General features: G+C 47.6%; 1 protein-coding gene across 1 annotated transcript; it reads left to right on the forward strand.

The window, feature by feature from the left end:
* Window positions 1-9,824: 9,824 nt before the first annotated feature.
* Window positions 9,825-55,553, forward strand: LOC142558459 (prolyl 4-hydroxylase subunit alpha-2-like). Its single transcript, XM_075670590.1, has 13 exons — window positions 9,825-10,021; window positions 14,804-14,982; window positions 15,943-16,107; window positions 16,821-16,981; window positions 22,809-22,854; window positions 30,643-30,731; window positions 33,778-33,948; window positions 39,248-39,424; window positions 40,079-40,243; window positions 42,792-42,854; window positions 51,424-51,520; window positions 52,301-52,404; window positions 55,461-55,553. The coding sequence occupies exons 1-13, from the start codon at window positions 9,825-9,827 to the stop codon at window positions 55,551-55,553; spliced, it is 1,707 nt and encodes a 568-aa protein (XP_075526705.1).
* The last annotated feature ends 5,773 nt before the right edge of the window (window positions 55,554-61,326 follow it).

Here is a 61,326-nt window from a genome sequence, read left to right on the forward strand (position 1 = left end):
TTTCCAAACGGTTCCAGAAGCGTTCCATTGAACGGTTTCGAAGCTATATCCTTAGCTGTCTACATAGATTCGCTCCAATACTGACCAGAAGCCAAAATTGGAATACACCATTGAGCGTCTTTCTGCTCACGAGGCTCACATGCATCATTTCGGAGACACCTAGCGAGCGATGTGCCTTCCAAGGTCCACCAAAGTGCATACCAAAGTGCATAACAAAGGGCCACCAAAGTGCATACGTTTCCCTCTCACGCAGCTTCGCCGAAAAACAGCCCTTATTTCTCGTGGAACGGTGCCCACCTGCCCATCAACCTGTAGCTGCTCTCGCAAACGCGCTGTTCTCGCACCAGTTGTGATCGGTGCACGCTGAGGCTCGAAGGTTGGCGATCCCGCTTGGCCCCGGGCTGATCAGCCGCATGCACCCGCGGCGCAGCCCCGTGTGCGGCACTGCCAAAATACTGCAAGGCTGCGCCTCCTTGGGCATCGAAAGCGCACAATATTATTCCGTTAGACACTGCTCCCCGATAGACCACTGCACGGTTTGCGCGTAGGACTTTTCCAAAACCACTCGTACAGACCAAAAGCTTCAAGTGAGCGGAACAGTTAAGCATAAATTTTGTCCGGTTAAGACGCAGTAAGAGACGCAGTTTATAGAACAAGGATTACTTTTATTGGTTCTGAGTAATAAATATGTAAGCTACGTCTTTCCTTGTCCTTTTTTGTGTGTGAAGCTGCAGATTTTCGGCAAACATGATTAGAAATATTAGGACCCGAATGAAAATTCTCATTCTACACAGCCGATGGAATCTAACTCTTTCTTAAATTCAAAAACCTGCTTTCGCATGTATTTCGCAAACATTATCCTGCTTTTCGCATGTATTTAATACAGGGCAATTAGATATGGTCCCGACGCAAAACTGCCTCTTAACAACATTATGGAAACAGACGGAACACTCAAAAACTGCACACGCCGGGGCGGATACTGCACTTCATATCTGAAGTGAGCTGTATGGTCCGCTTTAGAAGAAAGTATTTAACTAGTACTCGATCAAGCCGTATATCTTCAGCCTTTCTACAAATTTGTTGCGAAGAATTGCTTGATATTGTTCTTTAGAGTTGAAACCACTCGGAAAGGAATAATAATCCAGGCATTTCGCATAAAAAGTAGGCTAGCATCTAGGATAGACTACACATTGCGCGTTTACTTAAAGACACGATCACACTGCAGGTCCTCCTATGTCCCGGCTGTTCCAAGAGCCGGTATATCACAACGCAAATCCTGTACCCATGGCCTCCGAGATTGCGCGCGCTGGCAGGTTTTGATCCGGCCGTTCCATTCGGGGCACTCTCCACCAAAAAAGTGTAATGAGGTGCATGCCACCGGCCGCTCCAAGATGGCGCTGTTAGCGAGGGCTTGGATGGCCGCGGAAGCGGCCGTAGAAGGCTGACTGCGCAATATTTCAACATGCGCATTGCCTGTCATTGCACGCTATGTGGAAGCCTTTCACTGGATATATCCCAGTCAATACTTTAGCTCTGCCTCGTGCTCTGCCTCGAACATATTGCAATCTGAACCGTCTTAGTCATTTTTTTTAGATTTATTTTATCATGTTCGTTTCCACATCCTTATCGACTGAATAATTGTAGCAGGAATATTCCGCACTTATGCTATGTTTATTATTCTATTTTCTTAAAGGAATCGCGCGTGGGTTCACACACCGTTCCTTGTCTGTGAGCTTGCAACTTATCGTAAATGGCAGAGATTATTTCCTGCCTGCTCAGATTTTTTTTTTTTTGCACTTTGCGTTGCAGTGATTCGGCTATTGATATAGATTTTTTCGCCCATTTATTGCACCTCTGTAGTACTGTACGTGATCTTCGTGCACAATTACTAGTATATTCTGGAAGTGTACTTTTCCTGTATTTATATTTCATTTCAATGTTACTCTTCTTTATTTACTGTACTGATGCTACCTGCTATTGCGTTGTGCCAATAATTATTTGCCTACGTTGATGTTTATTTTACCTCAATACATACAGGTTCTTTCACATTCATATCACCAAAGTTTCCCCCATATCGAATGCCTTCCTGCATGCTATGGTAGGTGTTTGTCAAACATACGCTTCAGTAAAAGAAAAGAAGGTCAAAACAAGCACTCGAACCACATAATTGATGATAAGGCGCTCCGGTGCCTACATGCAATGCGAAGCACTTAGCGCCTGCCGCATAGGCTTTCCGGTAAAGATTAATGTTGCACTAGGTGCCGCGGCGACGGCAGCTTGACGGCAGCATACGATACAGCGAGTGACGTAACTACATTTTCGCACTTAAAAGAAGAACCCGCATGGCAACTTACTTCTGTTATGTCGGCGCTATGGGAAGGCCACATATATTAGGGGCTACTGAAAAGCAGCAAGCATACAAGGCACGGCGAATTTCTCCTCTCTAGTCCACTCTTTGTAGGTCCACGAAGTAGCGGCTCAAGTCAAGTGGAAGGCTGTGGAAACGTCATAGGCTAATAATTAGGTATAGCACATATGAATGTCACAACGTCAATAATTTGAACCTACGTCAAAATGGGTACTCATTATATCTGTCGCCTACAGCTTCACTGCCCAACCACCTTCAGAGCGTGGATTGCTGACCGTTGTTCAAGCGAAAATCGTATTGCCTCAATAGTGGCGTAGTCGTGGTCACGCTAAAATAACCAGTTGCTCCCATAGCAGAGCAGCTACGGGAAAGGGGAGTTTGATGAGTTGACAGCTGCGCACAGGCCGCAGCGTGAGTCATTAGCAAGGATTCCAGCCGCATAGGCACGCTGATTGCCACGCGCGCAACCAATCAGAGCCGTTTCGCTTCAGCCGCGAAAGGAAAGGGCAGGAAAGGGTTTCGCGTGCACTGCCGTCGCTTCGTTTCCGTTCAGTTCCGTTTTGGAAAATCGATGGGCCGGCCACGCGTTGTGTGTTCCCCTGAGGAAGGGGCAACGTTCGACGAGCGGCGGCGAGAACTCACCCGTGAAAGGGCTCGCCGTTGGCGCGCCGATCCAGCCGTTAGCGCTGCCTGAGCCCAGGCAATGCGATAGCAACGAGTGGATCTCGAGCTGAGGGATCGGGAAGCCGAAGCAATCCCGCACCGTTCTCTGTGGGTTACGTAACCGTGAGGAAGGTCAGCTGCACGCAGGACAAGTTTCGTTTAATCCCATTTTCCGATAGGGGAAGGGCTGGTGATTTTCTTCGTGGCCCTTTACCCTTTCCACAGTTGCAAAACAGCAGATTAGCGCACATACACCTTAGCGGATCTCTCTGCCTTTCTATATACAAATTCTACTGCCAACACATCCGACTGTCGAGTTTACTGCAAGGACCCGCCGCGGCAGCTTAGCGGGTATGGCGTTGCCCTTCTACGCACGAGGAAGCGAGATCAAATACCGGCCGCGGCGACCGTATTTCGATGGGGGCAAAACGCAAAAGCGCCCGCGTCCCGCGCATTGGGGACATGTTAACAGCAACCTGGTGGTTAAAATGAATGCGGCGTACTCCACATCAGCGTACCTCGTAATCAAATTCTGGTATGGGCACGTAAAACCACAGGATTCTGTTTCCTGCAGGAATTCACGGTCACTAAAGGGGAGGAGGCAACTGCAGTTTTTGCTTGAAGATATATACTGCTCATAGTTCTCTGAACAATAGAACTATCCGTTATTGAGCTGATACAGCGACGTTGCCTAGGGCTAGTCGGCGATCTTCTCAAATAAACACGTGGTGCGAGAAATGGACATCATAAAGAAGAAAGAGAAACACAACGGAGCATTCAGTTCTGCCCGCCTTTCATTGAGGTGTCAGCTTTGCGCACAACATGTTTATAAATCTGCTTCCAGTTCAGCTTTAGCGCTTCCTTTCTTATTCTCTTTGCGATACATACACTGTCGCCAGGAATTCTCCAGCGCTCGGAGGAGTCAGGTGTGCTGTTCGGCGAACACATCGAACGAAACGCGTTTCAAGCCTTACTTCCTATTGTTGAATACACATATTTATGTTCTATTACGTTCTATTTTTATGAAGTCCTCTGTTATTTATATGCATACCCAGTGACCATACAAAACCGTCGTGTCTATATACACGGTATCGCCTTGATATTCGCTTCAACTTGGATTAGCACGCGATCATACATATGTCGGCCTATTTCACGCTGCTAAACCGGAAGCTTGGGCGTGTTGCTAAGCCATACTGGGGATTTTAAAACTGCGAAAAACGGCGGGAGGCCAGCCTAAGGAATACACAGCGCTGACTGACAACTAAGCTTTATTCTGCGCAACAGCACAACGTATACCTGCGCAGTCTGCTTAACTTGGCATTGATTGTGGTGAGTGCGGCTGTGGGCCGTGGTTTTAATGATGGGAGGTTCTTAACGCAACCGGCACCAGATAACACGAGAAATTTTGGAGGCTCTTGATATGGCAAGGTTAGGGTACATGTTGATCATTTAGCCTTCGGCTTCTGGGTCAAACAAACCAATTGAATTTGTTTTTCATTTCCTGACCTTGCTTGAATTGTGCGCGCGCTATGTACAGCTATATCGAAATATCGTCATTTTACTTTTCATTCTTATCTTTATTTGTCATTTTGTTGGAGAGTGCGCAAGCATAAATTGCGCCATTTGAGTAATAAGCTCTACTTGTCAGTCAGCGCGGTGTCTGTGTCTTTCTTCGTCTAGTCTGCCGACATTTTGTACTGTTCTAACATCCCATGTACTATTTTACCTGTGCTTTATTTTCTCTCTCCTCAGGCTCTGTATGCTACCATTCTAACGTGGTTCAAACTTGTTACAGAACAATTAGAGGTCGGGCCAAATGCTGGCAAGAGTACGGCAATGTTAGCACTACCTGCTGCAATAATTGCACAACCAGCTTAACCTCCCTCGACGTCTTTCAGCCGTCGTAAGCCCACCGGCCCGCCCGTTTATCCATCCATCCATCCATGCATCAATCCATCCATCCATCCATCCATCCATCCATCCATCCGTCCGTCCGTCCGTCCGTCCGTCCGTCCGTCCGTCCGTCCGTCCGTCGGTCCGTCCGTCCATCCATCCATCCATCCATCCATCCATCCATCCATCCATCCATCCATCCATCCATCCATCCATCCATCCATCCATCCATCCATCCAGTCGATCGTCGCCATTCTATTCCAAGTATGCTCTCGTCATTCAATCGTGATTATGCCACCGCTGCCATGCAATTGTCATGTGCCTTGTCAAACAGTCGTTATCATACTTTTGTTGTAATATCTACGTCATAATGCCGTCGTGGTCATGCCATCGTCATCATGCAGGCTTCGTCGTCCGACTCTCATTTTACGGCTGGCATGGGTACATCACTTTTGTCATAAAAGCTTCATAATACAGTTTTCGTCACGCGACGGTCGTCATACATTTCTCACTATGGCATTGTCCTCATACCTTTGTCGTATCGTCTTCGTCGTTGCGTCGTCTTGCAATCGTCGTCATGCATCCCTTCTACTGCCGTCATGGTGCCCTGGCGGTCGTTTCGTCGCCGTCATTCTAACCTCTACATCCGCCTCTCATGATGTCGTTGGTATCATTGCATCGTCGTCGTGCAGTCGTGAACATACATTGTCTTCATGCCATCGACATCATGCCGCCTTCGTCGATATTTTGACGTCATTGCTTCTTCGTCACTCTATTGTAATCCTGCTCTCGTCATTCAATCATGATTTCGCCGCCGTTGTCATGCCATCGCAGTCAGAACGTCGCTATCATGCATCCGTTCTCATACCATCGTCGTCATGTCGTTGTTGTACTGCAATCATCCTCATTCTAGCTTCGTCATCCGGATGTCGTCATACTATCGTCTCACGCCCTGGTCGTCACGTACTCGTCATTCCATCGTCCTCATATCGTCGTCACGCTGTCGTCGTTACACCAGCGCTATCATTTAAGAATCGTCATCTCATTGGTTTCATGCCGTTATCATCATGCCTAATTTGTCTTTCCACTGATGTCGTTCAATCGACGTCAATCGTTCTTCAACTTTCCATCGTCCTCACTGCGTAGGAGCCATAGAGCCGTCGCCATGACACCATGTTCATAAGCACGTTGGCACGCGAGTGCCACAGCAAACTGGGACGATGCCTCTGTAGGTCGCACGGGGCTGATGGAACGGAAGTCTCATAATAGCCACAAATGCTAAGTGAACGCGACTTCAGAAGTACGGTGTGTCGGCACGTTGTTCGAATCACAATTTCACTAACATGGACAGTCATGATGAAGTGAGTTCTGTTTTAATTTTCTGTTTTGAAAATGAACAAGAGACATTTTTTAAAAAATTTCAGATCCTACTTGAAAAATACAGGTACCTGCGCCATAATATATGGATAATTTTCGCATGTTAGTGAAGCCGCGAATTCTTAAGAAACCTATTCCTACTTTGTTTAAGAGCACTGTGTCATAAGCAATGACGGAGAATGCCTGGGAAGCACTAATAATGCATTCACATTTCGCTGCTTTTCTAGGTGCACTAGCACAACAACAAGCAATTAGGTTTAGTATTCTTACGATGCTTCGCATTATTTCCTGTGTCTATGCCTGTTTGTAACCACTTTCCCCGGCCTCTTGAATTAAAAAAAGGACACTTTCAAATTTCCGTGGTGGTCAAAATCGCAGCTGCGTCACATGGGTTTCTCAACCACAGCAGCGAGAAACTTTAGCGAGTTGCACACACAAATCAAGTTTCGCGCCACAAATGCACTGGGTATGTGCACCTCTTCAATGACACAGAAAAAAGCACACCGGCTATCATACCCGGCCAGGCAAGCACGGGCTTCGTGGCGGCACCGCTAGATGGCGCAACGTGTACAGGGGAGAGCATGACAAAGGAAACCGGCTGCAGTACACATCTCATGCGGTGGCAATACGCTGTGTCGCTACATTGCTGCGTTGTGTGTCGAACCAACGTCGGCATTCGCCGCAAGATAAGCCCTCTCGTGGAATACTAGAATCACTAGTATTCCTGACATACTAAACAAAAGTTAGAGTGCTCCTACCTGGCAAAAGGATAGACAGTTGGGCGAGTTGGAAGGGTAACATGATTTTGGCTTCTAGCGCGAAGTGAAACACGGACACAGAAAGGAGCAGACAGGACGAGCACTCGTCCTGTCTGCTCCTTTCTGTGTCCGTGTTTCACATCGCGCTAGCAGCCAAAATCATGCTCCTACCTTACCGTTGTCACACGAACCTCCTTAGAATCATGAGCCATTCCACTTTGTTCAGCAGGATGACCAGCGAAACTGAGTAGCACAAGATATAGAGGTTACACAGGATCTTGAACAAAGTTACGAACACATTTATTGTCTTGATCGGTGGTCATAGTGACGAAAGATAGGCCACACATTTATTTTTATGCATCCGCGTTCATTTGCCTTATAGATCCGTTACATACATCCGCCTTTTCATGTTGAGGTACATTGATGCAAAGAACTGGAGGCCGACATCACCGCAACCACTGGCAGTGCGCCGGTGCTGTCAGAGCCTTCGCAAAGAGAGGGTTAGCGTGGGAAAATGAGCATTATGAGCGGTATCGGAACCAGCTGTGGAAGAATACGACGGCGCGAACGATTTATGCAGAGAAAGAATTTGTTTTTACTGTAATACTTAGATATTTGATGAGTACAGAGTCGACAGTTTGATTCATACTTACAAAACCCTTAAATCATTTCACTTTATTTTCCGAAAAAATTTCCAACAGGAGTTTTCTCACCGCCCAATTGATGACCGATCCCCCAGAGTGGGATAAGCCATTTCACTGATATAATATAATAATATTTGGGGTTTTACGTGCCAAAACCACTTTCTGATTATGAGGCACGCCGTAGTGAAGGACTCCGGAAATTTTGACCACCTGGAGTTCTTTAACGTGCACCTAAATCTAAGCACACGGGTGTTTTCGCATTTCGCCCCCATCGAAATGCGGCCGCGTGGCCGGGATTCGATCCCGCGACCTCGTGCTCAGCAGCCCAACACCATAGCCACTGAGCAACCACGGCGGGTTAAGCCATTTCACTGAGGAACAGGAATAAGAACAAACATTTGAGACCAAGATCACCGCACCGAATGGCAGTGCGCCAGTGGAGTCAGCGCCTTAGCCAAGGCAGGGACAGTATGGGAACGCTGGCATGATGAGCGATAACGGAGCCAGCTGTGGAAGACGAAGACGAACGCGCGAGAAGTGGCACGTGTCGTTGATGATGGCGATAGCTTTTCCTCACACAGATTAGTTGACGGACACGAAAAATGCACGGAGCCCTAACCATAGACCGCTTCGCCCTAAAAACATCACCAATGGTTGGTCTCAAACCTGGTTCCTACAGCGCAGCAGCCCCGTGCTCTTCTCATTAGACCATGGACAAAGGCCTTGAAGTTCCACCGCAATACCATTGCAAGCTTCCTGGCGTCATCACACAGCAGTCATGGCTTTCGCCAATAATTCGTGATCATCCCGCAGTTGACATGCCATCGTCGCCATGCCATCGTCGCCATGCAATTGTCGTACCGTCGTGATTATTTCATCGTCGTCATTCCAACTCCATGATCCGTTTAACGTTGTGTCATCGTCGTCACGCCATCGTCATCATGGTGTCGTCACAGCATCGTCACCCTATTGTCGTCATGGCTACGTCACCACACCGCATTCTCTGCTACACCAAGGCCGTTCCTTCTATTTCATCGTCAACATATTGTCACCATTCAATCGCAATCATGGCGTCGTTGTCATGCCATCGTGATCATTGCCTCCACGTGATACAGACATATAATTCATTAGTTGTCATACTGTCATTACGGTGCAGTGGTGTCGCTACATCGTCATCATTCCAGCTTCGTCATGTCATAGTCCTTACACAGTTGTAATCACCCCACTGCCCTTAAACCGTCGTCATCAGACCGCCTTCGTCGTTCCATCGACCAATCGACGTCATTTCTTCCGCATTCCATCGTCGTTTTTACTATCGTGATCATGACCGGCCTTGGCGAGCGAGCGCCACAGCAAAGTGAGTCAAAACCGGAGAAAGTGTACGTCGCATATACTCGAAGCAATGTCAACCTCTAAACGACCACAGCAGACTCTAAATAAAGGTGCCTGAAATGTATCTTGTCTCAAACATTACGGTGAGTTCATAGATTGCTTGAAGGCTAATGGCATTGACGCCAACAGTCATCATGAAGTGGGTTCTACAGGAATCTCTTTCTATACGAAGCTTTCTTTCTCTCTTGCTTCACTTTGCGTCTGCTAGCATGTCGTCTTGCAGAATGGGCCGATAAAGGAGATATTGCAAGCCCTAGCAGCTCGAGGTGGCAGTTGTAGTATACGTATTCGCGGACGCGAGCCCCAAGACAAACACATCGTCGACGTCAAGCCTTCATTCCATTGCCTTCATTTCATCATCGATAAGAGCAGCGTTTCTCACCAGAAAGAAAACAAGCTTCGCTGAAACTGATTCGCCAATTGCGCATGGGATACGAATAGATAGAACAAGAATCAACTTCAGAGATGGTCATCTTATGCACGTCTATAGAAATTCTCTTCTTCATATTTACTCGTCGCATTTGTTCAAACAATGGGCTTTCTTCTTTTGAGATTCTTAAGAGAACGCATTTCAATGACAACGGACAATAAAAAGTAACTTCTTCGCTAGGCACTTGGTTATCGAGCGACTAAAAATACGGCCTTTTTGTGACAGAACGATGCCTGTTTTTCACCTAGGCATTTTTCCCTCTAGCTGCTTCGTAGTTGAACCGTCCATCGGCAACGGCGATGCGCTGCCGGCTACTGCTCACGACTTTTTCGACGCTCTGGCTCGCTTCCCTGCTCAACCCCGCGGCGGTCAGCGCAACCAACGTCTTCTCGTCGGTGGCGCACATGAAGGAGCTGATGTCACTAGAGCAAAGGCTCGTTTCCAAGGTCGACGACTTCTTACACCGCATGGAAACCAAGCTGGATCACATGCGCAGGTGAGGAATTGCCAGCGTACCTCGCTATGTGCACTTCGCTACTAACGCGCGATCGTTATTTTTAAGGCGGTTTTCGATTAACGTATTTTTTTGTAACTTTACACTTACTTTCTTGCAACCGAAAATTATTTAGATAATAGACATCTCCACTACTAGCTGCTGACACAACCAAGAGTGACGAATTTCGATGTTTATTGAAGACGCGAAATCGCTGAAACTCGTAAACGAAACCCGAGGCCTCATGGACCTTTGGACCTTTGGCGTTTTATGAAATAAGTTTGCCTGCATCATCGCTGCCCTGACTCAGCTCTGTAGCGCACTCCTTCTGCAAGTGGAGAAGTATTGACAAAGCTTCTTGATCGCAACTGGTCTTTGTCATTGGCTGGCAGCCTTCGCTAATATAAAATGTCCAGCAACAGAACTAGCGGGATTTTGTTCTTACCAACAACTGCAACGTAATAGCTGTTAAAACGCAACTCTTAGGCGCCCATTCCTGCGGCAAGCGTCGGCGTCCTCGTTGTAACCGAGGCGACGAGCACGGCGAAGGATGTAAGAGCCAACGCAGATCGCAGCGGGGGACGAAAGACGGCGATAGCAAAGGGGTACCGAGAAGGAAAGCGGAGAAGGAGGGTGTGGCGAAAGCGTGAGAAGAAAAGTGTCGTGCCGCGCGAGACAGGCTCTTCAGAGATGAGCGCTATGAGAGTGCGCCAGAGTAGCGCGCAGTCGTCTTTTCACCGACGGTGCCATCCATAAGGCATGCGGCGAGCGTGTCCGTCGATATCATATATGGAACAAAGCGCTGCATGAGTGGAGGTCTCTCTGCGGCGGCTGCAGTGAATCGCAGCCGCGCGTCACGCATGCGCTGCTTCTGGCGACATCCCAATTAGCGAGGCAGTAGCGCCACACTACGCTCCGTTTACAATGTGCCGAACGAGACAGATTGTCCGTGCCAGGCAGGCGATCTATGTTGGCCTCAGAGGCAGCACTAAGATAAAGTCGCTCGCTGCTGCTGCCACGCTTCTTCCCTCCAGCCTTTTGACAGGCAGTCTCCGCGGTCACTGAGTGCGATATATTCCTGTTTACCTGTGTGCGCATGAAATCGCGCTTGTTAATTTAGCTAGTAAACGAATGTTTATAAGTTTACACAGTCGGTAAATATTTTATACTTACTTCGTATAGTTGTCTACTAATTTGCTACCGCATTCGATGGTTCGACTTTCGGGTGAAACTTCGGCTTTTTAATTAACCTGCGAAGGCCAGTATGCAATCACAAGCAACCTGGCGTGCGATGTCAGCACGGGCAAGAGCATTATGAGCACAGGCAATGAATGAGTCTGCATCAAAATGGAGCTTCACATACACGGGCAATGGTGAGTTGTAGACAAACAGCAGATAAAAAGGTGAATAGCCAGCTGTGTCGTAACGGGAAGACTTTTACGCGAAGGTCACAAAAGGCAGGTTGATATCCCCGTCCCGGTGGTTCTCGCACCCGTATATAGGAAGCATATTTGTGACCGCACGGTTGAGGCGTTAAGTGGGGCCGTTTGTCTGTGCATGGTATGCTGTGGTGAACTTGTGGTTGGTCGAGAGGGAACGAAGAGTGTCATCGACTGCTTTAGACCGGAAGCAGCTGCCGTGGTACATGATTAACGGCTGAGGAGCAACCTGGCGCAAGAGGACATTGTGAAGAATGAAATCGGCTACATCTATAGCACAGCTGGTGGGAAGTGCTCGTGTCACAGCGTACAGCGTGCGTAGTCAGTAGCGACTGCAACGGATCTATTCCCAGTGGTTCACAGGAGATCGAGTCCCACTAGGAAAAATGGTTCATCAGGGATGCCAAGCGGAGGCAGTATGGCAGGTATGTTAGGCAGCTGGCAGAGTTCACAAGCCGCCACGTACTATCGCACCGAAGGGTAGAGACCACCCCTAAACGAGTGCCGATTGAAGTGATCATGTGTGCGTGATACGCCTCAGTGGCCGACGGTTGGTTAGTCGTGAAGGTGACTCAAAACAGCAGAGCGAAGACGCCCTGGAACAGCACGCAAGAGGTCAATGTCATCAGCATGGCTGTTGCAGTAGTGTAAGGCGTCGTTGTCAAGCACAAGCATCATTAGGGAAGGGTCAGGGTGCGGAGAGTTGAGACCATTCATATAATAGGCCGCGAAGACGAGTCGCGGCACTGTTCGGCAGATATGAGAACGAAGCCTGTCATGGAAAGGACAAAGTCTTCAAGTTCACCTTCCAGTGCATTAGGGGGATCGACTGGGTATCGAGAGAAGCATTCGGCGTCCAGGTGAAGCCGTTCAGATTTGTAGAACACACAATATCTGTACTCTTGAAAACGTATTTCCCAACGACCAAGCAGACCACTGAGCTCCTTGAGTGAGGAAAGCCAGAAAATTACATGGTGGTCTGTAATAACCGACAAGAGTCTCTCATAAAGGTACATTCGGAATTTTGCGACGGCGATGAAGTGATTTTGCGATGAAGTGATTTTGCTCCGACAGCAAGAAAAGGCGGCTTGCGTAGGCAAGCATGCGGTATATACAATGCTGCTCTTTTGCAAGGACAGCGCCTCTGATGCGTGGTCACTGGCATCGGTGCGAAAGTCGGTACTGGCCGAAAGGCCGAAATGTGCTAGAACAGGAGCATTAGGATGGCAACAAGCGATCGAAAGGCGTCCGCTTGTTCACAACCTCGAGTGAAAACTACGTCTTTCTTGAGTACGCCAATGAGAGGGCGGGATGCTTCCAAGAAATTCCTGACAAAACGGTGGAAGTACAAGCATAGGCAAAAACCGTTGCGGAAGTCCTTGGCCGACCACGGAGTGACTTACCACGCGGAATGTATCAGGGTCTAGGTGCACGCTCGCAGCGTTAACAAGGTGGCCGAGTACGCAGATTTCACAGTGCCCAAAGCGACATTTCGACGAATTAAGCTGAAGGCGGGCACGGCGAAAAACTTCAAGCACGGTGGACAGCATTGGTCGTCTATAGCAATTTTTCTAGCATCATGAGCGCATTTCGAATAAAGAGAAATATCTGGCGCCGTTGAAAGTGTTGATAGCGTCACCAATAAGAGGGAGAGAATACGCATCCTTCTTGGTAAGCTGGTCGAGATGGCGGTAGCCTACACAGAATAACCTTGTAAGGTGGTCGAGGCCCAAGGACTGCACCAGGCCTCAATTGTGCCTTTACCAAGCATTTTAGCAGGTTCATATTGTCTAGCAGAACGTACCGGCGCTGACACATGGTAAGATTGTCGGTTAACAGGATTCGCATCGTCCAACAGAGCCAACACGTCATGAATATAGGAGATGTACGGCTCTGTAGGCTTCTCGGCACGAATTGCGAGTACTTTTCTTGTCGCTAGTTGTCGTCCCATAGGTTTTCCAAGTAGATCGCATAATTTCTTCTTCGAGACGTTGCAACTTCTCAACTTTTCAACAGCGTCCAGGAGCCCTATAAGGTAATGCCAAGGCGTTTTTATTCCAATCTCCTGATGTCAAATTTGTGTAACCGCCGACGGAAGCATCGGGCGGTAACCCGCAGCGTTGCTGCGACAGCCCAATCAAACGCCCTCTTAATTTATAGGAGGCCATTTTTCCTCTCTTTTAAAATGAATAACATTGCTACATGGACGAGAAGAAAGGGGGTTAACCGAGGGGCCCGGTTTTTATTAGTCATGTCCTGATAAGCCAACAAACACTGACACCGAGGACAACATTGGGGAAATTACTTGTGCTTAATAAATGAAATAAAGAAACGATAAATTAATGGACAATAAATTATATGAGAAAACAACTTTGCGCAGGTGGGAAACGATCCCACAACCTTCGCATTTCGCATGCGATGCTCTACAAATTGAGCTACCGCGGCGTCGTTTCCCCATCCCATTTTTTTGGTATTCACGTTGCCTATCAGAACCCTGTGAGTGTTAGCCAGCGCCACCATTCACAGACCTTGGCGGCGGACGTGCCACATCCTCATCTGCCGTAGACGTCACAAGAACGTGATCTTTTGGGGTGAAGGCAACCGGTCAATAAACCTATACCTGGTACCTGAAGGCATCAATGCTGCCGGATTCGAGACCCTGGTTATGTTATAAACGAGAAGAAAGGGCATTACCGAGGGGTCCGATTTTTATTAGTCATACCATGAGAAGTCAATAAACACTGACACCGAGGACAACATAGGGGAAATTAGTTGTGTTTAATAAATGGAATAAAGAAATGAAATGTTGGCTTCTCATGATATGACTAATAAATATCGGGCTCCTCGGTTAATCCAAGTTGGAGTACTCCAAGTTGAGTACTCCAACAAAGTCACCTGCCATCTACGTCTTGCTTTCCCTGTCTCTCTCTCGTACCCGATAAAGAGAGGTAGGCCAGAAACACGCTGTCGTGGTAGACCTCTCCTCCTTTCTCTTTGTCAAACCTGCTCCTCTGGCGACGGGCAGCATCTTATAAGGAGAACGGCCCCGTCTGAAACCTCCATGGTAATGCTTTTCATGTAGAACTACGCGGATCAATTTCAAGGTATTTTGAACACAGCGCGTTTGGCGCAATCGATTTCTTTAACCCTTGTTTCCTATCCCGAAACGTTGGTAAACAAGGCTGATGTTGAGTCCACAGCGGTGATTTGATTTGTTGATGCGATTATGCCCTACGTATATTTGTCGGTGTATTTAGAGCGGCACTGTTAAACCGAAAGTTTCGTAAAATCTGACTTGTTGAATCTATAGATATGAGCGTACTAAGCTATTCGCCATCCACTGCAGCTTTCTGAACGAATACTATGAGACGAATGCTTTCAAAGACCGGAAGCTCACACCCTCTTCGACCGAGCGTGAGTACAAAACCCGCACGGCCAGCCGCGTGGACGCGTACAACACCACAAAGCGCCTGCCAGTCGACTGGAATGAGATCGTGCACCACTTTCGGGTGCCCGACTGGATGGGTGAGTATTCTATTTATTAACGCGATATCGTTAAGGTTACAAGATAGCGTCAGAGTAGCCCGCGTCGTCTGTTAACCGATAACGGCACTGATGGCATCTAAAGAAACAAAGCGCTGAATGAGCGAAGGTCTGTCTGCGAGGGCTGCTGTGTATCACGCCCACGCGTCACCGACGCGCTGCGTCTCTCGATCTCCCGATTAGCGAAGCAGTCGTGCCACACTTCACTCCGTTTGCAACGTGCCGCGCGAGACAGATTGTCCGCGCTAGTCAGCAGATCGGGAAATGAAAAAACCTATACAGCTGAGCTCATATTTCAAATTAGGAAGTATCGTAATCATGGGTGAACTGTGTTATTTCTTCCTAGTCGTGGCAAGAAAATAAGAACAAAAGAACGGAACTTCAGATTCCGGCAAATTGTACCCTCTGGGTACTGAATTTGGGTAGGCTTTACTTCAATGTCTTAGTGCTACACACGACCACTGTGCTGAAGGCACTACTACAGATGACGAGAGGTTCGACCATCCCAGTTCCGTAAGAAATGGCGAAAGAATTTTTTTTCTCCTTTCTTGTAACGCCTCCAGCCAATGCATGCGCATCTTGCGCGTGCGGACTGCACCACTCATCGAATTATTTCTATTAAAATAATACAACATGGGTTGCTGTACACTAAGCTAATTTTAATTACTGCTTAATTATTATAACAAGGGAATATGCACCTAGTGTCTTCCTTCACCTAAACTTTCTTAGAATCTAATGTGCACTGTCTCAGAATAATATGCAACTTCTACACATATTTCGACAGTTCAGCATAATGACTGATGACTCAAGGGCGTTGGTGGTGTGCCTGTGTTACTCGTCCTTTTCCGCAATTTTCCCGAGGCATGTCCGCTTTGCCGAACTGAAAGAAGTGACAGAGTTCGCGTGCTTGACTTGTCGCGTGTCGTCGCTCTCAAATGGCAGGGATCGAGAAGCTGATGATGGAGTCGAACGACACGTTCCCTCGCCCGAGCGACCTGCTGGACGCCGGAGAGGCGCTCATCCTCCTCCAGAAGACGTACCATCTCAACCTCACCGACATGACGAAAGGAGTCATCATGGGACACACGGCAATGGCGCAGTTGACAGGTACGCGTGCCATAATATAGCCTCTTGGTATCGCTAACTAGTTTCTGCGTTCCAGTTGAGGTGGATGAAATTGTTTTCCCTCATTTTTTTCTTAAGAATAGGTGAACTATTGTTCAGTTATGAATTGTTTTCGTTGAGTTACAAAACTCCTAATTGCAGATGTGCCCAAGCTAGCAGAGTTCTACTATACAGGATATTTTTTGGAACTTTTGTGTACATTGTATTTTGAATTGCTTTGACAGCACAGTTTAGATTCCTTTTGTTTCCAATTGGAGAGAGGACTTGCATAGCAAATGCAAAGAAAATATCAGGGAATGGAGCCGCATTAGCTATGCTTCATGGAATAATTATAAGCAAGACACATAGAAAGTAAGAGAATTCAGGAGGGGAAATAGCACCAGAGTACGCAACAGTCAATTTTTCATAGCTTCAATATGGACAGCCAATCAAACAGGGTGATTAGATTCAAACTCAGCAGCATCTCTCGTATATGTTTTTTCTGTTAACCACAATATACTTTTCCAGCGAATGTATGTTGTACAGTATGTTGTCTTAAAGGGGAATGGTGTGGAGCTGTGAGGCCGATGCGAAACACCAAATAATATGAGTGGGTAGTATCAATGCATGTTCACGCAATAAACGTGGTTCAACAGTGTTCGCGCAGGTTCTGTTTGTCAAAGCGTGGCCTTCCCCTTTTTACCCCCGATGCTCAGCGAGAGACTGTCTGTACTTCGGCCAGCTGCTGTACAGCAAGTCTGACTTCGAAGACGCCATCAAGTGGTTCGAAGAGGCACTCGCAAGGCTGAGCCTCGAGAAGCAGCCCTCGATCTCGCCAAAGACGGTGCATGATTACCTCGCCAGCAGTGTCGAGAAGGTGAGGCCCCGCTCAACACGTGACTGTGCTCGCATACTCAAGAGACTCCACTATCTCGTGAAGAAACCCGTGGCAAAAATTAAGTACTCGTAAATTTAGGAATAAACACAAACCAAAAAAAGCAATGTTGTAACGCGCTGCAACCTGCTGTTCAAGTCGATAAAATGCAAAGTGTTCGTGAGCGAGTTGGGGTTGAGAATTGGGCGCGTTTCATTAGAGGCGCGGCGTTTCAACGACTGCGTCTCAAAACACTAGCTGTCAAGCGAGAAAAAATGCGAGAACGTACCGCTTATCACGAGTGGCTCTACAACCGGTACCACTGGTACCACCGCTAGCAGATCTATTTTCGGAAGATTTTTTGCCCGTGAAGTCCTCGGGATCAGCCCACGAAAGAGACTAGAAACGTTTTCAATTCAAAACAGGAAGAGCAGCTCGCCAAGAAAAGCGATTTTCTCTTAAAAGTAACGCCGTTTTATATGAGATTGTTGTCGTAGATAAAGCATTTATTATTTTTTCGCGTAGAAAGTTGCTCCCAGAAGGACACCCATGATATTTTCCATTTTCATTGTTTGTTCCGTTCCACCATTTTTTTTTTTTTTTTTGCAGAAGTACGTTCGGCTTGGTCGATGCAACCTGTGTAGAACGTGATTAAGATGTTCTACTTATTCAAAATTATGTGTATGATGGTAAAAGTGAGATGTAGTAACAGTGGCAAGAAATTCGACCAAGAGCCGATGTTTAAGGGCATTCATAACACACAGATTGGACATTTTTGGAAATATGTTTCACTTGGTGCCACCTATGCGGTACGAGAAGATTACATGTAAGAGAAAGTGTGGGATGTGCAAGGAGGAGGATAAGGAGGAGAACCTTTATATAAAAAAAGGAAAGGACAAGCAGGTGTCTTTCTGCCTGTGTGGCAGGCGCCCTTAGTCCAGGGCTCCTACGCCTCTTGCTGTCTCCCGGGCCCGCCACGCCAGTTGCTGCTGGTTACGAGGGTCCAAACTAGTCAGCATGGCCTCCCACTGCTCGGGTGGGGGGTTGAGTTTTTGCGGGGCTGCCTTCACGTTCGGCTACACCCTTGTGGTGTGATATAGGGAGGCGTAATCGTTACAAAGGGAACATTTGCATGAATATAGTGTAGGCTGTACTGCGTGTAGTCTGCTTAAATGTGGGTATGTGTTGGTTTGTAATTGTCACCATGTTACGGCGTCTTCACGTGAGAGGGTCTTTTGTGGAGGTGGATATTGTCGTCTGTTCAATCTATGGTGTTGTAGTATGCCGTTGTATTGTGCAGGTACGGGTTCCATAGTTGCGGTCGTATCCCTCTCTTGTGGCGTCCGGGAGGCATGAGCTCGGACTACATCGTGCGCATGCTGATTTTCACGGAGGGACTTGTGTCCTGGAGTCCATACTATTTCAACTTCCAGGAATTGGCAGGCTTGTTTGAGGAGTCGGTGGGCAATTGAAGATATTCTGACTCTCATGTAGCTACGGCAAGCTGCCTGGGAGTCAGTAATAATTGTGACGTACTCGTTGGTCAGACTAGAGGTGACGGGCAAGGCGATGGCTGTCTCCTCCGCGACGAGGGCACTGGCATTGCGGACCGTCATCCAGACCACTTCTTGAAGGTTATGGTCGACAACGCTGGCCATCATGGCTGCTTTTTGGGGGTAATGCGCGACATCTGTGTATAGTGTGGTGGGGCGACTGCCATATTTTATCTGTAGAGTCTTTGCGAGAGCTTGGCGACGATTGGCATGATGTCCGGGTGCATGCTTCTGGGAATAGGGGCTACCTTGATGTGATCCCGTAAGTTGGGTGCCAGATGGATTCCTTGTTCGTGGCCTTTGCCGTGTGTGGGGTAGCCTAGGTGCGCTAGGAATGTTCTTCCTGTCGGTGTGAGGGCTTGGCGTTCTCGTTGACTTGTGAGGTGGGCGTCTATAATTTCTCTTATTGTATTATGGACTCCTAGGGCTTCAAGCTTGAGTGCCGCTGTTGCCGGTGGTAGGCCGAGAGCTTGCTTGTAGGCTTTCCGAAGAAGTACGTTTAATTGATCTATCTCCTTGGGACTGAGGGGTAAGTATGGGGCAGCGTAGGCAATGCGGCTGATTGCCAGGGCCTGGACGAGCTGTATTATGTCGTCTTCTTTCAGACCATATTGTATGGTGGTGATGCGGCTGACCATTCGCATGATTTGGAAGGTGGTCTGCTTGAGGCCCTGGATGGTGTATGCGCCTCTGCCGTCCTGTTGTATGTGGAGGCCGAGAATGCGGGAAGCGGTTTACTGTGGGTATTTCTTTGTCGTCGAGGGTCAGTGTGATGTGGGGTATTTCATTGTTTTTTCTTCGTGATTTCTGTCGAATGACTAATAGTTTTGACTTCTCGGGGAAGCATCGGAGACCACTTGTTTTTGCATATTGCTGGACAACGTCGGTCGCTTGTTGAAGGGCGTCTTGTTTCTCTCCTTCGGAACCAGTGGCGGTCCAAATAGTGATGTCATCGGCGTATATTGCATGCCTGATTCCTGGTATTGCGTTGAGTTTGTCAGGTGATTTCTTCATAGCAGTGTTGAAAATGGTGGGTAATAGAGCAGCACCTTGTGGGGCTCTTTTGTTGGGGGTAGGTAGCGTCGGGGTTTTGAGTGAGCCAATGCCTATTGTGGCCTTGAGGTTGCTTAGAAAGGCGCGTATGTAATTGTAAGCATTACGACCGCAGTTCGTGAGACTAAGGTTTGTAAGAATGGTATGGTGAGTCACATTGTCGAAAGCGCCTTTGAGGTCGAGTTCTAGAGTGGCGTTGGTGTTGTGTGGTGAGATGTGCTCAGGGACTTGTTCCTTAAGCTGGAGAAGGATGTCGTGGGTAGAAAGGTAGGGCCGGAATCCTAACATTGTTTCGGGAAAGAGGTCGTTGGATTCTAGGTAAGATTGAAGTCGGTTCAGAATGACATGTTTCAGAAGCTTGCCTAAGCATGAAGTCAGTGATATTGGTCTGATATTTTGTAAGCTGGAGAGCTGGAGTTTCTAAGCTGGAGAGAGGAATGAGTATGATGTCCGCGTGCTTCCAGTTTGCTGGTAGCGTACCCGCTTCCCAGTGATGATTAAAGATGTCAGTAAGAGACTGAATGGTGCCATCCTCCAGATTGTGCAGGAGCTTGTTATTTATGTTTTCCTTGCCTGGGGTGGTGTTTCGGGTGAGTGCATGGAGTGCTTGTTGCACCTCAGTGATAGTGATCGGCTTGTCGAGGTCGTAATTGTCGCTCCCGCTGTAGGTTGGAGGTTGTCCTTGTAGGGGTTCGAAATCACCTATGTACCGCATCCACAACTCCTCCAGGATTTCGTGCAAACATTTGGGCAATATTGAGATGCATTTTGAGACACCGACCGCGTTTTTGGCAGGGTTGTGGACACATTTGTTTACCTTAGTGTATCGATGTAATAACCACGCAGCGGAGAAGTGACGCACTTTCTTATTTATCTTATTACGACGGGTTCTGCTACGTCGCAACTGATCCTCATCACGCGTTAGAGAGTGCTACGAACCTTATGAATCGAGTCGTTTGTTCACATTGCCTTGTTCTCTTTTGAGACCTTCTTTTCGCATATGCATTAGTTTAAGACTGGGAAATGTCTACAACATTTCTTTAAAGGGACCCTGTACCACCGCTTGGGCGGTGAAATAACGTATTCCGAGGGTAGGGTACGCTGCAGTGAACTTCTCAACCAAGTTTTGCTGTCGTACGCGGTGCGTGGAGCTCACAGGCGGATCGCAAAGTCACCTTTCTCTCAAACGCTCTCTTCTCAACAGAAGGCCGTGTCATCACTCTCTTCTAGACTCTCTATTTCGTCATCGGACACACTATTTCGTCATTCCCTTAGACGGCTGCTATTGGCCGATAGCTGACATGAACCTGCGGTCGGCTACATGGCGCAGATAATACGGCCACTGCTATGTGCCGCCACGAGTCCAATGGCTTAGCACACTGCGACTCGCCGAGCACAACCCCGTTTGGCTTACGTTTAGCGCATCGTAGGCGCTAAAATCTGAAATCGTGGCATCTACGTTAACATCCAAAATGAAATTAGAACTGCGCGCCAGATTTAGAAGGCGGAGCGTTGTGGGCACGCCCCACTGCGCAGCAGCTTTCGCAGTGCAAGGCATTTAGATGGAGCGGGAGCTCAGCGGATGCCTTCTTTGATTGCCAATAACTCCGCTTCTGCTGAACGCATTGACGTATTTTTGGGGGCGAAGTATTTCTGAAATAGCCTATTTTCACTTCAAGTGGCTTTCTCTATTTCAATAAAAAGTGGTTCAGGGCCCCTTTAAAGCCGCAGGCTTCTTACAAAAAAAAAACGCTTATTACCTTAGATGATGGGTGACCCCTGTGTCCGATAAAAATGGTTGCTTGGCATGTTTTCCTACTATCCGTAGCCGCGTGCCTACACAAAGCGAGTTGTAGCTAAGCGTTCGTTGCGTGCGTTTGAACTCTGTTTACCTTGTTAAACTGCTGTAGCAAACGTAGGGATAGCTTGTCCGTCAGCATTAGCTGCTTTCATTTAGATCGCTCCTGACCCAACTAACCTTCCATAACATCCGCAACACTCTAACGAAGCCTGAAATTTCGGGTTCTACGTGCCAAAACCGCGAGATGATTATGAGGCACACCTTAGTGGGGGACTCCAGAATAACTTTGACCACCTGGTCATACTTAACGTGCCCCCAAGGTACGGAATACGGGCGCTTTTTCATTTTGCTCCCATCGAAGTGCGGCAGCCGCGGCTTGGATTCGATCCAGTGACCTCTTGCTTAACAGCGCAACATCAAAGGCGCTAAGTCACCACTGCGGGTGAAGCAGATCTCTAGTTGGATGACAAAGCAACACGCCTTATTTTAGAAGTTTCTGATTTCATGGGTGTAATATGAAAGAGAGCGTAACATTTCATGTAAAACCAAAGCAGTAAGGCTGTTTATTCCCAATGAGTTGTCACTTTAATTAATTGTTTATGGGTTAAATATTTTTATCGCTTATTCTATCAGGTCGTTTTAGATTTTGTGCAAGCAGAGTTAGGCGACGCAAACCACTGGGCATAAAACGAACGCAGGAAGATATACAAAATGGCCCCGAAAGGGTACAAAGGACGCAAGCCGGGCGTTGTGCTTTGCGTACGCAAAGGGACCCTAGTGTAGCCAAAAGCTGTTTGCGTAAGCGAAATCTAAAGCTCCCATTTGTATTGTGTAAACAGCTAGCCACATTTTTCTCCGCCATGACTAGCATTTTTTTTAAAATCAATTTCGCCTCCGAGCGTGAGTGAATTATCCAACAGCACGACAAACTTTTGTCTGGTCGGGTCACGTGTTATTAGAAAGAAACGGTCGCGCCTATGCACGATTTCAAAAGGTAGTGAACGTATCTCGATCCCAACCGGTTTCCGTGCTTGCAACTGAGTAGACAGAATACGTCGTCGTCACTTAAAGCACCAGCATATACGCGATTAAGACTAAACTTTATTTAGGCTACCCACCCCAGACTTTTGTATATTTTTTTTAAGCAGGAAGTCCAACACGAGGTATTACCTCCACTAAAGTGGTCTGTATGCGGTCGAATTACTTCTTGCGTTTTCCGTACAAGCATACGAAATGCATACTGCATTGCTGTACAAAATTCGTTGAGAATCACATGAACGATCGGCGCGATGTGCGTAAGAAATTATTTGAAGGCCACACGAAAACATTTCAGTGGATATATCGCGTTCGCTGAGGCGCAAAGCTACTCGCAGCGTGACTATTTGTACCCTGCCATGAGTCTGGTATCTTCGCTCTTGTATAGCTGGAGGAACAACAACGACCACAGGAAGAAGAGCTGTCCAGCATGGGTAAGTGGCACCACTACGTGATCGTTTTATCGTTTGAAAAGGAGCAATTGCAACACTTCTCACTGACGGAGCTCTGTATTTGTTTTCGCTTTCCAGTTTAGTCGTGCGAAAGGCGTTCGATCCGGAACTGAATGAGATTAAATTTGCGAACGCAGTCGCATAGTTATTGAACTCTCCACCCGTAGCAAATTTACCTTTAATATAATATTCTTCGTTATATATATATATATATATATATATATATATATATACACAGCTGACATATCTTTATACCTGAATCCCATAATAAAAAACAGAAAGAAAATAAATAAATAATTCAGAACAGATTCCCATTTATGTCACAAAAATCTATCCTTTAAAGGATCTACGAGCACAGAATGTGAATAAGGGCACTGGCGTACAAGTTCAGGGAAGCCGAACAAATTTGCTTTTTAATATTAACGCTGCCAGCTAACGCCAACTAATTACCATACCACGGTAACTCCTCAGATTTTAATGCTTTTGTCGGCGCTCTTCTGAAGATGTTCTCACCGCCTCCATACGTCCTACCCCACACTCCACCCTCACTTCGTCCCCCGCATGCGTCACAGAGTGGCAAAACATATCTATGGCCACGGTAGTTGCTACCTTCAAAGAGGCCCCTGCACGTGACCGGAGTCAAATGCACACAGAAAAAGTCGCGAACAATTCAACTCTGCATACTTAACTCTGTCAACGCTCATTGTGTATACATTTAGGTCCAACCTGCATTGCATTTTTTACATAAAATGAATGAAAAATTTGTAAGATTGTGTTCAGTAGAAAAAAATGGACTTTCGCAACTCTAGTAGAGCTTTACTTAATGCCAGAGAGACAGAGAGAGAGAGAGAGAGAGAGAGAAGGATGTATAGAAAGGCAGCGAGGTTAACCAGAGGTAGTTCTAGTTGGCTACACTGCACGGGGAAAGGGTTAAAGGGGATAAAAAGAGAAGGAGAGTGGAAGGAGGAGATAGAGAGAAAGGGAGACGAGCACGAACAAACCACGTACACTATAAACCGGTAGGGGGCGGCGTTCTTATAGTCTGTCGTGAAGCCCCGTAGACCGCAGGAACTTTAATAACACGAGTAAGGTCTTTAGCGGGGATGTTCTTTGGGAGCACTAAACTAAAGCTTTTAGTTCGGATAGTGGACTATTGTCCATCCGGTCCAGTACTCTGCACACCACTTCTTTCTGGGCACTATATGGCAGGCAGACCCAGATAATGTATGCGAGCGCCGCATCGCTGTTGCATGTGTCGCGCGAGGGCTGTTGGACATTCCAATAAGGAAGACATACGAGTTTGTAAATGCAATGCCTAGCCAAAGACTATACAGCGTACGTAATATTTACAGCACCAGAAACATCTGAAACGAATCACTGAGTTCTTATACCTTGATATTAAAGGTGCGCACGGCAATGTAGATCATAATGCAATTCACGCCTTAGAAGCTGTAGGGATTGGTGTACACGCCTTTCGTTGGTTACACAGCTATTTGAATAGAAGACGTTTATTTTGACTGACGACGGACCAACGTTGTCAAGGTATAGAAATCGTGGTATACCGCAATGCCAAGCATCGTTGTTTTGTAGTAGAGAAGGGCACTCACGAAACCCCGGTAATGCCTTTTGGCGATTGCAGTGTCTGTAAATAAAGAAGTAATTAAAGAATTCTGAAACTAAACATAAGGCGCAGTTTGGGAAGCTTAAATGTTTTTATGCCATTTCATTGTTAGAGATGACGATTTTTTACAATGTTTAAGTTTCACACTGTTACAGTTTGTACAATTAAAGATACGTACAGTGCTCAGATATTCAAGCGCGATACCCAGACCGCGTGGCTGCCGGCGCTTACTGAGCCACCGGTGTACTCTGGGCAATCGCTGTGCGGCCATATGCCGTCACGTCACATCGCAAAAGCTCTTATTTTTGTCGTATACCATAATGCATCCGTTCGATGTCCTCGTCGCCCATAGATGGCGCGACAACCGCCAGCAGCCATGCGCTCCGAGTATCACGTTTGTTTCTCTGAGCAGTACACATCAGATAGGATATTCAATGTGCATCGGTTCAATGATTGTAGCTTCGACCGTGTCTTCAACGGCGACATCACTCGTTCTTACACTGGCGAACTTACCGGTAAGGGCGAAGCAAGCCCAACGCGCATCCCTGCTGAAGTCAGCATGCGCACTTCTAGAAGAACCCAGGGACGGCACGTCTACAATGCGAGAGCGGACGCATCAAGCCATAAGTGACTGCACATTGCCATAGAGAAACATATTTGTAAAGACCGGGCGTTCCCGTAGGGCCCTGAGGCCGAGCTACTGTTGTAAGCTATGTAGTCGGGCATGAACTATGTGGTAGCTGGCCCATTAAGTCGTCCAACTCACCCACGCTTGGGACGTGGTTGTAGGGAAAAACTTGCTCTTTGCCAGCAACTAGGCGCACAGGATTTATTTACATATTTACATTAAAACAAGAGACACATTTTGATAGTCTAGCGTGACTCCCAAATGGAGCACGCAAGACGAAGCATCAGCTCACCAGCACACAGATCCAAGCACACTGCTTCTGGAGCATTAGCACACTCTAGCAGCCGACGAACTGCTGCTCAAAAAGCCTCTGTCCTGCCTAGATCCATAGGGGAGGGAAAACTGCTGTCCTACGTTCGTTTAATCGGACCGTCCACAGTCGTTGGGGCGTAGTCGACCCGCTTTTGAGGGGAAGGGCTCACGCACACACGTACGCACTTTGGATTTCCAGAACCCGAGTTGAGCGGGTCCTCGTAGCCAGGTGGTCCCGCCTGACCCCAGCCGGCGCCTCTTGATTCCAGAGCTGACTTTCTCCGGTAGCCGCCACGAGTGTCAGCAGACTGTGACGAATCCTGAGGCCCGAGGAAGAACGTACCGCAAAGCACCCTTTTGTTATAGAAGCTCTTCTTGCTGCAGAAAGACCATGAAGACCACGATAAATCAACCAACAACACATGGTCCGCCAAACGTGGCCAGCCCTGCTGCCGTCGCCGACTCTGCGAAGAAGGCGCATGGTGGATTAACGCTACCATAGTTTCCAATTCTCCGAAGTAGTTTCATGGTCGGTTAGCGCTGTCGTCTTCGCCTGTTCTCTGAAGGGCACCGCCACCGCGGGTCGATCGAAGCACCGGCAGCGGGCTGAGATAGCTTTGCAGAGCAGTACCCCTGCAGGCCGATCATAACAGCTTCTCCATGGCCCAGAAAATCTCGACTGGCCAGTGCTGACAACCGCTGGGCAGGAACAGAATGGTTAGCGAGCAAGAATATGACTTAGCTCTCCGCAAAAACTGCGCCCTTGGAATGCCTTCGACTCTTCTGTGCCGGACAACCGGCACAGAAGAGTCGATCCCGGCAACACAATAGCATTCAGCGTGCAAACGCCTGGAATCAGCTGTTAACCCACCAGGCTTCCTATCAAAATTTCAATGCAAGTCGCTCAACAGGGTGCCCCAAATTTTGACCCCAAAATTTTGTGCCGCCAAAGCGAGCGTTCACGTTCCCCCTGAGCTTAACCAAACCTGACCGTCGCGCTGCACAATAGTAAAGGTTTACGCAGAACTAAAGCGAAGGCTTTCAACCACGAATACCCGAACATAGCTTAAGCAGCCTAACTTCACGAACAGCCTGTTCTTACCCTATCGCAGTGGCGGACATATCGCACGTACTGCTGCCACTGAACAGTCTGGTCAACTCCACAGGTACGTAATCACAATAGCGCTAGCTTTGTGGTCCCTATTCCGAACGCGTGCTTGCGTCGTACGCAAACGTTTCATCACGCTTACGTTTCTTCCTCTTGTCCATACAGGACACGTTCCTTAAACGAGCAACTAAACTTGCGTAACTTACGGACTCCGCAGAACCCTTAAATACATTCGTCTTCTATTAACTAGTGTCACGCACGCTTACTAGAGAAGTCAGAAGGCGGCCGCCCTAAACACACATGAGCCACAGTCATAAACATTCTGCTTCCTTCCGTCCGCACAGGACACGCGCTAATGGAACTCAGAACGCTTCACCGTGCAAATTATGCACTTACTGAAAACCTACGCGCTTAACCTTAGAAAACTGGAAAACACTTATATAAAAAAAGAAGTTTAACTGATACACACGCGCGTTACCATAGACCTCTCACCGACAACCTTGACCTCCAGGTTACTCACAAAAAAAAAGAAGAAACAGCCTACCTACTCTTTAACGTCTCGCGAAATTAAATGTTTACATCAAATGTATCTTTCAAGTGTCGGAGCTTCTCAAATGAAAAAACAGTGTTCCTACCTTACCCATTGAAAGAAAGTAGTCTCAAATCGCGAAAATTGTCAAATGCTCAAAAATAAAACAATAGAACCCGTTTTCCTTCTACAGAAGCTCTCTTAAGGCCTCCCGTTTCAAATGTTTACGACTGACTCATACTTTTGAGCCGTACTCGAGGTGGTCGCGGTTCGAAAGCTATTCTGGCTACCCAGGAACAACAAAAGGGCTGACACATTATCAGCACCTTCAAGACGTTAGTCTCCTGCAATTTGCCTCCTGGCGCCACGCTTTCATCACGAACTCGACTGACTGCGTCGCGACTCCTTACCACCTCGTCTCGTCTTGCCACCTTGCCCTCCTTCGCACTACGTGCTGCACTCCGAAAAGAACGACGGAACGACGAGGAACGTAACTGCCCCGTGCTCTTTGTTCGCGTCCGTGCACAACATGCTTCTCGGTCTCTTTTTGACCGGTGGCTCGAACGTGCTTGATGCGCACACATCGTCAACGACGACCGCACCTTTCTTTTCCTCGCGCCCTGGCTTTTTGTGACTGTCGCCATCTTTGGCTGCGCTATTTTTTTCACCGCATTCCGATCTTTACCGCGCTTCTTTCTACGGCACTTTTTCCTCGAACTCTCTTTCATGCAGCCTTCCGCGTCTCAAGCTGGCCGGTACACATCTCGTTCGGCCCAGATCGCTCTCCTAACCGCACAGTCCGAGTGATTTTCTTTTAAATCTCTCTCTTTGCCTCGACTGGCGGACAGCTCAACCGACTCTGGAACAACGCATCAGTCTTTACTCGAGCTATGCAACTGGAACTCCTGCGAACTGCCCTCTACTGTATTGCCCAGCTCACGCTGTGCATCGGCACACACTCGTCGGTCTCGATCGCTTTCTCACGCGCACAGTCCGAATGATTCCTAACTAAATCATTCCTCTATTGGCTACCTAGACTGGCGGACAGTTGCACCGATCCCTGAACAATGCAGTTGTCTTCCCTTGAGCTACGCAGCTCGCAATCCTACGTACTGCCCTCAACTGCATCGTCCAGCTGGCACTGTACTTAGACACGCAGATCTGACTCGACATGGGTGCTCGCGTCTGTCGGGTCAGCAGTACTCTGTACTTCTTCAACGACCTCGTTAACATTACAAGCGACGCACACGCGCGGTGGCTGTGCCAATTCATTCACAGCTGGCCTAGCCGTCTCTACAGTTCTCTGTTAGCACAGCACCTCGTCGCTCTCACTACGGCCTCTAACGGCCGCTGTTGCCACTAAGGCATCGTTAGCTGATAGCACTTCGAGTTCACCTATGAACGTGCTGCTAATCTCGGAGGTGCTAACCCTTCTCTCGGCTTTCGACCAAAATCTGCTATCGACTTCCTCCCACTTTCGCTGCGTCCAGCCTACAGATTTCTCAAGCCGCTGTTGTCCTCGTTCGATTGCCTGCTCCAAACCTTGAATCTCTTTGTTCAATGAAGCGGCGTACTGCCTCGTATACTTCTGTTAGGCCTTCTTCCTGCGAAATGGTTTTCAGTTTCTGCCTAGCTTCTTCCTGTTTTTGCCTAAATTCTTCCTGTCCTTGCCAAATTGCTTCCTGTTCCCGTTTTTCCATAAAATTCGTTTACCTAGTTGTTCGGTGAGTTTCAAATCATTGCCACTTTGCAGAATGGTCTTACGAATTTCTCCTTCCGTCAAGTCCTCCTCTACGTCTACCTGGAGCTCTTCACACAACCACAACAGTTCAGCTCTCGTCAAACACAACAGCACCATGGTCGATACTTTAAGCTTTGGCTCTGCTGTCACACAATACTTGCTGCGATACCCATGCAAATCAGAATAAAAGTAAAAGATCCCCAGCGATTCAAATCTACAAACACAAATAAATTGAAGCCTGGTAAAACTTACAGCCAAAACCAAACGCTTACCCACTCAAGCAGCACCATATCACCAGTTCTTCTCCGCCGTATCCAGTCAGTTCCAAGAGGTGGCCAATCCAAGTGGCCTCCAACTTGATCAGGAAACCGGTCGGTCACCATGTCCCAAATCCGTGAGCTCTCATCGCTGCCTACGAGTCGTAGGCTGATCCCACCGCTGCCATCCAGTAGTAACGTTGGAGGACGTGGTTGTAGGGAAGACCTGGCTCTTCGTCAGGACAAGGCGTACATGATTTATTTACATATTTACAGTTAAAGAAGAGATACATTCGACTGTCTAGCACGAATCCCGAATGGAGCACGCAAGACAAAGCACACAGCACACGAGCACAAAGCTCCAAGCACCAAGCACACCGCTTGTCAAGCATGAGCACACGCTAGCAGCCGACAAACTACTGCTTAAAAGCCTCTGTCCTCCGCAGATCGATAGGGGAAGGAAAATTGCTGTCCAACCTTCGTCCAATCGGGCCATCCACAGTCGTTGGGGCGTAGTCGAACCGCCTTTGATGGGAAGGGCTCACACACACACACGTAAGAACTTTGTATTTCCGGAACCCGAGTTGAGCAGGTCCTTGCAGCCAGGTGGTCACGCCTGATCCCAGCCAGCGCATTTTAATTTCAGAGCTGACTTACTCCGGTAGTCGCCACGAGTGTCAGCCGACTGTAACGAATCCTGGAGTCCGAGGAAAAACGTACCCCAAAGCATATTTTGTTAGAGGAGCTCTTCTTGCTGCAAAGAGACCATGAAGGCCACGGCAAATCAACCAACAATACACGGTCCGCCAAACGTGGCCAGCCCTGCTGCCGTCACCGACTTTGTGAAGAAGGCGCATGGTGGATTAACGCTGCCGTGGTTTCCAATTCTCCGAAGGAAGTTCATGGTCGGTTAGCCCTGTCATCTTCGCCGGTTCTCTGAAGGGTGCCACCACCGCGGGTCGATCGAAGCACCTGCAGCGGGCTGAGATAAAGCAGTACCCCTGCAGGCCGATCGTAACACTGTACTGCCAGCAGCACACCGCACGGCTGGTCAGACCGCCAATTTTATCTCGAGAGAATTTAGACGCGTGGTTCAGCTCTGTTTTGGCTTCACTTTCCATAACAGTGCTTTCGATTCTGGTTTACCTGTGGCTGCAAAAATGTTCAATACGTTGTCTCCAGTTGAACACAAGAGCTTTAACGTTTCATTTTTACGCATACCGTAAAAATCGACGTAATAAAATTTGTGGGGCTATGAAACACCATCGAAATTGTGTAACAAGATGGTCCTAAGTAACATATGTCACCTACAGGCAATACTAAACTACGAAAAATAATTGTGGCTCCCAACAGATCGATTATAGCAGAGTGCAGTGCAAAGTTGGAAACAGCGATTTACTGAGTGACTATGCGAAGGAAAAAAATAAGAAGCACGGCAACGCGCGAAAAGCAAAGGGAACATGAGTGTTACGCGGTCCCGATAAATTGTCTGGTTGTGCTTTGAACTTACTCCGTTCCTGTTGCTTCGGTTGCGGCGCCCATGCATTTGCGCAATTAACAACCTCACGCTGCAGACCTGCCGGAGGAGCCCAGCGTTGAAATGCCGTACGCCGAAGGATACCTGGAGGCGTTCAACGATCTCTGCCGGGGAGTCAAACTCCGGGTGAGTCGCTTGAAAGCCTTCTTCTTGCGTGCGTATTTTTCTTTTTTTCATGGTTTCCTCGGTATTGAGGTTTCTGTGTCTTTCGTTCAATGTGATCAGCGATGTGTCACTACCCCACTGAACTCACTCCGGCCGGAGCTGTATAACCAATTCGAAAAGTAAACATCAATAAATAATTCGAGCCAGCCAATAAGAAAGGCTATAATTATCCATGACTCCCCGCGCAAGCACCCCTAAAACTGCAGCGCTTACATTTCTACGAACGTGCAAGTCCACAGGAAAGCTCGACAGAATCGGAGAAGGGGCAGACAACGAATGGAACCGACGCAATCGTGAAATGAGTGAATAACAGCCTTGCCACTTTTCGCTAGCAGCTCCCATGCAAGGAGTGGGACGGGAGGGGGGAGGGAACGGGCAGGGGGTATGCAACATCAGAAGGCAAGGAAACCCGACTACTTAGACATGCAGGACAGCGGCTACGGGCACACTCCAGAAATTTAAGTTCGAAGTACGGCGCGGGACGTCTCTGTTAGTTCTGAAAAATAAACAGCATGCAAATATGTCAAGCCGACAACTTGCGCAGGGCATGCAGAAGCTGAGCCGCGTTAATTAGACGGCACCGTAGGGTCCAGACGACACTACGGAAGCGGTCGAACGACAAATCAACATTCCTGCGCCCGCCGCGGTACCTTTGCTGCCGTGGTGTTGCTCAAGGTAGCGCACTTGATCACGACCGCGGCAGCACCATTTCGACGGGGGCAAAATAAGAAAATGCTCGTGCACTTAGATTTAGGGACTCGTTAATGAACACCACGGTATCGAATTTATCCAGAGCTCGCCACTAAGGCGTGCCTCATAAGCTATCGTGATTTTGGAAAGTACAACTCCATAATTCAATTAAAGTTTAATACTTCAGCCACGACGCGGTGAGCCATGTGAAGCTATGACAATGCTCAACCTTCTCAGGTTATGAAGTATGACCCACAGCAACGCCTCATGCTGTGTACCTGTGTGTTCTCTGTTCTACGCATAAAAAAGCAGTGGTGCACGCAAGGTGACGTTTTACGTCGACTCACCACTCTCGTGCTGGATTAAACGTGGAAGAAATCGAACATTCGCAGTAAACATCAGCGAAAATCATCGTCAATCAAAGCAAACAGCACAGAGAGCTTCGCTTACATCAGTTGTGAAAGTGCGTGAAATGCGCATAATTATTTTCATGGCTGCCTCAGTATTCATCTTTTCTGCGTCTTTCTTTCAGTGTGAACAGCCCGGTGTCATTTCCCCATTGAACGCACTCCGAGCGGGGCTGTATCATTATTTCGCGAAGCAAAACGACCTTAAACAATTCGCACCAGCCAATAAGAAAGCCTGGACAAGATTTCTTCGGAATAAGCGCGCTTTAACAAGCGACAGTGCGTTGTGGACGCAAATGACGAAAACTAGAAACGTAGAGAAAAGAACTAGGGATTGCAATTGCTCAAAATATGGGAGAATACTTTTAAAATGTTTGGTGGCACTTGTACAAAGGTAGTAAATGTTTCTCAAAAGCTGCTCCAGTTGTCTGTAACGTTCCTAATGACCACTGCAATGGTACAGAGTTCGAGGCAAATTCTACGCTTTCAAAGCCCCAATGTCGGCAACAGCCTCTTATACAACTACTCAAATCCCCAGTTTAAATAGAAAAATATATGCGAATACAAATCTGTGTTTCTAGATGCCGCCTGTTTCAATACCTCGTGGTTTTTACGGTGTAACTGATGGTGGGGGACAGACCATAGCCGCTCCCCAGTGTGTTAACAGTAGCCCTCCTGAGTGTTCCGAGAGTGCGAGGATCTTGTGCCGGCCTCGGTTAACACCATGCAGATGAGCCTATTGCGCAAGTGTACACGCCACAGACACCGGTGCGTATGACCTCTTGAGGGCACCTCTCAAGCAACTCCGGCCACTCCTGCTCAACCACTAAAAGCCGGTGTTGCTAACACAGAAAACAAGATGTTTGACTGTCTAGCTCTCTCCATTCACTATATTTGTCCTTTATTAGCTTCGATAAGTATGGTTCCTAGCGGAAATGAAGATCAAGCAATTGATGCGACTAACTCTTACTGATTATCAGCGGCGGCTGAACAAACGAAGCTTTAGCCACTTAGCCAACGTTCCAATAAATAACTGCTCAAACGAATACAAGTGTCATTGTGCAACCGCTGGTTTTACGCCGAGGTTTTCATCGTTAGGCCGCAGTTAGTAAATTTAAGCAGAGCCCAACAATACGTACTTCGTCTCCATTACTAATGGGAGCCTTTTGTCTTGTTTCGGTGTTTAGTAATGTTTTTTTTAGTGGATACGCCGTGACGTGTAGTAAATAAGTTTACCAGGAAGTCTCCCACCTGAGTGGGATACCGCGACAGTGAACAAAGCCACACAGAATGTTCTTGCCAATTTACTGCAGCCAACTATGGTAAAGCCTACTATATTTATTGAGAGTCGAGCGATCCAATTTAGAGTACGTTCATTCTGGAGGGAAAGCGAGGAACACCATATATTATTCCCAAAGAAACTAAGGCCTCAGTCTGGGCCTCATGTTAGGCTCATGTCTCTTGGCGCAGCACATTATTGATGAGCTGCACCAGGAGTGGCCATCATAGTCCGTTCATTGTGGTACAAAAAAACAGCGCAAGAGACGACAAGCATAGGACGACGCATGACGAGTGTTGTTCTGTGTCTTATGTAGTAGATGAATATTATAGGATTAGACGGGGCAGAGCTAATCTTGCCATCAGAAAGGTCATTTGAGAGATTTCGTTGCCTTTCTGATTAAATTTCGTCGCCTTCACTAGACTTTCTGTTGGGATGCAAATGATTACCATGTGTAAATTTTAAAAGATTGTCTAGTCGTATGCTACCGAACCATGATAACAAAATTCCACAGCCTACATACAGCCAGTGCCCATCGATCACTAACAGCTTGCGTTGCATGAAAGCATGCAACAGAGCTTATATATACTTATTGCGTATTATATACACGTCACCCCGACCCTGTGCGCAGAATGCTACAGAAGAGAAGGACCTGCGCTGTTACTTGAGCGTTCCGCACTCGTACTTCCGAATAGGCCCGGTCAAAATGGAGGTCATGAGCCTAGACCCCTACATCGTCCAATTCTACGACGTCATCTCGCCCAAGGAGATACAAGCATTCCGCAGGATTGGGGACCCCATGGTGAGTCACTTTGTGATATTCCGTGGAGATAGCGTCACGCTTGCAGGCGGCTAAATTTGTAGTTTTCTCAATAAATACCAGCGGAGGCAACATTATTGCCACTACGCGGCCTCACCATGCCATGGCATCGACCTTCTGTTCGCCGCATTACTGAAAGAAAATTTATAATTGAAGTGTCATGCACATAGTTTCATCGGTAGAAGCTGACGAGAAAACTCCTACTCCCGCACTCGCATCGTTGTCAGTCTCTATCAAAAGTCACCAGTTGCCCATGCTTGCGTCGCCAATGTGTAAGCCTCACCTGGCAAACCTAACGAGTCAATGTATTGTCTTGCGCATTGTTCTTGAATCCTAAAGAAAGGGTACGTTCCAGCGTTCTTCGCCGAGGCTAATACTTCGTCTCTGCAACGCTTCATAGGAAGGATTAGAAAGCGTAGCAGGTGACCCTGCTGCTACATCTGTGAGGCGAGCCGGCATTAGTCCTACTCTCTCTTTGCTTTTGTAGTTCTCGGAAATTAATATTCGTCGCGACGGCTTCCAGCTGTTCAACTCATGCGCATGATTCAACTCGCAAACCAAAGGGACGGGTTGTATGCTGTCACTGTCAAACTAGCAGAAGCAAGCAGAACGTGTACTCAAGCATCACTCCGGCATTATTCGTGAGTGAATATTTAGGTAACAATTTCCAGGATTTCCTGTCCTCTGCAAATGAAAAAAATCAGCTCCCTGTTGCTGGTTTGTGCCAAATAGATCCGTCTTCCTGTTCTCATAATCCAACCAATTCTGATGGCCACATAGGTTCTTAGCGCAGTCGCAATTTACCGCGATAGCATTAGTGGCCAGTGTCACAGAAAATCCCGTGTCGGAGTGCGGCATCGGACGTCCTGTGAGCGAAAGCTGCCGTAGATATTCTATATGCCACTCAAGTTCTTCTGTCGCTATAGTTGCTCATACATTGTCTTACATTCTTTACAAGGTTTTTCCTCGGAATTCTGAGAATGAAAGCCCTTATCAAATGTCATGACTCAAACCAACGACAGCGTATGCCTTTTATGTCAAATGTTTTAAAACTGAATTATTAAAAGTGCGAAAAAATGAGATCGTCCAACGCAGGAATCTGCATTTCTGCCAGAAAGCTCCCCTTCGTGCATAGCGTTCGCCACCAGCGTTTACTGGTAAACATTATGTTCACATAAGCTTTTGCCGCGAAGCATGAGAAGCAGTCAGGGATCTTTTAATGCTATTACGTTCCGCTGTTAAAGGTGAAGCTTAAGCGTCCTCGAATTTTATGCACAATCGTAACTGGCTAGTTCGTGAAATCGGCTGTGTCTATCTGAAGCCGCGAAGCAAGCGAAAGAGGAAGGCGCCTGGAGATGACGACATTGGTGTGCCGGGGAAAGTACGAAGGAGTGCGCTGAGCGCTGTAAGATTTGTCGGACGATCTCGCCGCTGCCACCATTTGTAAGGGTTGAAGGTCGTAGGGAGGAACTAGGTGAAGAGGGTTTATTTACAGTATTTACATTTTAAACAAGTGATACATTTACACAGTCTAGCGTGACTCTCAAATGGAGCCCGCAAAACGAAGCACACAGCATACGAGCACACAGCTCACGAGTACATTGACGAGCACAGAGCACGACGACGAGCACGACGACGAGCACGCCTAGCAGCCGACAACAGCCGATTATAAGCACTTCGTGTTCCCTAGATCCCTAGGTGAGGCAAAGATGTTCGACGTCATCGCAGCCAGCCCCCTTTTGAAGGAAGGGGGAGGGGGTTTACTCACACGTACACACAGCTTTCACTGCCGATTCGCAGCGTCAAACGTCAACGCAGTCGACCCGCCACTTGCCCATTATCTTGAGTCTTGAAAGGCGCGTTAGTTCCCCGAGCTGACCCCCGCAGCGTGACCGCCGGTTGTCCCTTGTCCGGCGCCTCTGAATTCCTGAGCTGCCTTTCTCCTGTAGTCGCCGATTCCCCGAACGAGGTGGATGGTGAATGAACGCCCCCGTAGTCAAATTCTCCAAACGTTATTCATGGTTGGTTAGCGCTGTCGTTCTCGCTGGTTCTCTGAAGGGCGCCACCACTGCGGATCGATCGAAGCCCCTGCAGCGGGCTGAGATAGTTTTGCAGAGCAGTACCCCTGCAGGCCGATCCTAACAGCGCGCGGCAATGTAGCCCTACCTATAGCAATGTTTAGGTAGCGTAGACCGATGCGAGGATGGAGAGAGAGAGAGAGAATCAACTTTTATACTGAGCCCTTAGTAAAGGTTGGTGCGCCCTGGCACCAGACGGGGTCGAACCTTCTTCTCAGGTCTCGTATGCGTCCAGCAGTTCCTGGCCCCTAGGCGCCAGCGCGAGCTGGGTCGGTAGGTCGGGGCTGGACAACAAGGTCTCCCATCGGTCCGGGGGGGGGGGGGGGAGGGGGGAGGGGACGAAGGGGGGGATGGGGGGGGGGTTGAGCTTAGTGCACTCTGCAAGGATAAGTGCTAGAGCGCCTTTTGATCGTCTGCAAAACGGGCATGTAGTGTCATGCTCTGTTGGGAACATCTTGTGCAAGAGCACGGGATGCGCTAGCGACCCCGCTTGCGTGCGTTGCACGATCGTGGCGGATGCGATGAGTGGCGGATGCGGAGATCGAGAAAGGAGGCGAAGCTTTGTGGAAGAAGATAGGCGGAGGCGCACTGGGTTTAGCTCCTCTAGAAGTTGCTATAGGTTTTCTTTGCTATGCATACGTACCGGGCCAGTCTCCTAATAACATCGTCCTCGCACGCCATACGCTGTACGTGCGAGTGACAACGTGCGACGGTGAGCTGACGATGGCAGCTCAGCCGACGTTAATTACATTGGCCAGGCGGCCAAACTTCGGAGTAGAACGCCGAGCCTTCAGGGCTTCAAAGCGGGAGAAGTGCTTAAGGACGTCACTTATGTACTCTAGACTGTCTTTCCCGATGAGGAGCTGGTATACGTCCTCGGCAATCCCTTTTATGTGATGATCAGCTTTCGCCTTTTTTGTCATGTGAGGATACAGGGCCTTGCTCAACTTGAACACTTCCTCGATGTATGTTGTATGTTGTGCAAGTTTTGCCGGGAACATGAGTTCGCTGCATTAGCGTTTGCTCTGCACGCTTTTTTTTAGCTGACGGATCTCCGAAGCACTTCTTAATTTTGCCTACGAACTTCTCCCACGTTGTCAAGCGTTCCACGTGCTGTTCAAGCCAAAAAACGAGGCTCCCTTAAAGAAGAAGGCAACGTTGTTAAGCTGCTCGGTGGCATTCCACCCACTGAACCGACTTCCCCGTTAGTAGAAGCCTATCGATCCGTCCAAGCGTTCCCTAGCTTTGCCGGCCAAGGTATACGTGGCTCGATGTAGGGCTGCCATGAGACGCTGGAAGAAGGTTGAGGGTTGCTGCCGTCGGGAGCCATCTCTGATGGCAGAGCGTTAATTGTTCGACTTCGGCGGATCTCAATGGATTCCGCCTCTCCTGTCGGCTCGTTGTGGTTCTTTTGTGGGCGCCGGTCTTTCACCCAGCGTATCCACCAAAACTGTTACGACAGCGTGCGTTTAGTTAAAGATGAATCGATGATAAGGTCAGAAGGGTTGTCGCGTCGTCACCAAGCCGCTCCAAAGACAAGCGTGCTTCGTCCTCTTCTTCTGCCCTTGCTGTCGCTTTAACGTAAGAACATTGTCATGCTGTCGTGAAGGCGAAGAACGAGACCGCGGCACGGAGTAGAGCCACGAAAGTAACTATTTACAGGGTCGAACTTGCGCCCACAAACACAAGTGGCGCTCGGTCCGAACGACAGAGACGAGGGCATGCGTGGATCGTCGAAATCTGATCCAGGCACGTTGGCTATTTTTTTTACACGACTCGGCGTAGATTCTAATGCACAACATTATTCGCGTAGATCCTGTAATCTGATTACACGATGTTCGGCGACAACATAGAGAACAGAATCTGGGCCAACAATCGAGAATGCTGTGATAAATACGAGCGCGTCTTGCACCGAGCTGTAAAGTTAACAGTTCGTAGTATGCGGAAGAGCGGTCACAAGAAAAGCGATAAACAATCTACGCTTGTCATTATAGTAAAGATGTCTTCGTAAGACGTCAGCATCAGCGCTGCTAGTGTTGCGTTAGCATAACAAGAAGCAAGTATAAGGTGACAATAAGATGCTGAAAGACACCGATAAGGAACCCATAGAGGACGCAGAGCGCTTCTATTCTTGATATTTTGCAAAAACAAATAGAGCGACCGCCCCTCCCCCTCACTCATCAGTTCGCGCTGATCTTCGCGCATGACCAAAAAGACCACAGTGTGAACAATCGGCACGAATATCGGTCACATTTGTAGAATTCAATCAATCAAAACTGTACTTCGTGTGCAAATTTAGCTACAGACCCGGTTAAAGAAGCGCTCCGATGAGCATGAGTAACTCATTCGTTTTATCAGCGACAGTTGCACAAGACTCATCTACACATTTTCTCATGCTGCTAATTTCAACTACGAGCCTTTCTATATCATAATGCTCCGCTAGAATATATTTAGTATCAAACATAGCAAGCACAAAATCTTATTCTACTCTCTTGAATAAAGGAAAGCAATCTTCCAGAAAGTAGAGAATCCTTCGCAGATGTATGGTACGGCAATAGAAGCAACTTTTACATCAATGACCGCTCCGCTCGACGATTTGTCGCACTCTTCGGGAGTACTAGTGTCTGTTTGTAGATGGTTCTTATAGTTAATCGTGACTGACGCCCTGAGATTACCATTGTGGTCATTGTCAAATTCAGTACTATGGGCATCTTGAGCCGATCGGAGAAGCCGTGGCATTGCTCTGGGCCTACCAGAGCTGAAGAAATTGAAAATTCGTCAATATGGCTGAATTTGATCTAGTCCACAACAGTGCCCCTGGTCATACGCCTTCGGGGGCCCCACTCAGGCGGCGTTGTCTGGACAACATCATCAGCATTCACGGCCACCACCGCACAAGCCCACAGCCGGACTCCAACGTGGAAACTGTACACAGCGCAATGTGTGAGAAGAAAATAACTGATTACTGGTGGAAATAAGTTAGCATATGTGAGTTGTCTATTTGTATCATTTATGTGGAAGGTAGCTTTTATAATATAATCCTGTATTGTTACGTTTAAAGGCAAATTCAGGGGCTCCGACCTGAGTTTCTGTTGCATTCAGCTTCCATAACGGCCACGCCGTCTCACCCCGGGCCTTCACAACGTCGCGATGACTGTTGCAGTTTTTCACAGCGCTGTGAAACCGCGTTACTCCCTGCGCAGCTGGCCCGTGCCACAATCTTCGAGTGGCCCGAAACAACGGTGGACCCCGGACGCATCAGTGAAGTGGCGTGGTTAAATCCACACACCGACCCGCTGCTTGAAAGGGTCAACCAACGGGTGGCCATGCTCACCGGACTGTCCACAGACTACGAGCGCGGTGACACCGAGCTAATACAGGTGAGTATATGCACTGAAAAATAAGAATAAAAACACTTTCACATGTAGGTCCGAATGCCAACAAACTCGTACATCAAAGGCAGCGAGACTGCGTAAGAAAGATCTCATACCGTTCGGAAGTAATAAAGGTCAGGTTTCCCGCAGTTTATGCATACCCAAGACATAAAAAACGCTTAACATATATGGTACTTTTCCCGGGTATCTTATGTCTATATCCGAGCTTAGTACTTTTATATACACTCCTATATATTCGACACGTTTTGATATGTGCTCTGGCGGCTCTATACAGGGTGCCCAACAAAAAGCCCGCGAATACACGCGATATTGCCGCGTGACTGGCCATTCGAGACACTTTGCGCGTATTCCCTGGGCTTTATTCACGCTCGGAAAAGCACGTTTATTTAGTGCGTTGTATTGGGAGTTTTTCATGTTGCTCTACTTTTTCCAATTACACCTTCTTCATCTATTTCATCTATTATATTTCAGTAGTTTATCAACTAAGTAAAAATAATTATATGCCCAGCAGAATGCAAAAATAATCTCAGTATCTCAGAGTGACGGCAAATAACATTACCTTGGTTCAGCCCGCACGGCATTTGCTTATTTTAAAATCTTGGCGCATTGCAGTTGGGACACCCTTTACATCCTTTCCAGCTTCGCAAGCTGCCTGCTCTGCGTTGCTCGCTTAGCGTTTGCAATCTCGCCTTTCTTTTGTTTTTCCTGCATGCTGGTCGCGACAAGCAGTACGGCTCCTACGGACCGGGAGGCCACTACGAAACGCACACCGACTACGTGCTAGGGGGACTCACGGAGAAGGAGGTAAGTTGAGGACCACCAAGGCTGGCGCCACATGTGAGTGTTCTAAATGATGAACACAGTGAACGTTCTATGCCTCAGCGTTGACGAGAAAACACAACTGCCGTTTTGCAAAATAAAAATTAAAAAATGAAATCATTGTAGCGTATCGTTACCGTTACCGCTTGCCACCAAATATTAATGCGCATTGTTTGGTCAGCACGAGCGGTGCTTACCCCGCGTGCGCATTTCAAACAAAGTGGTCGCAGTAACGATAATAGTAGCACGGCAACGTTACGCAATATTGCTCTTCTAATGGGGAAGCAATTAGTGTGTTTCCGACAGAGAGAATGAAAAAAAAAGAATTTTTTCGTGTTTTAGGACCTAACGTGCCAAAACCATGACCTCACCATGACGCAGGCCGTAGTGGGACTAAAATAATTTTGAGCATCTGGGTTGCACCTAAATCTAAGTGCACAAGCGTTTTTGCATCTCTATTCCATCTAAACGCAGCAGTCGCGGCAGCGATCAAACCTGCGACCTCGAGCTCCTCAGTACGACATCATAGCCACTTGGTGGTGGGTAACCAACAATAATCACTCACGTCATTGTAGACATGATATATTACCTAAGGAAGGCAAACGTTGGCCATTTAAGGAGAAGAAAGGGAGTTAACCGAGAGGCCCGATCTTTATTAGTCATATCATAAGAAGCCAACAAACACTCACGCCAAAGACAACATAGGGGAAATTAATTGCCCCTAATAAATGAACTAAAGAAACGATATATTAATGAAAATGAAACTGGAAGAAAAAACTTGCCGCAGGTAAGGAACGATACACGATCTTCGCATGGGAAGGTTGTGGGATCGTTGCCCACCTGCGGCAAGTTGTTTTTTCGCAAACGAACACAAAACATTTTTGCAAACGAAGACGTCGTAAAAAGATATTTGAGACGACCGCCGTAAGCGTACATGCAGACGGAACGAGAGCGAACAAACGAAAACACTGCAGAAGGCACCGGACACCGCCCCAACTGCAGCAGACGACAAGCGCGAGTCCGTGCTCTGACGTCACACGAGCGACGCTCGCAGCGCCCCGGTAGTTCGTTCTCGGGATTAATAGGGGTAGCTTTCCTTTACCTTCACACGTCACCCTTTCCCTATCTCTCCCCTTTTCCCCCGTGCGCCTTCTATGGGAACCGCGAGTGAAGAGTGGCAAGGCGGTTAAACCCATTCATTCTCTTCCTGATCTCCCCTTCCTCTCTACCATTCTGTCTAGCTTCCTTCTGGACTTGCACGCTAGCAGAAAGGTAAGGCGTGTAATTTCTGCAGTGCTTTTCCGGACGGTCACTGATAATTACAGCCGTCAAGAGGCTAATGTGGTGACGCACAAGGGCCTCCCGAGGACACTGTGCACATTCAACGCAGTGCAAAGGTCCTAACGAGTTTCTCGCGTGTGTACACACGATTAGAACCAGCTCCCGACGTGGTGTGCCCGACAGCAGCAGCAACAGCAGTGGTAAAGTTGAAGGAAGAGGCAAAGAAAGCTTCGCTTTAATACTGCGAGTCGAAAAATCCAACCGGGACACGAGTACACCTAGTGAAAGCGGCGGTAACGTCATTGTTGTTCCTTGATTCAGATTCTTGTTCGTCGTGGTTGATCCCGAACGTCAATGCGCGCTCAGTGGAGCGGGCTCTCCATTTTATAGCGAAACTGTATATGGCTACCCCGGCAAATTTTCTGCGTCCGTGCATGTAGACCCCCGCGTCTACAATGAAAAATTTTCGTCTCCATATTTAGCGTAAAAGGAAGTCTAGCCTTGTATGTTCGTTAGCATAAGTGTCAACACCTATGATTGATGGCCAATTGCTCATTGTAGTGCGCCCATCGCAAGTGACAAGTCGAGTGTTTGATGACCCATAGTTCCTGGCGCGGCACGCGTTCCCCGCCTTTTGGGGGCTCGTCGCTATAGCAACAAGAGCCTGGTGGCGCAACCCACCAACAGAGACGCTTATAGCGTCCATTTTTCGGAGTCCATGTAAAGGCCGTACAGGTATGCATCGTCCAATCTTTGTTCGTCTATAGAGTATCGCCAGTGTCACCTAGCGACCTTATCGGCAGTTGCAACTGAGCGGTTCTATGGGAAGAGGAAGAGGAGCAACGTGTCCGTCTAGAACGACGACGGGAGCGACAGCGGGAATGAGTGCGCCGGCGGCGCGAAGCCGCTACCGTCGACGAGCCTGGCCGGTCGTGTGCGACGACCGACAAAGACCGGCAGCGTGGCCGTCAAGAACGGCGGCGTGAGCAGAACCGGGAATGTCAGTGCCGGCAGCGGCAAAGCAGCACTGCCGAGACGCAGGCTTTAAGTGCATATATATTCTAATACATACATACAATTTCGTCATTTTAGAAGAACACAGAACAGCTTCGGTGGTGGTCTTTCTTCACAGAGTGGAAGAGCTGACGAATGTTTTTCATTACGGCATGCGAGACTGCGTCTGCATGAAGCTAACACGCTTTTGGTGTGCCCTTTTACTAACTCTTCTTTTCTTTGCGCCCGCTTCACGCAGCTAGAACAATTAGACGAGGAGGCTAAGGAGTCCGGAGACCGCATCGCCACCTTCATGTTCTACGTGAGTTTACGGCAGCCATCCTCGCAGTCCTCGACGCCCGAGACTCGAGGCGTGAGAATGTGCTGTTCGGTTCACTTTCTCGCAGTCTTTGCCAAAGGTTTTCTTTTTGCTTGCCTTTTTTAACAGCTTGGAAAAAGAAAAGACAACATTCCGTTTGGGACTTGCGGCCCTTCGATTATCTCGCCTAGACAGTGGCAGTCAAACACGACCTAAATGGTGCATGTCTCTGAGCAAGATTATTCATGAAGAATTTCTAATTCTCCGGAAACGTATTACCGTTCTCGCAATATCTGGTTACCGTAGAGAGCGCTACGGCGGAAACAACTCTGGTGGCGACGTCTTTGACGCAGAATTTAACACCACGGCGCACACACACCTAATATACTGCACTGACCTACCGTATGCTACTTAAATACTTGTAAAAGACGTTCGTTATGGTTACGCAACCATCAACGTTCCGTCTATTTGTGGTTTTCGTTCGACGAGAATACTCACCCATCACAAACACGATTTAAATGCATTGTAGTTGGAGAAAGCGTCACGGGATGGCGCTACCAGATTTTTTCCTGCCGACCACGGCTCCTGTAGCCCGGTCATCCGTTAACGGTAAGAAGTATACGCTAGGAAGCTTACAAGCTCAAACACTCTAATATAAAACACATTTCATGCGCCTGTGAAAAACGGAAATTTCTTTCGAACTTGGCGGTGTTGCTGTCCGCCTTGGTCGAGTTGAGCATTGTAATTGAGCAGTATGTTCTGGTCTTTTACTACGTCCAAAAATGTAGGCTTCTCGGCATTGCGGAGTGTACGTAAAGACGCCGTTCCGTTTTCCTTTCTAACATAGCTTTGGAGAGATAGATGAGACCAGAACGAGCCATGAAATACTCGTTACGAATAGCATCGAAGTACCACTCATGAAAGTAGTAAGCGGTGTCTGTCGTGGGCCCTCTGGACAGCCTGGAGTTGAATGTGGAGATTTCTGCTCTTTAGGGATTCTTGCCATTGTTCTTTCGTGACGGGTGGAGAGGCGTTAAGGGCTCGGTACAGCCAGAGCAAGTATTCAAAAGAGCATGAGTCATGACCACATCTGGGACACGACTGTTAGGGGTCAGGATCTATCCTGTTAAGGGACCGAGGAGCGGGATACGAACGGGTTTGCAGAAGTCTGAGGGTGCTAGTCTGCGGTTCTTTCAATTTGGCGTGAGGGGGTGGAAATGTCTTTCTGCCCAGTCAGTAATGGGAAACAATTTCGTGGAAAGTACATAATGGATCTTTGTGGATGTTGACCTCGTTCCAAGCCTGGCTACCCGCGACAGCGCGGTACGTGAAATCGCGCATCTACGGTAGGCCTGTTCGTTAGGATTACATCCAAGCTGGTTAACTGAGCTATATAGATGGGCTGGGGACCACGAGATGTGGTATCCTCCTTCGCTGCTCTCCCTAGTTCTTTGAAGTGCTTTGTTCACAATACTTTTCGCCTGTTCAGACACGAGGGCGGACGAGAAGCATCTAATCGGCGTGCGCGAGTCCGAGAAGACAATAGCGGGAACTTTTGAACTGTGAAAAGCCAGAGAAATCGCCGCTTCCTCCACCACATGGGCAAACTTCATATAAACAGAGGCTGCATTGACCAAGTTGCCCCCCGCGTCCACCATTGAGACAGCGAACTTATCCCCACTGTCATATCTGCCAGCATCGACAAAGGGGGCATCTAGTTTCTGCTGATTGATCTTTTTAAGAATAGACTTGGCTCTCGCAAATCTTCTACCCTCATTATGCACTGGCTGAATGTTTTGCGGGATAGGGTCAACCATGATGCGAGTTCTGGTTTTCCAAGTAAAGCTAACGTTGGGTCGCCGGTTCATGTCGGGGTTGGATTCTCGCTTCTTCTAAAATCTTGATCCCTGGCTTAGTGGATGAAAGTCTCATTATTTGAACCACTTTGTGAGCTTCTATTAGCTCACCGATGGTGTTATGGAGTTCTAGCTCCAGCAGCTTCTGAGTGCTTGTTGACTGCGGAAGGCCGAGTACGCGATTGAGACCGGTTCTGACTAGGGAGTCGAGCTTGACCTTTTCCGCTTTACCCCAATTAAGGTACGACACGATGTAGATAACATGACTCAGGAAGAATTCCTGATAAGTTCTGAGCAAATTGTATTTTTTGAGACCGCCTCTTCGATTTGAGACGCGCGTTACAAGTCTTAGGACATCTATAGCCTTTCCAGTAAGTCTGTTGAGGGCCGTCGAGTTACAGCCCTTGGCATCAATGACGAGACGTAGAATCTTGACCGAGTCCATTCGGTATGGGATGCCCGTTCTTAGCTCGAATTTCTATCGGCAGAGTTTCCAGAGGCGCAAGGTTTCTGACCCCTTGTCTGGACTGGTGGTATAATAGTAGCTCTGATTTAGCGGGGGAGAGTTCAAGTCCCGTGTTTGAAAGAAAGTATTCGGTGGCCTCCAAAGCGCTTTGTAACGAGTGTTCGAGCATGGCTAGCGATCCGCCCGGTGCTCGGGTCGTGATGTCGTTCGCATAAATGGCATGACCCACGTTCGGGATTACATCGAGGCGAGTGGAGAGCTTGTGCATGGCTATATTGAATAATAGCAGGGAGAGGAGCGAGCCCTGAGGGGTGCCGCAGGTGCCCAGTTTGTAGGGTCCTCCCGAGATCTTGCCTTGTCGGAGGTGTGCCTTGCGATCCGCGAGTAAAGATTTGGTGTAATCATGAAACCGCTCACCCAGATTAAGAGAGGAAACCTCCGTCCGGATGTGTTTATACGCGACCCTGTCGAATACCTTGGAGAGGTCCAGTGCGAGAATCCCTCTCACGTCGCGAGAAGGGTTATCAAATATTGCTTTCTTAAGCAAAAGCATAGCGTCCTGTGCGGACAACGCCTGTCTAAAGCCGATTAGGCTGTGTCTAAAGAGCTCCTTGTTTTCAATATGTTCAGTGATCCTGTTATGTATCGCGTGCTCCGCAATCTTGGCGATGCACGATGTAAGGGAAATAGGCCGCAGATTACTTATATGTGAGAGTTTTCCTGGTTTGGGCATGAGTACCAATTTTGCAGTAGGTCAATCTATCGGGACCTGCCCAGTTTCTCATACCACGTTGATTTCGGCCGTCACTATCTCAATTGCCCTGTCGTCTAGGTTCCTCAGGAGTTTATTCGTGATTCCATCAGATCCGGCGATAGCCGAGCAGGTGGCCATTGCCTTGGCGATGCTTGATGACAGCAGCGACGTCATCTACAGTGACTCACGGTTGGCCATTAGGGCATTTCAGTGTGGAGTGATCTCAGAACAGGCTTTTGGGCTGCTTCGTAAGGCAGGTCCGGATAGAATCAAGTATCACTTGCTTACTTGGTTCCCAGCCCACGTTGGGCACATCGCGGGTGTCCCCACGAACCTCAATGAGACGGCCCACGCTGCCGCGCGCGCACTGACTGACCGCGCTGGCGCTGTAACGGCCGAAGAGAGAGTTACGCATGGTAGGGACGCGCCTGCCACTTATAATGAACTTCTTAAACACTTCTATCTCTCGCGGCAACCATACCCTCCTCCACACCCCAAGCTCACTAGGCCTCAGGCACTGACATTCAGACTGTTGCAGACAGAAACCTATCTCAACCTGTTCACGTTACATGCGATATATCCGGAGATTTACACTGATGACGTGTGCCCTGCTTGCGGGGATAGATCAACACTTTCGCACATGCTCTGGGGATGTATCTCTACAGCAAGCCCTGACCTCAGCTCAGCTAGGTGGGAGGCGGCCCTCCGCAACCCACTCCTGGCTGAGCAACGTTGGGCTGTCCAGCAGGCCCACGATGCCGCTGGCAGGCTAGGCCTGTCGGTCCCGACGTGGGAGCGGCCCGCGACGTGCTAATACGCGTTCTGCAGGACTGTAAAATAAAAGTTACTCAATCAATCAATCAGTCAATCAGGTCCCGGGGCTGATCTGTCATCTAGATTGAAGAGAACGTGTCTGATCTCTGACACGGTGAAAGGTTCGTCTAGATGAGGTGCCCAGAGTCCCAGGCAGTTTACACGCTCTACCGGTCGATCGGCGTCTTTGGCGACGGGGAGATAAGTATGCGCTAAGTTGTTGGCTAATTCCCTGCCGGTGAGACCGATTGCGAGTGGCTTCTTTATGAGCCTATCCGTTGCAAGGCTAAGGGTGTCCTTAGACTGTTTATCATCGACGAGACTTTTCAATAAGCTCGATTTGCTACCTCTTCGCATACGCCCGTCCGTTTCGATACACGTCTCATCCCATTGCTGCCGGGCCAGTTAGGCTGAATAGGTTTCAATCTCCTTGTTAAGAAGCGCGATTTTTGATCTGAGTCTACGATTAAGCTTTTGGGTCTTCCACGTGGCTGAGACGGCGTGTATGGCCTCCAGAAGGTGAGCTAGTCTCGAGTCCATTTTAAGAACTTCAAGATCCGTAACGATTTCTTTGGTTGCTCCTTTAACTGCCATGTTCAGATTCTCTAGCAGATCTGCATAGGTCTCGTCTGGTGGGACTGTTTCATTTTTATTTTTCGAGAAAGGTCCAAGTCCACACACTCATATCTCGCGGGCGGTCTGGGTTTGACACACAACAGAATTTCAAGTATGTAATGGAAACTGCCTAGCCCCTCCTGGAGGTTGTCCCACGTGCCTTCGATATCTCCGACGAAGGTGAGATCGGGGGTCGTATCTCGACTGACCGTATTACCGGATCTGGTGGGGAGCCTTGCGTCTGCGACGAATACTAAGTCGAGCTCTGCAGCGTTGAAGGCCAAATCCTTACAGTGCAAAAAATAATCATCCGTTACATTGTAAATCACCCAACTGGTGCCCCTGAACAAGGGATACCAGTCGCTTGTTCGCGACCTATAATATAATTGGCGTGACAACTTTACAGAACTTTCGAATCTTACGTGCGTTTTATTTTTCAAACAGCCTCTTTCATGACATCTTAACCGCAAGCGCATCTCCAGACCGCCATGAACATATTGTTGCCACAAGAAATACTGATAACGGGTATGTTCCTCGCTTTAGAACAAAATATAAACATAAGTCACTAAGATATAATCTCCCTTCAGTTTTAAATAGCTGCACATTTTATATAGGCCTACGTTAAACCAGTTGAGGCAGCAGTTTCTTAACACACAATGATAAAAATACTTAACACTGGCCTAAATATTTATGTATCTAAGAGTTGTTGTTCTTGAAGTGATTTTTGTATGACCTGTCAAGTGTTTCGTTGTTGTAATTTCATTTATTGTTTTCAATTTTTGTTGAACTACATTTCTTCCTTAGTTTTACTAATTTATGAAATGGTTTCATGTATCAGCTACATTAGAGCACATGTAGCTTTGTTGAAATTTCAATGTGGATGCTGGACACCTAATGACATGTCGGCTACTGGTGCCGTATTGAACTATGTGTTCTGTATTAGCTACATGCCCATTTTATTTGAACACCCCATTTTGCTGTTTAATTTAGTTTTTACTGATGTTTACATCGTCACGCTGCTCTACCTTGATGGGGTCTCTTGGGCCCAGTCAAGCTGTTTCGCACAGATTTTTGCCCAAAAGCTCCGACCATGTATGGTGAAATAAATTCATCGTGATCATGATATGTGCTACATCTATCGCAACTCAACACCAACAATCCTCTTCCCCCACATTTCAACACTTCGACTTCCTTCTTCCTCCTCTACGCAACAGCCTATTCTCCCCATCTTCCCCTTTGAGGGTAGGGAGACTGAAATACGTGAAAAACACTTCCTTGATGACTATTACAATCTACTATTTCATACATCATCTCTGCCAGTAGAAGTAAACAACCTATAATTTCATTTTGCCATTGTCACTTCTCTTTTTACTATATCACAAAGTGGTCCTCGCCTTCTGATGGTCGTTATAACTGTGCTGCCGTAATAAATGGCATATTTTCTTTACCTTTACATTTACCGTGACAGCTTTCAGACGTGAGTTTGGGAGGTGCGACTGCGTTCCCCTACGCCAAGGCGGCTGTTACTCCGCGAATGGTAAGAAAGAGTCCATGGATCACACTATATTAAATGAAAAAAAAAAGTCATACGAAGAATTTTTGAAAGCACCTGGACTCAAATAACAGAACCTTCGTAAACCTGGAAATTTGTCAACGGCCTGCGTAAATGAATAGAAAACAGAAGAGCTGGAAAATGCTCTTCAAAAAAAGCGTAACGTAGTATTACATAGGCCATCAGTTATAATATGTTCGCAAAGATTCTAGTCGGCTGTACAAACTCTTTGTTTGTTGTATATTTTTTCCTTTACATTTGCGTATTGTGACAGCACAGAGTTCCTTTCATAACGCTACGCGTATTTTTTTTTTCGATCACACTCTCAAAAGAATTTTCATCTTGAAGTAATCGCCGCATCTAGCGCTTACTTCTTTCGGCAAAGCGTAAAATTTTAAGGTAACGCCCTTCCTTCAGTGTGCAAGTGCATGTCGAAATCCCAACGCAGAGAAATGTGCCACATACCTATACACAGAAAGATCGCTTGGAAGGATCGCTTGAAACCTTGTAAAACATAAGGCGCCTCGCGATGTAAACGTAAGTGACGCTTTTGTAAAGTTTCTACGGCGAGATAAGAAACATCTGCGGTGTAAAGAACGACAAAGCTGAAAATTCAGGGTCGGTTCACTGTTGAACCGACCCTGAATTTTCATTTTCAGACTCTTGTCTAAATTGTGAAACGCTCCTCGTGGACGCCTGGTCATGAATCAATAACAACTATTAAACAAACAAAACGGAGTGGCGATAGTAACACCCGGGAATCAACTCGATAGAAATTGAATGAGCTAGTATCTCTATGCAAAGTGACAACCGATTTTAGAATGAGGGTAAGGCTCATTTTACCGACAAATGACGCCCCAGGAAGAAACCTGGATGACAGGGTCCTGTCGTTCGCTTGACAAGCGTGATCACACACCGTGTGAGACGGCGCTAACGTGACGAAGCCTTTGGCCTTCATGGTCTTCCATTTCCCGGTGTTACGCCTTTTCAGTTTCCTTATCGCGACCACTGTGCCACACAATGACCTCCGGCATCACAACACTGCAGCGAGCTTCAGTTCCATTTTGCGAAGTTATTTTTTTTTTCCTGGAGCCTGCTTCGAAGCCTATTACATATAGTGTTACCCCCCGTAGTGAATAATAGCAGGCACAGGGGTATAGCGTTTTTCGAACCATCTGTGCACTCGATAAGACTACCCTTAATGTGCGAACGTTGCATTGCCTGCTTTCACAGTACTGAGGGGGGGAAATGGGTGGGCTGCATCACGGACGCAGTCGCAGTAGAGCACAGGAAATGACTTGTGCGTCTTGCAGAATGGCGAATGGGAACGTGGGTGCTGTTAGGTATGGCCGGACTTCCAGGGCGATACGTCATCCCCCTACCTTCTACTTGGTCGGAGCCCACGGGCGACAGGTCATTTACCCTACCTTCTACTAGGCCGGAGCCCACGGGCGACAGGTCATTCACCCGACCTTCTCCCCAGATTCGTCGAAAAGAGGATCGACTTCTCCTCCCGTGCTCGGTAATGCAGGAGGGGCCCTCTCTCTGTGCCTGTCACGTGCATCGAAGCAAGATCCCGCCCACACTTGTAGAGAGCCTATTTACGGGGCTCCGAAATGTACTTTTGATACTTCTTACTTCATACTTCATGCTCTTCTTATTTTCTTTCAACTACTTTTGAATAAACAGTGCAAGTTTCGCACTAGCAAATCGTCTCGCCCTTGCTCGGTCGCCATGATCTACCGGATGCCTGCAGCCCGCCGACAACGCCACGCTACCCAATAAGTAATGTCGGTCGAGCTTCGATAGGAAGGAGTCGCTACTTCTCGGCAGCAGTACGGTGCGCTACCCAGGAGTACGCAACAAACTGGTGGCAGCGGTGGGAGCGCCTCCAAACGCAACAAACTGGTTGCTAGCGGCGGGATCGCCTCCAAACGCAACAGTGCAGAAACAACGTAACCAATTGCACAAGTTACATTTATTCAGGCATTAGCAAACTTCCATTTGTAATTTTTGTTACAGCACGCAGGCGTTCGTGCGGTCTATTCAGCAAGCGACCTTCTCTTACTAATATTAAAATAGCTTCACGTCAAAATTAAGGTGAATTATATAACTTGAGGCCCAGAAATTGCTCTGTGGGTCTCGAGGGAAGTCGTAGTGTGGGGCTCCGGATCATATTTGACCACCTGGGGTTCTTTAACAAGGGCCCACTGCGCGGTACTCGAGCGTTATTTTGTTTTGACCCTCTCACAGTGTGGTCTACGTGGTTGGCATCGAACCCGTGACCTCGCGCTCAGGAGCTCGACTCCATGGCCACTGACATACAGGCGTGGTTCATGGTATTGGGAGGTCGCTATTTGCTGTCAGAGTGAAAATGCACAAGCAGATTGCACTTTTACTAACATTTTACTGTGGCTTGCTATGCGAACTCTACCAAGTCAATCTTGAATCTGTATGAAATGAAGCTAAACCGAACATTGTAATCGCCACTCATGTGTGCTTGTTCCTTCTTGCAGGGCTCGGCTGCCTTCTGGTACAACATGCGCGAGGACGGCAGCTACGACGTCCGCACCTTGCACGGCGGATGCTCCGTGCTACACGGCGCAAAGCACAGTACGTCAATTGTCTCTATCCTCGTAGGGCCCGCGGCCATTCGACAAATGTTTATGGACCCCGGAATGTAAAAAAAAAAGAAAATGTCCGTTTTCACATTCTCGGCATGTGCGCAGCATGGTAGTCGTATTTTCAACAAGTAATAGCACGTACATGCAACCAACATAGTGATGTATGGTTTTACTGTCTACACTCGAAAACTACCTGGAAATTTAACTTTTTCTCACATCCCGCGGTCCCCAAACTTCTCGGTGCCGACTACAACAACGTACTTTTAGACCCAGCTTCGTACTTTGTTTGTCGTGAACTAGAGAAATGTCAACAGGCAAATTCAAACGCCAAGGCGAATACGAAAATATTTTTGCTAGCCGAAGAAATAAATGATTTTGAATGTACGCCACGTGTACCGCATGGTCCACGAAACCAACTGCTGTTCATTATTTGGCTACTGATTACAGCTAAATATCGCCTGAAGGCGCACAAAGCATTTTTATTCATAGAAGTCCACATAATGTGCCCTGTCAGCCAGATTTTTATCAAATCAAGTAGGAGTGTTTCACTTGCAAAGGCCTTAAAAATGCTGGGCCCCTCGGATACCCTTATGTGATTCGATTAGGTACCGTGATATACTACGACTACTCCTAAATGGTTAATGGTAGCACATCCTGCACCATACGTTTCTGACGGAATGAAATGCACGGTTTACAACCCTTAACTATTTCGTTCCGCTTGTCGACGTTAGCTGACATAGCCTGTTGCACTATATCTTTGCTATTGCAGTCGCGAACCTATGGATTCGAGCCAATGGCCAGATGTTCAACCGACCATGCCCGGCGACGAAACGAAGACGGACGCCAGATTCTGCGGATCTGTGTACTTTATTTGTTGGTTCTGCTGCTTATATTTGTCTTCTTGTTGTATCATTTTCCTTTGCTATATTTCTTTCCATGGGAACGATAGGTCGTCCCTGTTAGAATCTATTGTTTCTGTTTTTAAATAAAGTGAAAACAAAAGCAAGGAATTGTTTATATAACGGAACGCATTGAGAGTGTTAAAGAAAGGTCAAGGCGCGGAGCGGTGTTTCAGTTGTTAAAGCATTAAAAGTACTGAGCCCCTCGGATACCCTTTTGTGTCTTGTTAATTAGGTAACGTGCTGTACTACGATTACTCCAACTACTTATTGGCAACACATCCTGCCCCAGGCGTTTCTGTCGCAATAAAATGCATGGTTTACTACCCTTAACTATTCCGTTCCGCTTATCGAAGTTAGCTGACATAGCCTGTTGCACTATATCTTTGCTATTGCAGTCGCGAACCTATGGATTCGAGCCAATGGCCAGATGTTCAACCGACCATGCCCGGCGACGAAACAAAGACGCACGCTAAGTTCTGCGAAGCTTTGATAATTGCTGTCTGTGTGACTTCATTTCTTGTTCCTGCTCCTCATCTTTGTACCTTTCTCTCTGCGATTTCCTTTTTCATTGAGAACGACGGGTCGTCCACGTTAATACTAACCTATTGTTCTTACATTTAAAAAGTGAAAAGAAAATCAAAGGATTGCTTATGTAGAGGAACGCAGGCCACCTTGGTGGTGTTAACGGCGAGGTCAATGCACGTCACATGGCAAAAAAATAAAAAAGCACGCGACTTTCAGTGTGTTGAAAAGTCAAAGGATGGCCCATGCAGTCTAAAGCAAACCAGCTCAAGGATGTTGGCCCTCCGGCGGCAGTTGATATGGCTAGTGCTGCAATTTGCATAACGTTTATTGTGACGCGTTAAAAAGCGTCTTTCCAAATACAGTCACCGCGTACGCTCAACTTGAAATTCTCTGTACACACTTCTTTTTTTTTCCTTAGCGAGAAAATTCAAGCTTGGCCCCGACACGACGTTGCTAACTAAGGCCGAATCTACAGCAGTATATTATTAATCATTTATTTCAGAATTACTGCCAGCCTCACAGAAGGCCTTAGGCAGGAGTGGGACGTACATAGTAAAAAGGCAAAAATGCGTAACGGGAAAAGGAGACAGCTGAACGATGCGTGAATCAAGCAAAACAATACACAACAGAAGAAAAAAGAAGCCGCTTAACAAGACGTGAATCATGCAAATAAGAATATAAGACATGATCAGCCCGCTCGGGGAGTTGGCCTCTGGCCAAGAATGACCTGCGCATCGCTACACTGTTCGTAGAGTAAATGTGACGACAAAAACAAAAGTATATATATATATATATATATATATATATATATATATATATATATATATATATATATATATATATATATATATATATATATATATATATGGTACCACAAACACACGAAGATACTGAGCACTATAGGAGCACCCCAAGTAAACAGAATAAAAAGGGCGGTTCAACTTGACACAAACACTCGAAAAGCGGCCATTCCGCATTCCGATGGATGCAGAACGGATGCAAAGGCGAAATAAATGCTCCGAAACGTGTGAAATCATTCTTCACTGCTGAGTAAGAGGTGAGTAACTGTAATAGAAAAAAAAAAGGCGGCGTGCTTCAAGAATGATAACGGTGAATTGAGTCTATTATAATAAAGAAGTCAGAACTGTGACGAATGTGGCGGTAAGTTGTGTCTATGCTACGAAAAGTCGGTATCGTGTGTTCGACGAACTCTTAATGGTGTGCGTTACCTTCGACTGCTCGTGCGAAGGCCTCGTGGCGCCTTAGGCTTGTAACAAGATGCATGTAGCGCTTATATACCAGAGCTCGTAAACTGCGGAACATTTGCGGATTACGGTAACAAAAAAAACAGAAAGAAAAAGAAACAATACTTGTAGCGAGCGAATGAAGAAAGTCGTCGAAACAGCTCACATTCAGGCTTTATCAGCTACCTGTCAGGAACAAACTGTTTACGCCGAAGCCGACACAGCGACCTCGACGCACTCGTTAAAGCGATGAGCGGGAGTACCTTCTGTGCGTCGATAAAGTTCGTGAAGCGGCCGAACGTTAGATTTATGTCTTTGAGCCGCAACAGTTCAAGAAGTATGTATTGTTATGAATTGTTATGACTTCGGGGTGGAGAACGAGAAACGGAGTCTTGGAGCAGACGAATAGGAAACGAAAGGCTTTGTAACACCATGTATACAGATATAGCAGAAAATAGCGCGCATGTAGCGGTAAGAGCGCACCAGACCAACGGGGCGGCCGGTGGAGACTCGTCCAACAATGGACCGGTTCTGCTTTAAATCCCTTTAAAAGCCCATCGTCGGCAGGAACGTGGCGGTGCGAATGCTGACGGGAAGGGGGCGCCCGTCGCCTCGACGATAGGCACGTATATAGGGTGGCAAAATAGTATCGATTGAAAAGTACACCGATGCCACGGTGCTCAAAGGCTCAAACCTCGACTTCATGATCGCTGCCAAGCGAGTAACAAACGAACAAAGGAGGGTCGTCAAGAACATGCAGGTCACCCACTTCAAACTGTGCGGATAATTAGTTCGAGTGAGCAATTGTGCGACCGGTCGCTGAGTGTTTCGCTCGACAAAGCATTTCTAATTATCGGGCGTACATGTTCATTATGCCCGAAGCCGCTGCACATCCTGGGAAAAATTACTGCTGAAGCTTCATAAGCTCAATAATGTAGTCATCGATTGTACTTTGATTCTCCTACACACCATAATGTCCGAATTTGCATATTTCATTTTATAATTAGCAAGCATAGAAGTTCGACAAGTGAAGTGCATGTCTGGCGCTGGTACAGCGATCGAAAAGAAAAAAAGAAAATAACAGTGAGAGTGAGGCATTCGCAGCCTGTCTTACTAGTGGCAGTCGATTCCACACTTTCATCGCACGTTGTTTACTGCTGCTCCTCATGACACTGAGTGCTAGCACTTAGACCTTCGCGGGCATGGTTGGTTGATCTTATTGGGTCAGTTAGCTCAACATAATTATTCGATCCCACAGTTGCCCCTGACGACACTTTCGAAAGGACACAGAGGAAATCCTTCTACGCAGGACACAGGAGCTCTTCTGGCTGACATTCTCAAGAAGGTGTGAATTCTTCGCTCGTGTGCCTCAGTTTAAAATCACGCGCCGGGAGAAAGTCCCTCAGTACCTCATAAGGCGTGTCATCGCGGCAACTGTGACTAGGAAGAGTTTCGCTTAAAACCCTGTGAGCCTTTCCTCACATCACCCAGACACGGTCGACTACAGTGAGCAATGGGTGATCATCAAGAGCGCTCGGCACCCGCAACGTGGCTACGCTACTTTGTGCTCATAATCGTCGACGTCCTAGCAGCGTACCAGGCGGTCCTTCTGGCAATCGACGCTTTATCCGAGAGCGCCAAAGTAAACCTTTCCTTCGCCCACCTTCAGCTTCTCACCAGCCTGCTGGCGAGTACATTAAGCGGCCACATCTTCATGTCGTCGGTGGGCAAGCTCCAGCCCCACCGGCTGAAAAGTCACGCCGATCTCAAACCCGCCCGTAAGCATCAGTTCCGAATGCCCAGTCTCAGCAGAGCACTCCTGATCTGTTCCTTCATCGTCTTCGCCGTCCTCGACTTTTGCGCCCAATCTTTCAAGCCGTTCAAGTATGCAAGCGCAGCACGGTCCAGGCGCCCGAGTCCAGCCGACAGCAGCAACAACGCCTTGATGCGCGCGTTCGCGCTCGCGGCCAGGCGGTCCATGTACTCGGGCGGAATGTTCTCCCTGTCGAGCCGACAGCTGGGAGACCTCGCCTGCTTCTACGTCGCCGGGCTCCTCAAGCTGGTGGTCATGCTGAATTACATGCGGTTAGTAGAAGATGTTCAGGCGGCCATACGCAGTCTGGCCCTCAACTCGCGACGGGTGGGGACCGTCACCGCGCATGAAGTCAAGGAGTTCGGCGCTGCCCTGCTCGACGTCTTCAAGGAGGTGCACTCCCTGGAAGCGGCATTCTCCCTTCTGGTGCTAGTCTGGTACGCGGAGCTCATGCTCGCCATCGTGGCATCTGTTCACATAGGGCTCAGGTGAGAGGGTCCGATTTGCTTTTGAACTCCACTGCGTGGGGCGGTCACCCTGACCACGAAAATAACTGCGTAGGAATGATTGAATCACTAGATAATCAATCACTCATTAATTTGTTGAAAACAGGTAGTTCTGAGCCTAGTTTGTGAAAAGGTTTGCTAAGTTCAGTGACTGACAACCGATTTTTAAGCACCTGGTTCTTTTATGGCGCAACGCAAAGCTCACCTCGGTAGTGTTTACATATGCAGTAGTTACTTCCAAAAGCGCGTAGATATTTAGTAGGCAGAATTTTTCGACCAGCCTCTAAAAAGTAAGAGTCCCTCCTCCAGCAATGCTGGGAAGTGAGAGCGATGTCGATAGCCCGCCCACGTTAATTATTAAAGTCGACCATCGTTCTGCGTTCGCAGGAGCGAGTGTAACTATGGTTAACCACCTACACTTTGACCTTTTTAGCCACTTTTTAAAATAAAAAGCTGGTACAATAAGTTCGCGTTGTTGTAAAGGCATTTCTTGTATTTGTACCACGTTCTTCCCCAAGCACATACCTATGACATGGCTGCCTGGCCCCCGTCATCGTTGTTCTGTGGATAGACAAGCCAAGTCAACTCATCGAAAACGAAGGCGTACGAAGCGCGACTTTTCTACTCACTACAAATGGAGGCCCAATCTGAACCCCATTGTAAGTTATAAAACACTTATAACAGAAAAAAGTGTACTGCATTTCAATACTAAGAGAAAGACCAGGAACCAAGTACTTTTTAGTCTTTAAAAAAACGGACAGTGATGACATTATGCAAAATAAGAAAAAAGAAGTTGGTGGCGCAACCTACCGCCCCGTTTCAAAAAGGACGCTCATAGCATCCATCCACCCAGACAACTTTCTCACCGTTTTCCAGACGGTTCCAGATGTATTCTATTGAACGGTTTCGAAGCTATCACCTTAGCTGTCTGCGTAGATTGTCTCCTGGCTGTGGTGTTAGGCTATTGAGCACGAAGTCGCGGGATCGAATCCCGGCCACGGCGGCCGCATTCCGATGGGGGCGAAATGCGAAAACGCCCGTGTACTTAGATTTAGGTGCACGTTAAAGAACCCCAGGTGGTCGAAATTTCCGGAGTCTTCCACTACGGTGTGCCTCATAATAAGGAAGTGGTTTTGGCACGCAAAATCCCACAATTTATTTATTTTATTCAGATTGTCTCCGATGCTGGCCAGAATTGGAACACCCCATTGAGCGTCTCCCTGCTCGGCTGGCTCACGCGTGTGACCGCGGAGACACCTAGCGGGCGCGGCGCCTTCTAACGTCCTTCATGCCAGCAAAGTGTACGCGTTTCCCTGTCACGCAGCTTCGTCGAAAACAGCCGGTCCTTCTGGTGGAACGGCGCCAGCCTGCCCCGCAAGCTCTACCTGCTCTCGGTGTACGCGCTGCTCTCGCACCGGCTGTGCTCGGTGCACGCCGAGGCCCGAAAGATGGCGACCACGCTGGGCCCCGGGCTGAGCAGCCGCGCGGACCCGCGGCACGGTCCCGTGTGCGCCGCTGTCAAAATACTGCGCCGCTGCGCCTCCTCGGGCGAGGCGTTCGCGCTCACCGCGCTCGACGTGTTCGACCTGGACGACCGGTTCTACGTGAACACGCTGGGATCGGTCATCATGTACGGTGTCATCCTGCAGCAGCTCACCACCTCCGCGGGGTAGCCAACCGTAGGCGTCCAAAAGAACCTATACAAAAAAGCAGCGCTCAATTTCTTTTTAGAAGATTTGACCTCCGATTGCAAATGCAGCACCACTGGACGAGGACAGAAAGGGAAAATGACATACACAGCGCTGTCATTTTCTTTCTCTGTCCTCGTCCAGGAAAGCTGCATTTGTAATCATGAATCACAATCATACTGTAAAATAATTTACACCCTTAAAAGCGATAAGCGTGTAAATCGGTCTGTAACTGACACCCTTTAACCCTCTTAGGGCGTAAGTGCGTGAGTTATAGGCCAGTTGTATACCGATGTGCATCCTTACTTAATTTTAAAGGTGTAAATTATCTTCCAGGGCAAGTAGCCCGTCAACGCCATTTGCCTCCAAAGCTCTTAGAAGTACATGAAAATTCAGAAATCAATATTCTTGGCATCCACATACGCAGAATTTGACTGTATTTGTTGAATTCAAAAGAAAATCTTCAAATGTACTGACTGTATCAAGTACTTTTTTTGACAGAGGCAATCAATATTATAAGAGAAATTCTTGTATATCCCGAAGTTTACAAAAATCTTCAGCATATAATTTATGACTCTGTAACATTTCAATAAAAGCCGATATCACGATTCCCTAAACTGCATATATTGAGACATCCAAAGTGCACACAATTAATGTTTTATATGGCAATATAATATAGACCACTGCATGCTTTGTGAGCACGACATTTGAAAAACCCCTCGTAGACGCCAACAATGTCACGTCAGCAACAAACTCATGCATAAATTTATTCGGTTAAGACGTTGTAGCAGACAAAGTTTCTAGAACTACGATAGCTATTATTGGTACCGTGTTATAAATTTGTAAACTACGTTCTTCTGTCCTTGTATATTTTTTATTATTATTATGTCGCAGATTTTCGGCATACATCGTGAAACAGCTTAAATCCTAAACCAAAATTTTGATTCCTGCAGCCGGTGAAATGTAGCTTTCTTTCTCGAATTCAAGAACCTTTACTAAACTCGGTTCAGCTTTTCTCGAACAAAATTGTTTCTGCGTTTCGTATGTACTTGAATATAGGAAAATTAGAGTTGGTCCAGACTCAAGCCTTCCTTTTAACAAAGTCACAGAAACAGACTGAACATTCGAGTATGAACCCGGGGGCGGGGGCGAGGGGGGGGGGGGGTGAGGTGCTGCACTTCATATGCAAAGTGTACTGAGTGGTGCGCTTTCGAAGAAAGCATGGGACTAGTTCTCAAACCGGCATATCTTTAACCTTTCTACACATTCGTTGCCAAGAGTTGATTGTTGTTGTTCTTTAGAGTAGAAACCACTCGGTAAAGAAATAATTATCCAGGCAGTTCGTCTCAAAAGTAAGCTGCCACCGAGGATAGACCACAAATTACGCGTTTCCTGTAAGAGTCGATCACACTGTATACGTCCTCCTATGACACGGCTGTTCCCAGCGCCAGTATATCCCAATGCACACCACGATAGATCATGTCGCCAACTATATCCAAGAATAACAGTTGAATTCCTGTACTGCTGCACTTTTTTTTCTGTCGACCTGGATCTGTAGACCTGACTAATAAACTTGGGTTCTACACCAGCGCCCAGAATTTCAGCGTACCCCGCTCTGTACGTATGTGTTCCATTCATGAAACAACAATCCAACAAAATTTGGTAGGCATGCACCCAATGCTGCAGCCTGTCGTAAACATTTGTCTGGCTTCTCCGTAGCTCTTATCTGTGCGACCTTTCCTAAACGACATTTTAAAATCACACACGCTTGTTCTCTGCAGAACAGTTTACACACATTGAAATGGGGTATTCAATAAATACCACCAGACGCGCCTGTTAGACCCAGACGGAAAAACGAATCAATTGACGCTGCTCTTCTCGGACGACAGAGGCGGGTCCCCCAGCTGACGTCACTGGAGCGCCATTCCCAGCGCCGATATAGGCCGCGCACGACATATTGTCGTGTAAAGTGAAAAAACAGCTGTATGACAGAAAGTATCTTAGTCGCATTATTCGGGCTGTAATAACACCACAGAGAAGCGCTTACCGTCAGCGCGTACGACATAACTTAGGTACTTTGCTAAACCACTTTTGCAGCTTTGCAGGAGCGCTCAAAAACGACCAGTCGAATGTGCCATAAGTAATAGAGAGTTTTAGAATAAAGTACCAAACGTTTTGGGGCCCCAAAGAAATAGCGTCGAAGCCATTGCGCATGCGCGAGACGCGAACTGCATTTGGGTTTTGCGTTGGAAACGCTATTTCAGCAATTTAGCGGCAGCCCAAATAGCGGCCCCAAAAGCTTTGCCTTAGCAAACATGGCGGCACCCATAGAAGCGACGGCTCTAACCTATAGCACCAAAGGGTTCAAAGGGTTCGATTCTTGGTAACGCGTGAAGTTCACAAGCTAGGAGAAGTGACTGCGGTTATCGCTTTCTCTCAACTAGCACGTGTTATGAAGGTTGATTCATTAGACGCCGCTGATTCCGAATTCGACCGTGGATATTATGGCTCATAGGCCTAACACGGCTAAGCTTGGCTGGTGAAGGCACGTAAAGTTGGTTTGCTCAAAACTAAGCACAACTAATTATTTGCTGCTTAAAGAGTAACCTCTAAATTGTAATTAAACGCGAATACACGCAAGTCAAAATTACTACACTCTAAAAGAAAAAGGACTAAAAGGGGTAGAGAGGTTAGTCCTTTTGGGGACTAACTGATTTGCCACAACCATTAGCCCTTTTGGGTACTAACTGACACAGGATGAACTGCTACTCCCGATGCGCTTACTCCTTCGAGGATTAACAGTGGCCCTTTTCCGATGCTCCTCACGGGAGTAACGGTAATTCTTTCCGATGCTCCGCAAAGGTGGAATTAATAAAATTAGGCATTTATACCCTCACAAAAAAGTTAATGAGCTGAAAAATGTGCGCGAAAGTAGGATTCGAACTCACGTCCTCTCACTCACAAGTCAGGCACTCTAACCACTTCACCACGGTGCTTTTGTTTCCTTTATTGGCACTTCACCACGGTGCTCAGTTGACGGTTGACAGGAATGGATATTTAGACGAAGTTAAGCATCGGAACGCAAATGCGACAATATAAAAGCGACTTGGCATTTTA

This window comes from Dermacentor variabilis, chromosome 9, assembly GCF_050947875.1.
Source record: "Dermacentor variabilis isolate Ectoservices chromosome 9, ASM5094787v1, whole genome shotgun sequence".
In the NCBI taxonomy this organism is placed as follows: domain Eukaryota; kingdom Metazoa; phylum Arthropoda; class Arachnida; order Ixodida; family Ixodidae; genus Dermacentor; species Dermacentor variabilis.

Coding starts and splice junctions, on each gene's coding strand:
- LOC142558459 (XM_075670590.1), top strand. CDS start 9,825: ATGCGCTGCCGGCTACTGCTCACGACTTTTTCGACGCTCTGGCTCGCT. Junction 30,732..33,777: donor GCCGGGGAGTCAAACTCCGG/GTGAGTCGCTTG, acceptor CCCTGTGCGCAG/AATGCTACAGAAGAGAAGGA. Junction 39,425..40,078: donor GTGACACCGAGCTAATACAG/GTGAGTATATGC, acceptor CATCCTTTCCAG/CTTCGCAAGCTGCCTGCTCT.